Source organism: Ambystoma mexicanum, chromosome 13 (genome assembly GCF_040938575.1).
Source record: "Ambystoma mexicanum isolate Mex_15411 chromosome 13, UKY_AmexF1_1, whole genome shotgun sequence".
NCBI classification, from domain to species: domain Eukaryota; kingdom Metazoa; phylum Chordata; class Amphibia; order Caudata; family Ambystomatidae; genus Ambystoma; species Ambystoma mexicanum.
This window is the reverse complement of record NC_090938.1, coordinates 161,005,462-161,077,550: the sequence shown is the minus strand read 5'-3', so window position 1 is coordinate 161,077,550 and position 72,089 is coordinate 161,005,462. Positions and strand designations below refer to the sequence as shown.

Sequence of the window (72,089 nt, the reverse complement as noted above, 5' to 3'; positions counted from 1 at the left end):
TTCTTGCTCAGTAGGTTTTAATGTTTGAATCACCATCGAAGATATAATAATAATTTGGCATTTATATAGCACCACGAACCCTCAGGTATCTGAGCGCTGCTTATTATTACCCATGGTGTGTGGTGCTCATTTATCGACCTCGGAAGGATGAAAGGCTGAGTTTGGCCCCGCCAAGATTCGAACCTGCTCTGCAGGATGTCAAAGCTACTCACTGTGCCACTTGACTGACACGTATATTTCAAATATACAATTCTGTGGTCATTCTTATGTTCCCAAAATGCTCTTTCCTTTTATGCAAATCGCCAATACACAGACCCGCCTGCACGTGCCTGCCCAGTTTACTTGATTCTGTTCCTTGAAGAGATCAGCGATCCTCAACCTGGGATGGGGCTCCACCCCTCAGGCCCACCCACATCACTCTGAAAATCCTGCACCTAGGCAAGAAGGCTGAGTTCCCAGGGTGCATTTTGTCAATTTCCACTAATGTCGGCTGGCGCTTTCCGCAAGTTGGGAGCAAGAACATAGGCTGCAGTGCTCCCCAAATAAGTCTTTGGGCCTGCTTCTATGTCTGCATCATTGATATGGAAAAGATCTGGCAGGCGCTTGCTGAATTGGCAACTGGCTGTGTATGTGACGTTTTATAGCCTTTCGCAAGTAGGTCTACCGAGGAAGGGGGGGGGGGTAAGGGAGCGACTGGGTTGAGCTGACGTGGGTGCGATTCAGGTTAGTTTTATGTATTGTAATACGGAAAGACCTCAGAAGCCCGAAAAACAAAACAAATGGGAGAGTTGACTGAATTTTGGCCGTATGAAAATTCTGTACGGCCGAACATTTCGAACAAGTTTTCTATTTGTTTGCATCACCGTGAAAAACAGCAGCTGGGTACGCAGGGCTGTCCCTTGCACCCTTGTTCACTTTAATGTGAGCAGGGGTTGCGGGTCCCCGCTCCCGTCTCAATAAAGTTTTTAAAAAAAATCTATTTAAAAAGGAACAGAAAAGCAGACCCAGCCGCGCTGGTTCCCATACACGCAAGTGAAGGGAACCGGCCTCACAGAGGGATGCTGGAGACGGAAGCACACAAGGAGATGTGCTGCCCACAGGTAAGTAAGGGGTGGGGCAATGGGATAGTCTGAAATGTTCAGGGGAGAGAAAACCGAAAGTTATTTTCGGTAAAATAACATTTAGTCTTTTCTTCTTCGAACATTTCAGCTTCGGTTTAATCACAGTAAGTCTTGTAGTACAGTGACCAACCTACTATGTGATATAATGTGACAGCAGAACTCTAAGGTGCAGATACAATTCCTTTGCAACTGTGGTAAACTAAATCTCAGTGATAAAATGCGGCAAACAAAAATACCACAGCTGCCCCGTCCCCCTCTTGGCCGTTGTGCAAGAAGCAAGCGCAGATTGCTCATATTAATGCTCTGGCCTAGTTTTGATGATCTGAGTTGTTACATCGAATCCACGCTGCTACTTATGTTTATTTTTCATTTTAACTTGCATTTATAGGGGAGGAGACCCTGCACACCCCGTTGACCCCCCCCAACTGTGGTTTTTCCATTTCCTTATAGAAGCACAATATGGTAAAAAAAAGTTTCACAATCTCTTGGACTTGGATGTTAGCCCAGACACCCTACTAACTATGCTACACTACAAACTATCCTTTAGTTTGAAAAGAAAAAGGCCAGGTGCTGATGAAGTTGAGCCTGATGATGATATGGGGATGAAATAAATGAAACGTTCTTGCAGATTCGACACTTTTTTTTATCATGATCCATAATGAGAGGATGGTTTGTAGTTTGTGATGTTAAGCGCAATGCTGCATGCAATGTGAATCATTTTGGCATGCACAATGCAGCGATAAACGGTTTAGCGCTGTGTTCATCCAGTTTTAAAATCAAACAAAATCCATGGTTTCATACCTTTTACTGCGCTAACTAAAACACCTTGAACATAGAAGGAAAGAAAACATGTTTGTTTGATTAAATTCCAACTATTTGGCAAATCTCGTGACCCTACTTGTAAGGTAGTTTGTCTTCCGTGGAGATGAGAAGAGCTTTACAACTCTTATATGTTGCTCTGTATTTGCAACTACATGGCCCTGTAGATTGAGAGGCCAACTGGATTACTTCCATACTTCCTCCATCGGCCAATCAAGTGAAAGAAGCTCGTGGTTCTGTTCTTTTGTGCAAAAGGTGCGTCCAGCTCTGTGTGTGATTTTCTTTGTTGCTCATTTATCCTGTGAACACCATCTGATAACGAGGTCTCTGGGAATTTGTCTTTATAACGACAAGAAAAATAGTGACAAACGTTTTCAGTGACTTTTCAGTCAAATGTTTTCTCTTTTTTTATTTTGGGGGATCCCCCCACCAAACCCCTGTTTTGTCTGCTTTCCTAAACCCCCACAAAACCCTCCCACCCTTTTTAATCCCTTACCCCATCCCTACATATACTTTTATTTACCCCATCCCCACATATACTTTTATTAAAAATTCAACTATTTTGTCGTTATTTATGTTTCACTGAAAAAGTTTGTCAGTATTTTAATTTCATTATAAACACTGTATACTGCACCTACCATCTCAGCGAACAATTAAAGGTTTCAAACCCTGGATTTTGTTTGATTGTCAAGCACAATGAATGAAAGCCAGTGCCACTGAGTTCCCTTCGTACGCATAGCGCCCAGAAAGAAAGAAAGCACTTCTATTCGGCAGGGGTCGCTGGGCTGGCTCGGATTCAGTGTAATAGCATTGCTGGAGGCTGCTCTTTCAAACTCTCTTCAACTTGCCCAACACATCTTTAATGACCACGGCGGGAACTGTGTTCCCTGTTGTCCAGCTACACAAGATAAACAATAGCTGTGCACTGTGTCTTTGTGTGATCCCGCTGGGGCCTCATTAGCCGGCCCAGCATTGGGAGGAGGGGGGGTTCAACCTGTCCAAACGGATTCCATCTAGTGACTGGCTGAGTTGGCTCATTAAGACAACCTTCAAGGCTAATTGGGTGGCTCGGTTATTCCTCAAGGGCACCAGCCTGACCGATTTACTGCACAAAACGATACCCTTGGGAGCCATTTTGTTCATCTTCAGAGGATGCCAGAAAACCTCAAGAAGTAACAATACATATATGTGTGAATGTAGATTATGTCAGGGGCCCAGGGGCAAACATGGGCAAGACTGATCTGCCCGTTGCTAATGAGGGGAGGGCTAACGGAGTAGTGGGGGGTGGCAGCGTGGCTGCGTCATTTCAGCGAAGTCGAACCTTTTCTTTTGAAGAGGAATGACTGGTTTGATCAGGCATAAGAAAGGATGTTTAGGAAGTGTGATGAAAAAAGAGAAAAAAATTCTTTTATTAACAAGGTACTTAGCAATTCTGTGTGTTTTTTTTCTTTTTTGGAACGAATTCCCATTTTTAGCTCGCGGAGCGATTCAAATTGCTCATCGCCTTGGCCAAAAGCATCCTTATTTTATTTTGGATTTATAATGCGCTGAGTGGTTTCTAGGCGCGGCATCGAGATTCGGACCTGTGTTTTATCGCGCTGTCTTGTTCAAAAGACAAACGTGTGGCCCCTGAGCTATCCTTCCTCCCCAAATAGCTCAGTAGCTCTTCGTTTCCGCTTAATAGGCACTGCGCTATGACAACGCGTGTTTCAGCACGCACTCTGTCCCGCCCCCACGCAGCGGCCGTCTTTCATCTCTCTTTCATACAAACCACTTTCGAAATGGGACTTTTAACTAAAATGTTTTGATGCTGCAGACACTTATTGAGAGAATTTTCCAGGCGTCTCAATTTGTCTCATGCCAGGTGTGAGTAGCTCCTGCAGTGCAGGTTTTTCATTGGTGCTTTTGGTTTAGTCTGCTACCTCTGTAGAAGTAGAAATGCCAGATCTGCGATGTGAACACAGCTGGGAAGCGTGCGCCTGTTCCTATCACTGGACGAGTCAACATTTCTCAATTCTAGGTGAACAGTAAAAATAGCTCTGCAAGAATAAAGAATACTGAAAATGAGAAGTTAAAAATAACTTACACTGCAAATGCAACAGCTTTTGAAGAAAGCTGAAATAACTTATCTCGGAATTGAATACAAAATCATAAACTATATAAATATATCAAAACAAAATAAAAACAGCTAGGACCAGGCGCAATATGATTTAGAGGAGTGAGGTGGACGGGCGATGTTTAAAAAGATTCCTGGTGTACCGGGGAAGCCCCCTATTTGCAATGCATACTTTCTGGGATGTAAACAAATACATTCAAAAATAAATGCTGAATTGGAGTGAGAGGGCTGCATTGGGGGCCCCGTGCCTCTGAAACAACAAAAAAAAACATGGTTAAAATAAATGTATATAGAACTTTCTTTTTTTGTAAAACAAAAAAACAACTTTATTTAGTAAGTCTGTATGCTACAGTTAAGTTTACTTTTAATGTTAAAGTAGTATTTTTGACTATTTGGTTCCCTTTCTTTATAATCAGTCTGATTAGTTATTCTCTGGATATTAGAGCATACAACTGAACTCTATTAAAAATCAGCCAAGGATCATGGCATTTGTTAAATTTTAAAGGTATTTGTACCGCGCACCTTCACCAACGGAATTAGTCCCCAGGCGCTCTGGCGGATCTGTAAACGATAAGGTGGGATGGGTTAGTAAGGTGAAGAGGGAGTAGGATAGTGAGAGGAGTGGTGTTCTGCTGGCAGCTTCAACTCGGTATACACCGGGTGCTGAGCTTTGGTGTGGGTATTTTACCGGTGTCAGTCCGCGTGTGCTGTTGCTCCGGCATATGTGTTGTTGCAGTGCGGGGAAAACGCTTCGGTCTACAGCTGTTATTGATCTCTTTCATCTGAGCAGTTTGCAGTTAGCCATAAACTTGGAGCAGAATACCTGCGTCTGTTTTCATCTGCCTTGGCGAAATAATTTCAGCAGCCAGAAGTGTACAGGTGTGCACGTCTATCAAGATTTTGGAATGGCGGGAAGTGGAAACAGCAAGCAGCGCATGATGAGGCAACAAGGGACCAAGGTTTTCGGTCTGGAGAGCCCTGCGGGGAAGCAAAGATCATAAGCCTAGAAGTGTTTTTTGTGCGGGGGGGTGCATGCAGGTGACAGGTGTCATGAGTGGCAAGTATGACATGACAGAATGACAGTAATGACAGTGTCAGGAATGAGGAGGAAAAGCAGGACGTGAGGTGGAAAAACTTTGCCCACAAGCTTTATTTTAGTACAAGCCATGGTGCGAAAGAAAACCAACCATAACAACATCATATACAGAATAAAAAAAATATTTTTTGGGGACATAGGGATCAGGTGAGCGGGGGGCCCTACTCCCATGTAGGGCCCGCTCGAGGCTGATCCCCGCCGTCCTTCATACTTATGCTTGTGACATTTGGTGGACCCAGCGTGTGAGCTGTGTCGATGTATTCGGTGGACCCAGCTTGTGAGCTGTGTCTTGTTTCTTACATACTTGGCTTCGCAGTAGGTCTTCCCTGTTTTCGCTTGCCTTTTCCGGGTGAGGTGGAGAGGAATGTGCTTGTTGCGGTGTTATTATTTGCCATCCTCAGAGGTGGTTTATAGACCTTTCACCTGCATTCCACCTGATCCGGGTTTGAGACTTGTGCCCTTCCATGCTCACAGGGTGATTACTTTTTGTTCTCTCGGCTCATGATCCACTTATGTTTGAAAAACCCCTTCTGCGATATTCTTGCATTCAATACTCTTTGTAGTGGGTTCACTGAGCCATTGCGTTTGTATGATCCTGTGTTTTGCAGTTTTCTTGGAGGTGTTTTAGCCTTTGTGTGTAACAGTTTGGTATTAAAATTGGCTTTTTCTTCTCTCATGATCTGCTTGTGTTTTTGAACATAAAAGCTCTTTTGTTGGATTGGTATTTTTTGGGGTGTGGGTTCTTGGAGCCTTACTAGGATTTTTCCCCCGCTCCTGATCCACTTGTTTTATGAGACCCCCTATGCGCTTTTGCTTGCTTATTTTCCAGCAGGGGTGGGTTCTTCGAGCCTTACTAGGATTTTACCCTTTCACAATCCACCTGTGTTATGTGACCCCCTAAGCGCTTTTATTGTACTATTTCTCAACTGGGGGTGGGTTCTTGGAGCCTTACTAGGATTTAACCCCGCTCCTGATAAACTTGTGTTTTATGGAACCCCTTAGAGTTTTTATTGGATTATTCTCAAGGGGGGTGGGTTCTTAGAGCCTTACTAGGAACTTACCCTGCTCATGATCCACTTCCGTTTAGACCCTCCTGTGCGCTTTTATTGGATTGTTTATAAACGGAGGTGGGTTCTAGAACCTAACTAGGAATTTTCTCTGCTCATGATCCACTTGTGTTTTGTAAACCCCCTAGGTAATTTTATTGGATTATTTTCCCACTGGGGTGGGTTCTTAGAGCCTTACTAGGACTATAACCTGCACATGATACACTTGTGTTTTGAAAAAAACCCTAAGTGCTTATTTTGCATTGATTTTTAACTGAGGTGGGTTCCCTGGGCCTTACTAGAAATGTTCCCTGCTCGTGATCCACTTGTGTTTTGAAACCCCCTATGCGCTTTAGTTGGATTATTTTTCAATGGTGGTGGGTTCTTAGAGACTTACTAGGACTATACCCTGCTCATGATCCACTTGTGTTTTGAAAACCGCCTAAGCGCTTATCTTGGATTGTTTTTCAATGGGGCTGGGTTCTTGGAGCCTACCAGGATTCTTCCCTGCTCATGGTCCACTTGGGTTGTGCAAACCCCCCTAAGCGCTTTTATTGGATTGCTTTTTAACGGGGGTGGGTTCTTAGAGCCGTACTAGGAATATACCCTGCTTGAGATCCACTTGTGTCTTGACGACCCGCCAAGCACTTTTACTGTATTGATTTTTGCCGGAGGTGGGTTCTAGAGCCTTACTAGGCTTTTTCCCTGCTCGTGATCATACTGAGTATTTTTCCCCTTGACGGGTTTAATGTCCTTCCTGGCATCTGTGTTTGTTTTTAAGCAGGCATTTTAGACTTTCTTTATACTTATTTGGGCTTAAAATTATTTAAAAATTGTTTAACTATTTGCTATTATTGATGAACTACCTGGCCCCAGTTAATGGGGTTCCTAGAGGCTGTTTGACGGGTGGGAGGGAGGTCTGCGAGCCTGCTGGAGCCTGGCAGGGGGAGAGGCAAAGAGTGAGAGGGGCTACTTTGCACTCCCTGGTTATAGGCTTATTTTTGCCTGGGTGCAAGGTAGGCCCTCTTGGATCATCAAAGCCCCCCCCCCCCCCCCCCGCTCCACATCCGTCCAGATGGGAGGGGGGACCTTTGATGTGTGGTGACAGGGGCAGGGACTACCTGTTGTCACCTGCCCCTGCCACCTCACTTTCCTGGAGGGCACCCGGCAGTCTGAGTCCCTATTGTTCTGGGGACTCAGCTGCCTGCCCTAACACCCGCACGCAATGCAGAGGCAGCACTGAGAAGGTGCTGCCCTACCTGACCCATAACAAACCCCCCACGCCCCAGATTACGCCCTTGGGCCTCCCATCCAGGAGGCCAATGCTTATGAGAAGCGAGGCGGCAATGCAGAGTGGCTCACAAGCCTTGAAGATAGCAGACGCATTCTGCAAGGCAAAGGCAGAACCCGCCCGCCCTACTGGCTGCAGCTAAACTCAGGTGCCTCTGGGCGTTGCATTGTTACGGCTGACAATGCTTTAAATTATTGTCAGGGGGCAGCAGTACAGAGCGCCACATAAGCGCTGAATGCTGCGGCTGCATATGGCAGGGGGAAAGAAGGCGAACACTCTGCAAACAACTTTAAAGGAGGAAAAGATCTTTAATAATCAGTTGTCCAGCCCAGCTGCTAAAACAGCGGCTATATTTCTAGTGTGCAGTCGGAGCTCAAGCGGCACTGTTTTTCACAACAGGAAGTGAGCTCAGTTCACCCAGGGCCATTTCCCCAGAGCAGGAGAAAAGTCAGTGTTGCGCGGCTCGCATACACCCGGCCCCAGGCAGACTAGGAGATACGTTTCTGCTGCCTCGGTTCTAAGCACACTACAAAAGACATTTTGATTATCCCCCGAAGAGGAGCTATTACAAATCCAGTAGGCTGGGTAGTTGAAACAAGTTATAAAGGAACAATTATAATAATTATAATAATTATTTTCATGGTGCTGAGAGAAATTACTAGAACCGATCAGCGCCTACATAAGCACGGCACGGGCAATGCAGCAAGCAAGTGGAGACGGCTAACACGCCTCAAGATGGAAAATGCCCTCAGTCTAAAGGAGAGACTACTCCTGGAGTGGGCTAAGGAGGCAGAATTGCTGCATAGCTTGGATGACAAGAGGAAGAAACTTGCAGAGGTCACCCTGGGCGAGGAATGGGGGAAACAGCCATCAGGTCAGAGGAAGTTAGAGAGGAAGAAGAGGGCCAAGGCGAGGCACGAGGCTCAGACTAGGAAAGGAAGCGCCAGGACTTGTTAAGCATGCCAGTAACAACGAAAGGTGATGCAAGAAGAAAAAGGAAGGAGAAAGCAGGTACTGTGCAGAAGGATTTGGGGGTGATAGTAGAACCGTTTTTACAATGCAATGAAGAAGGAGGTGTGGGGGCTGGAAAAATAAGAGAAATAGAAGGGACATCTTCACTAATGAAGAAGAAAGTTCCCAATCTGAGTCTGACACCAGTAGCGAGGATGACCAAGACCATTTAACAGCATGGTCAAGGCCAGGTGGGGGTAAAGAGGGCCTAGAGCCCACTACCACCAAATGTGGAAGGGGGGCAGCAGGCACAAATATTCACAAGAAGATAAAAAAGACAATTGCCTGGCATATAGAATCAAAAATTAAAAGAAAGATTTGGAGAAAGCAATTCATTGAGATATTTCCGTTACTAAAGTTGAAAGAAATGGGTTATGACATGGTGAAGAAAGACAGAAAAGATGATGAGAAGGAGAGAGCTAAGAGACGTAAGATGGAGAAAACCTTACAAAACCGGGAGGTAGCTTTTCACACCCTAGCCACATTCATTTTAGAATAAATTCCCCACAGAGGGCACAGCTTTAATAGCACACCACCACAGGGTCCTCCAGATACACAATACATTTGGGGGCGAAGTCTGGTTAAATTATGACAGGGAATTTAGGAAAGATATGCAAATTCCCAGTTTTAGGTTGGGAAGAGGAAGATTCTAAGTTATATATGTTTCATGCATTGAAATAAATACCCCACGTAACTTGCATAGTAACAAGCACGGGAATGATTTCCAGAGCCAGAAGGTTTTTTTTAATGAAATGCCGCAATACGCAAAAAACCCAATGAGGTACATCAGCCCAGAACAGGTCCAAGCAGCCCTTTTGGAATTCTGCCACAGGGGTCGGGGGGGGGTCAGAGAAATAGTAAAAAGTCACACATATGCAGCTTCACAAAACCAAGGGGCTTCAAGGGATAACAACACAGCATACTGTTGGAACTATGAGAAAGGTTTCTGCAGTTGGGGTAAGGAGTGTAAATTTAAACACAAATGCAGCACATGTGGGGTAGACCATGGCAGTGGAAGACACACTAAAATCCTGTCCCTCCGTCCAGGCCCCAAGAACCCAGGGGGGAAAACACGCACTAAATTCGCAGTAGGGGCATCCCTGGTTAAGTTGGATAAATTAACTCCATGGCTTCAACATTTCCCGGATGTCACAGCCAGAAATGTCATTGAAAAAGGTTTTAGAGAAGGTTTCATGATACAATGTAAAGAGCAATGCTCACAGAACATCTCCAATAACCTGAAATCCACTATGGCTCACCCAGAAATAGTTAGGACAAAAAAAAAGACAGAGGTGTGCTAGGCTAGGCATTTCTGTGCTAATTTACTTCAACCTTAGAGACCCCCTGCTCTTTTGCTGAACTTAGGACTTTTTAATTTTAACCCTGGAGTGAGTGAGACCTTTTTCTTACTCTCTCATGTGTTTTGACCTGATTTGGATTATGTGTTTTCACTGTTTTTGGTGTCTGACAAACTCCATAGGTATCTGCTTTTTGTATGGTGACACACAGCAGAAAGGATACTTCCTCTACTTAACCCTATTATTAGCCCACACAACATCGACAACTTAAACCCTGCAGAGATGGTAGATTTGTATAACCATACTCTCTCTTGGGCTATAGACAAAGTAGCCCCACTAAAAATGTGCAAAGCTAAACGATTTGCTCATCTAAATACTTGGTATACCACAAGTCTAAATATTCTACGTAACACTAAGAGAGCAGCTGAAGGGATTTGGAAAAAAAAACTTTCTTCTATCAAGAAAGAGAAATTTATCACAGTGTCAAATAACTACAAAAACTCTATCCACCAAATGAAAATTGATACCTATAACAAGAGAATTAGCAATGCTAAATCAGGTACCAAAGAATAATTTACTATCCATAGAGAATTAGAAACCCCAGTGAGCCCGCAGGAACAGTGCATTAAAGACGCCACTTGGTGTTTGAATATCCAAGAAGCACGGCTGGACAAAATCTCGCTCCTTCAAACCAAAATTGATACCAAAACACATAGCCTGCCATCCAACGCTCAACATTTTGAGCATACTTACGTCACTGTTAATCAGCCTACCCCATTTCAGTGTGCCCTAGTCTCAGTACCTGAAGTGATAAAAAATAATTGAAAGCCTCAAACCTTCAAGATGTCAGGGGGACATATGCCCAGCCACTCCTATCAAAGATGTTGTAGTGGAGATCGCATCTTTCATCACGACCCTAATAAATGCATCTTTTGAAACTTGCACAGTACCCACCAATCTCAAGGAAGCGTGGGTCCTCCCACTACTAAAGAAACCATCCCTAGACCCAAATACACCTACAAATTATTGTCCCATAACTACAGTACCCTTCCTTCTTAAAATTTTGGACAGGGCTGCCTACCTCCAAATTCAAAATGATCTCGAATTAAGAAAACTCCTTGACCTTCGCCAGTCAGGTTTTAGACCAGGTCACGGCCCAGTATCAGCTCTCATTGACCTTAAAATACAAATGGATTAGTTTATGGACAAAGGTAACATAGCTCTATTTCTCTTGCAGCCTTTGCCCTGGTCAACCGTAATGTCCTATGCAAACACTTGACTTCAGCTGCAGACTTCTCCGCCAAAGCCACATCTTAGATGAAATCTTTCCTCTCTAACAGGGCAATGAGAGTATTCACACCAACAGCAACGACCGACCCGGCTCTAGTTCTATGCGGAGTTCCCCAAAGTTTGTGCGTTTCCCCCACTTTGTACAACATCTTTACAAAGCCACTATTTGACCACCTTGACAGTTTGGGTGTCACCTACACTAACTATGTAGATGACACCCAAATACTAATCCCCTCTCAGATTCCTTTGATACCGACTCCAAATCTTTGAACGAAATCTACCAAGTCATTCAGGCATGGATGGCCATTCATGGCCTCTGTCTGAATGACGACAAAATTGAGTTGCTACTGATTGGATCACAAAACTGCTTAAACAAACTACCTAAACAATTCAAATCTTTTATCATTGATAATAATACCATTAAAGTACCAAAAGAAGTCAAAACACTAGGGATCTACCTTGACTCGACACTCTCCCTAACCAAACAACCAAACAAATCAATGCTACAGCCTCGTCGGTGGCATATAGAGCGAAACTCATTACCGCTTGCAGGCCATTCCTGTCCCACGATAGCAGTATCATCCTGGCTAGAGCACTTATATTATCGAAACTGGACTATTGCAATGCCTTATATATTGCACCAGTCTCCGCAAACAAACTACAATTATTACAGAATAATGCATTAAGAGCGACACTGAACATTCCAAAAGCCAACCACATTACTTCCACCATACAAAAGGTCCATTGGCTTCCAGTGAAGAACAGAATCGCCTACAAAACATTATCACTTACCCACAAGTGCCTAGCGAACAAAGCCCCTAAATACCTAAACTGTAAATTCACCAAAATCCAATCTGTCAGACCTACCAGCACCTCGTCAACCAACCTATGATACCTAGAAACAAACTTGAAAAAACTGGGGGTAATGGTTTTCCAGGCCTAGCCTCTAAACTTTTGAATTCCCAGATTTCAGACCTCAGAATTGAGCCAGCGTACTGGGCTTTCCCAAACAAATACAAAATATGGCTAGTTTCACAAGAATAATAACTTAAATTTGAGGAAATCATGGTAGGTCTTGGGATCCTACTAGCTAGCGACAAAACACTGAGGGCAACGCAAGTGCTGTCTTTTCTAGGAATAGAAATCTATTCGGGCAAGTTGGAATGTCACATGCCACGGGAGAAGGTAGTGAATTTACTAGACACAATCAGGAAACTAATTAACATAAACAAGGCCGCATTGAAGGAAATCCAGTCCCTAGCAGGCAAGCTACATTTTGCAGCAAAGGTTATGCTGCAAGAAAGGGCATTTCATAGAAGCCTGGAGGTTAAAATGAGAGAGTCAACAAAAAAGCACCACCACATGAGGCACAATCCGGAAGGATCTAGAAGTTTGGGAGGATGTTCTGGAAAATGTTAATGGTAAAGTCATTTGGCATGTGCCTGTTAATGACAGCAATAAATGAGTCCTCTTCACGGATGCTTCAAGTGACAATGGTTTTGGAGTTTTGTTCTGCAAGACCAGTGCCCTCCTGAGGGTCTTTACATCTCTCTGGATCTGGGAAGGCCTTCTGAGGACCAAGTATTGAAGCAGGCAAAAGATCTCATGCTGAATTTTCAAACACATGGCAGTCATCATACATCGGGGCTGCAGCAGATCTCCAAAAAGCTATACATTTGCTGCTTATATATGCTATTCGCTTGGCTCAGCTCCCTATTAATGATGCAGTTTACTTTCATAGGTTTAGGCACTCCAAGACAAGCACCTTCCCCTTCTAGGGTTGATTGACTGAAATGTCATTCATCAAGGACCTATGTCATACCTATGTATGCAACTAATTAAAATTGTGTGTGATACACTCAACCTTTACAGTGAATCCTTTCAAGTATCAGGAGAGAACATTTCTCACGTCAATCCTGAGATATTTTTAGCAGAAGTCCAAGTATGGGTGTCAGTTATGTGCCACTTCTGTGAACTCAGCAATTGTTGCTAGTTTGAAACAGCTGCATGAAATAATTATTATCTTCCTTTGAATGCTACATGGCTCCCCCGGCCCGTCACTGTCAAGATTACAGACAAGAAGACATTATGTCCTTGGCTACTGAAGTCTCACTGAACTGCCATGAGGTAATTATATAATTATTTCTGACATGACCTGCAAAAGTCCACATTTTGTATCTAGCATCCATCTTAGAGTTTGCCTGACCTCGTCCCACTCAAAATGGCTCATCAAATTACAAAGCGCCTGACCAACCTATTTTGACTCATAGCTTAGTCCCTGCTCAATTTGGAATCTAGATTGTTTGATAATGTATCATAAACATGTACTACTTGACATATTCTCTACTGTGCACGACATTCAGACCCCACAAAATCGATCACCTTTAAAGCGCTTTTCTGGAAGGCACTACATTTCTGATTTTCACAATATTAGAGTCATTGATCAACTCGACAAGTTATCTACATTCTGTTTGAGGGGTAGGGGTCTACCTCCTATACAGATAGTTTGACATGGAGGGGGGATACCCCCTGTACAGTTTGCTTTCATAACCAATGGTGTTCAGGTCATTGGCTGACTGCCTGGCAAACAGAGGTTGGACCAAAAACATCACTTTGTTGGACATTTTTCCCATATGGATGGCTACCTACATATGAGGCGCTATCCTGATTAACACGGAGCTGATCTCCTGGTCTGACAACATGGCAGTGGTACACATCATAAACAAGGGGGTCCACCTCATGCCAGCTGATACTAACAGTACTAATAGAAATAACTAAACATGCCTTGAAATACAACTTTGTGATAAGAGCCCGACATACTGCGGGCAAGGATAATGATGCTGCTGACCATTATGTTATTTTCAGCTAAAAATCTTCAGAGCTTTAAATCCGCAAGCAGATTTGCTGATTACATCAGTACCAGAAGAAGTATGGAAGATATTAGGAAAAAGCCAACTGATTTCACATCCATACAAAAGAAAGAGTGGAGTAAGGCAGAAAACTGTACATGACCGCACCCAAGGCAAAGGTGCTGCAGGCCTCAAAGGAACCCATCCAGCAGCAACAAGTGATCACACAGGCATTTTGGGGGAGATGGCCCAAAAAACTGCCAAACTTTACAGCAATTGCCTAAAAGAATTTGGGGAAATAACTAAGGTTGGTAGCATCAGCGATATCCAGGAAAGACGCGTGAATGATTTTCTTGAATGGTCATTCAAACGAAATAAGAAAAAAGCTTGGGCATCGTCATATCTGGCATCAGTCTCCTATTATAGTACATTAGCAGGGGGGGGCGGACCCTACACACAGCTCGCTGACACGGTAGGCCTTAAAAGGCTGGGGCAAATTAGAAGGGGTTAAGAAAGACACAAGGCGCCAATCTACTCGACCTATTGCACAAAGTATGCAATGACACATATGGGACAGCAATATTCAGGGCGGCGTTCACATTGAATTACTTTGGGGCATTTAGGATCAGCAAAATAGTGGTGAAAAATACTCTCTCTGATGAAGATTTACTCTCTGATGAAGGTTTAGCACTATGTGACATTAATTTGGGCAAAGAATGCATGGCCATTAGGCTATGTAGATCATAAACAGATCAGCTAGGGAAAGGGAGAATATTGAATATTTACTGCATAGATGACAAGAGAAACTGCCCTATATGCACCACCAGAGCATTCCTCTGCATACGCCCACAACCAGGCAGGCAACTGTTTGGGCTCAAAAATGACTCTCAGCAGTTTCCGATTACAAACTGTCCTTTAAAAAGCAATCAGGGCGGTAGGATGGGATCCCGCTGAGTTTGGCTCTCATCCTTTTGAATTGGGGCTGCAACCTGAGCTTGGAAGGGGGAACGGAAGAGAAAGTAATCAAAGGAATTGGGGGCTTGAAATCTGTGGTTGATAAGATATACACCAGGAAATAATTGATTTAACACGGGCTTTTCTCCCCACCAACCACCCCCCCTTCAAATCAGCTTGAATTGTGGGCATCTCTTTTGTGGCAAGAGCAAGCAGATGGTTGGAGGACACCCAAGAGGGTCTACATTTTCAGAGAACAATTACATCCTGGTGGGGCACGCTGGCATGAAGCAGGGGGACCCACACGAAACTTTAACAAATCTACTGGTGGTCAGGGACCCCCCCCTGAATTTCTGAGTATACATTTAGGGGTAATTCAATAGTTTCAACATTTACCAATTGCAAAATAGAAGATTAGTACATCTGATATTACTATTATATCAAAATAACTCAATTTCAATTGTTCATATACCTGCTTCTGTATAAACACACAAATCTCAGGGGAACTTTTTCCAAGTAAATTCAGTTTTATAAAAATCAACAGAAAGTCAAAAACATTGATAATTCTCAATAAACAAATCAAACAATTAAGTACAAAGCTCTATGTACATTCTCTCTTCTTCAGGGGCAGAATTAATTCAATAGTCTTTATGAAATACATAAGTCTTTCTTGGTAAAACAATTTCCCATAGCTGTTCAACCACTTGCTGATTAAATTTGTTGTGAAATCATGAACACGTCATCTTTCATCATCAATGTTCGTTATTGTGGTAGAGGTCGCCTGTAAATTACATGATGTGTATATATTAGTAATGAATGCTCTGATGTATAGTGATCACTAGAGAGTAGATCAATATGGTCAGTACCTGTATATGGGTTAGTCCGTAGTGGATAGTATAGCTGGAAGTAGCTTTCCTTCTTGCAAACACTAACAATATGGCCGTAGTGCTAATAATGCCTTCTTATTAGTTTCAATCTTGCACCTGTGTGTGCACAAAAATGAATGAATGTATCATCAGTATACATGTTAATGGTTGTATACACAGCAAATTTATACTATGGAAATGGCGGGAGTACTCACCATAAAATGCTCCCAAAGCTGGAATGGCAGTGCTCAGAGACACTGTCTCGCGCTCGGCATTCAGTCTATGAAAAAGAGTCCGACATTAGAGTCTTGGACTTTTGTGTATTTTCAAAAGTATACGGTTATCCTCGCTGCACTTACCTGATTGTAGAAATCTCGTTCTTTCAACCGCGCGGTAACAGGAATTGTTTGCCATGTCCCTCATCCAATTACGGAATCAGTCTGTTGCTTAGTGACGATTGTAAAATGTAGTCACGTGATTAGTCCATGCTGGTCATGTGACAGTAGGGATTCTGTCTAATTTAAAGTGGATTGCAGGGTTAACTCCTCTTGTTTTAATTGAAGCTAGACACAATCTACAATTCCCAGTATGCATTTCTTCCTTGCATAAAAACCTAGGACTGAATGTACGGTGTTGTGTTGGAATGGAGTCCTCAGGCTCCCTTAATCCTGCCCCTTTCCTTGTGAGAATGGCCAGGTTTTGAGTCCAGCCGGTCTGCATCATTGCCGGTGTATGGAAAGTGAGCAGACTCGATGCCCTTCTAGTCCTTATGAATACAGGAGCGTGCCTGCATTCCTTCATATCCTTCTGGGAGGGTCCGCTAAAGGTGTGATTGTTCTACTATCATGACCTGTTTTGCTGAGTACAGCTACATTGGAAACAAGGGCTTTAAGGACCGGTGCAATAAATGTGCAGTTTAACAGCACTGCTGCTTTAAAGATTATGCCCCATGTTTCCAAGCCAACCAATGGTGACATTATTCAGGGTGAAAAATATGCATCATACCAACCTTCATATTGACATCAAACTTATTTAATCATCACATCTAATTGTTTTATATACTTTTATTTCGGATATAAAAGATGCAGACAACTTTAACATAATATACAATTAAACGAAATTCATAAAATCCAAATTCATACCCCCGAAAGACATACAATTAAAAACAAATGTGCCCTCTACATAAAATACATCACCATTACAAATGTCCATTTCATCTCATTTTTAAATTGTTTCCTAATGGATTTTTTATAATCCACAAAAGCATTAAACATCATTTGCATATGCACTTATATTCATAATAGTGATTTCACTTTGACAGGTCGTTCATAGAAAGTGTATAATGATGTATTTAAACTATATTTACCATCCATAAAAGTGTATATAACGATACATATCCATAAAAAAGGTGTTGCACAAACTATACCTGAGAGCGACATTTATTACATATCCCAATTTTGTATCGGCCCATTCAGTCATCTCATCGATACATTTTGTATCTATTTTGGCCCAAGCGTATCACCAAAACACCTCAGACACAGCCTCCTCAGAAGCTTTTCATCATTTTGGGCCTGATTCATGGAAATACTTGCACGCCAAACTGCGTGCGTAATCCTGCTCGTCGATTCATGGAATCGAATGCGTGCGATATTCCTTGGACCTGCGTGGATTTTGCATATGCTTGGCACGGCTCTGCGAACGGCCTTTACGGGAGACTCCACGCAGAGTGTGGGCAAGGCCTGCGCAGAGCGTGGAATAGGGGGCGGAATGCAAAAAATGAATAAGAGCAAGGAAAATGGTGGGAGTTACAAGGGACAGCCCGCAGGCAGTCCATAGCACATCCACAAATGCGCACAGCAAAGCATATTCATGGATGTGACCATGCAACCTCTCACTTGCGGAATGCCCACGCAAATCCCTCGATCTCTCTGCATCCCGAAGGCAGGCGTAAGGACACTTGCACATAGGATTCGCAGCACAGTGGTGAGCTTGCATGTCGGATTTAGGGGACGGGGTTCTGATCGGACTTACAGGTGTGTGTATGCTGTGTAATGGGGTGCTGAGCCGGTTTATGGGGCTTTGCATGCAGAATTTCAGAGTTTTACCCGATTTGCAAGTGTCACACGCATGTTGTTGGGGTGCCAGCAACAGTTACGGGGGACCCTGCGCAGGGTCCACAAGATGCAGTCCTGCTTCCGGGGGACCCCACGCACTGTTTGAAGGATGCATGTATTTGCACCAAGTGATCACGCAAATGCAGCTGTTCTGGCTGTTTATGCTTTGCGTGAAGGCGTGTCAGGCACGTTCCGGGCGCGACTTGCGAATACGGTTGCTTTGCGCTGTAGATTCCATGAATACGTGGGGTGCTCATTTTTTATTCTACGTGAGGGCTCGCGCAGTGTTGTTCTCGGCATGCGGCAAATGCGTGACAAATGCGCACTTTTCCATGAATCAGGCCCTTCCTCACTAGATGGCTCCTTGCAATTTAACAGTGGTCAAAGCACTCCGCTTCTGCATGTACTAGCACCGGAGAGAGCGTGACATTGGCGTCCTTCAAGCTCGTGGTTCACTCTAACATTAGTAGATGCACAGTTGAGCACCTGACCATAATTGACTGGACACCTGGTCTTTGGGCACTTTGATCCCATCACTAAATTGGTGAACCCCTCCATCAACGAATGTGTGAAATGAGCGCAGGACACCTGTGAATGTGTTTAGTACTTATTGGTGACTTACATTTCTTTCTTTCTTTCTTTCATAGAGCGCATAAAACCCAGAGGCATCAAGGCACTGTTATTTATTATTTTTTAATATCAATGGGACAAGTAAAAGACCACAGTAAATGTACCAGACTTTGCTCACCGAGACCACAGGTATAATTATAATTGTGTATTTATAATGGGTTTCTAAGCGCGCCCGAGGATCGAACCTGTGTTGCTCTGTCTCGTCGTGCATCCAAGAGGAGCTGTTTCCCCTGAGCTATCCTCTTGAGACTATAGTGGAGTTGCAAAGTGTGCAACATGTGTCAGCTGAAATTACAAATGTCGACTACAACTACCCCACGGTGAGGTAAACTGAAAAACAGCACAGAGGGAGACATGCGAGCCTACAGGAGGGTTACAGTCTATGTGTGTTCTAAAGTCACACTGCGAATGAGAGGCGCGGGCAATCATGTGGTCAGGAGGACCTCATCTTGTGTCTTGGGGCACTGCTGCAGCAGAGACTCTCACAACTGCATGTCCTTCTTCCCATTAGAGGTCAAGGACTGCGTGTCCCAGAATGCATGGGCCACATTGCATGTAAAACACACAACACATTCATTTTGCAGTTACCAAGGAGTCTCCGACTAATAATTTTGATTTGTGTTTTATAGTACAGCTTGAAAACGCAGACCAAAATGCATCCGATGCTGTGGACAGAATCAAGTGCCATTTGACTATAAACCTCCCAATTCACCACAGGACCAGTGGCTTCAAAATAGCCTTTGAGCTGAAGCTTCCCTCCTCCACAATTCACACTTGAGTAGTGAGTGCCAAGGCCCAGTGGCGTCGCTAGGGGGTGGACGGGACTCTGACTGGGGGAGCCTGCCCTCCCTCTGAGCCCCTCCTCGTGCCCCTCCACCTAAGGCGAGCAGTGACCGTGTCCTCTGTTCGTGGTATTATTTGTGACACTCACTAAGGCAAATGTCTGCATATCACACAGCAAATACTCTCCTTTTGTCTGAAAGCTAGCATTGATCTTGTTATGCACTCTGGCATCGGAATGAACATGAGCACGAGCCACTTTTCAGGTGTTCCTACCCGCACGAGCCACTTTTCAGGTGTTCCTACTCGGCTTCTGCCCAGCGACCTCCATAGTGTGCAGAACAGCTTTCAGCCCCTCCCATCAGGATGTAGTGCACGAGACTCCTAATGATGGGACATTAGTCACTGAATGGTTTCATGCCTGCATTCTGATGGGAGGGGAGGTGCAGTGGGGTGTGGGTAGTTGGTGTGCACAAAAGCCTCTCTGCAGGAGTGCTTGTGACGTCACACATTACCTTCCATAGACGCCCCCCTGCCCCACTTTTGTCTTTGGCCCCCCCTGTGCCCCTCTTAAATGTGATTCCTGGCGGCACCACTACCAAGGCCTACAGTTTGTGGCCCATTGGGGCAACAAGGCCACAAGACAACGCTGCACTGCAATGATGTGTCTGTAGATTGCGATGTACGCCCTCTAAGTGACCCGTCCCACAGCAGTAACAAACACTGTAACATTACGGCTGGGAATCGTCTTATTTTATTTATTTATTTATTTATCTTTTTCAGTTTTTATAGGGCACTACAGACCTCAGAGCGCTTCATGGAAGAAAGAAGAGAGAAGCCATAAGCCACAGTAGGTCTGCTCCTTGCATAATGAGTAGACAGAAAAAAACCCAGTGAAAAAGCAAGAACCCAGACCTCAGCAAGAAACACATGCCCAGAAGTCGGTAAAGTGCCTTGCCGCGCGGCCCCATACTGGGTCACTTGGCACCCTAAATCTGTGCACTGACCCATCACACACATCATGTTGCCAGAAAAAGAGGAGGGTGAGGATCAGATCAGGTGTTTACTAGCAGCTGACATAAATGACCACACTTTCTTTGGGTCCCCGGAATGGGCCAGACTAGGTTTTGATTCCGCCAATGATTGTCATTTTGTTTGTAGAAACAACAATGGCGTCAGTTGTCAAGGGGCTAAGAACTGGGCATTCTGATGCACACATCGTCTTTCTCCAGCTGCCAACTGAGTGCACACAGCCCCCAGGCTACACAACTGCAAGACTTGTTGCTGTCCCAGGCACACACAATCTTCCACCCTGTAGTGTACAAGTGTTTGTACTCGTCAAAGGACAAACAAGAGCAATGAAATAAAATAAAAACAAAGTCCATTTCATAGAGGAATTAATTGAGGGTGGTGTGATTCAAACCCAGGTCTCATTGCTGCTCCCTGTTGCACAACCAACACCATAAACATCTACATTCATCAACATTTATCAACATTAATTAAGCAATAGAACCCGAGGAGGGGAGGCATTACCGGTCGGGTAATGCCCTGTGCGATAGTTAGAAGCCAGAGTGAAGCAAAGGCTTAAACGTAGCCCCCGGGGGCATTACCCGACCTGTAATGCCTCCCTCCAAGGGTTCTATAGCTATTAGTACCCCGGCACGTCGTACCAGGGTACTAATGTCATTTTTTCTGGAGTTGAGAAACAGCGTTGAAACCATTTCTTAACTCGAGAAAAAAGAAGAAGAAAAGAAAAAATGTCCTCCAGGCATTGTAGAAAAAAACACTACATGCTGTCCCTTCTCTCTTTCCATGGAGCCCATTGAAAAAAGTAAACCGAAAAGATGGCTGCCATGGAAGGGGAAGAAGGGACTACACATAGTCCCTTTTACCTTTCCATGGCGGCCAGGACTCAACTGGCTGAGAAAGGCTTTGTTGGGCTGGTAATGACACAGCGAGGGCCAATGAGCTTGTTTGTTACACGCTCATTTACTCTCGCCTGGTACTAATCAACATTCAGCAACCTTTCACACAATTTCAGACAATGTGTCTCATATAAGGGCAACTTGTGCATTTTGTGCAGGATGTTACATCAAATGATGACGACAAGCACTGTGGGTACTGTGGTTCAACAACAATCTTCCTTATTATTTGTATTTGGCCGTAGCTATTTCACATGCAGTGAGAGAAAGAAACTTCACTGAAATGAAGTGGGGGTGCACATGCAAACAGATGACGACTCCCTAAACTTGCTGAGTCTCCAGGAATGAGAAAGGTATGTGTGTGTGTCTGTGTGTGTCTGCCTATGTGTGCGTGCGCATATCAGTGGTAGAAGTGTACCGAAAAAAGTAGTGGGACTCTGGTCTCGGCAGGAGAGGTTATTCGGAAGCATAGAGCAGCACGTGACAAGGTGTTGCAGCCGGGGCATTGCAATAGTCTAAGTGGCTAGTAACTAAGGCTCCTATTACAACTATACACTTGCATGGGGTCGTGAACGCACACATCCTCTATATAGAATGGTGAATATGGTCGTAAAGAGTAGAGGAATGGGAAACAGAACAAAATAAAAGTAGTGGAACACGGCTCCCGACCGTTCGCGCTCAATTCGATCACTGGCGCATATGCATGCGTTTGTGTTTGTGTCCCTCTAAAAAACCCGATGCACTGTCTCAACAACTCCCTCTTGATAGAATTGCTTACACTCTGAAAAGGAACATTGTCTCAATGTGTTGCCAAGGGGAATTTCTTGCCAGCTACTGAGTACAACACGTGCTGTCTTTTCACTTTCTCTCTAAGGGGATCTTGTAAAGCAAGGGCACCCAGAGTTGGGATCCGCATCACACCTGCCTTCGCTTGCACATACATGCAATGCACGGCAGTAGAAGGTAACACTCAGGAACTCCTTCCAGATTTTGTTTTGTTTTGGAAAACTTGGGTTTTGTTTCTCAATTTGGGATCAGTTGCACTCAAAGGACTTGGGAAAGGAGTTATGTGGTCTTGAAAGCTAGCAACGAGAAACAGCAGGCGGCCTGATCAATGTATCATCCTTGCAAGATTGAATATATGGCACGCGGTAGGTTTCCTCGGGGTTAACACGACATGCAGCTACTTTCCAAAACCTACAGCAATGGAAGGCAGCGGAGATGGGTTCCATGTGTTAATATCCCCGCAAAAATATTGCGATACAAAAATATTGCCATATTTTTGCGGCGAGATTGAGCCATGGACCCTGCGGGGGACACCCCCGCAACCCCTGCATTATTTTTAAATGTGCAAGGGACTCCCCCGCAGCCTCTGCTCCCAAAAATTATCCCCCCAAAATATATTGCCTACGGCGAGACAAACGACCATATGTACGGTGATATTTTTGGTGGGGATAATATGTAGGGGTACCCGGAGATGTGCCTTCATGTGTTCCTGCAGAGTGGCTAGCCAAGCGTAAAAGCTGTTACTCCCTATTTCCTGCATAATATGTCTATTTGTAAAGCACACGTTCACCAAGAGAGGGGCATCTTGGCACTATTGACAAATAAGAGATGTTAATGTTCCCCAACTTAATAGTACTTGTTCTATGACCTCAGAAGGATTAAAGGCTGAATCCCTACCAGGATTTGAACCGGTGACCATAAGGTTAAACACAGACATTAGTAAAGGATGCATCAGTCCACTGAGCCACAGACCCGGCCTAGCCCCAGACCTGGCCGATCCATTAGCAACTCTACCTGGTGAGAGCTATTTCCTGCTACTCTCCCCAAGCCTGCTTTGTGACAGGCCGTGCTAAGCATGAGAGCCTGCATCATCACACCCATCCCTACTCGTTTAGTGGAAGGGAAGAGCATACATACATCCTCCGCAAACCACCATGTCCCCCTGTGCTTTGCTTTATTAGAAGTAAGTCTGGACACTGCAGACACAGAACATTTGCAATCCCTTTAGTGTGTGGGGACATTCAAATGAAAATTCAAAATAAATAACTGGACCGTGTAGAACAAGAAACACGTAATCTATGGTGCAGTATGCAGAAAGCGGCATTAGTTATTCATTATGTGCCCTTCTAGATGTTTTGAACTTCAAATCCCATCAGCTCTAGCCAGCATTGTCAGAAGTGAAGCATCAAGGGAGTTGTAGTCCAAAACATCACACGGACCACATACGAGTACCCATAGTTCATTAACCAGTAGTACCTCATTCAGACTAGGATGTATTTTCAGTCTCTAAAGAGCTTGTCACTGTCTCAAATCCCTCTCCCTTATCGGGTCCCCGGCTTTTCTTCATGTCATTGTTGCAGACGCATCCGAAGAGCTTCTTCAGTTTAGCCTGAAAGTGGTCAGACAAGGCAAAGTAAATGATGGGGTTGGCGCAGCAGTTGGTGTAAGCCAAGAAGTATGTCATGTTTGTGGCGAGGAACACTCCAGGGCTTGGCTTGAAGGTCATGGTCTCCGAGAGGAAAAGTAAGACCCAACAGGGAATCCACATGATGATGAAGGCCACGATGGTGGCCAGAATCATAATGGTGGCCCTTCTGTTTGCCCGGAGGCTTGATGCCGAATGCACAATAAGAGTCTTCCGACACCAGAGGGCATAAATGATGCTTGAATAACACATGACTATTAGGAGAGTAGCAGGAAAAAAAGCCACGCCTCCAAGGAGTCGGCTGTACAGGGCGGTCTGTTCTTTCGTCATGATGACCTGGCAGGAAGCAAAACCTTTCAGGTTAAATGCGGTGGCGTAAATCCAGTACGGAATCGAGACAATGAGACTCATGGACCAAATGAGGAAGCAGATCCCAACCATAAGCTGCTGAGATAAGGACCGAGAGCATGTCGGGTGAATGACCGCCGCATAACGCAGCACGGAGACCGCCAACATGCTGTAGAACCGCACAAAGACACACCAGAGAAAAAGACCCTTATGGGAAATGCACATAGCCTTGCCCATCTGCCAATCCTCCCAGACGGTATTGACGAACATGACCGGCACGCAGTAGAGGAGGAAGGCAAGGTCTGATAGCACCACGTTCATGATTACAGGGGCCGTAGTCCGCGAGAGAACCCCAGACCCGGATTTCCGTTGACCTTGGAGCAAGATCTGGAACATCAGAATGTTTCCAGGCAGTCCTATGACAAAGATGAGGGCGTAGAAGGACGCGAAGGCATAGTTAGAGCGCACCACAAACTGTTCACTGAGGCCTTGGCCAGGGTAGGTCCCCACACTGGAGTCAGGACTTCCTTCACCTCCAGGGCTTGTATTGTTTCTTCCAGATGACAGGTTCATGTGCAACTCGTCCATTTTCTGCAGAGGAGAGAAATATACAACTATGAGTTTATAGCAGGAGGACTGTGCCACAGTGTGAACACTGACATTGCTGATGACTCTGTGCCACAGAGGACATGATATGATATGACATTGATACCGTGCCTATACACATGTGTTTCAACATCATGTTCAGTGCTGTGATGTCAGTCATTATCCTAAGGCATTCAGTTTGTTGTAGTTTTGTCATGTCAATTCATCCAGTTAAGCAAAAGTGCCAGATTGCAGTGGTATGTACTTTAAAAGTGAAGCCCAGAATGGGAACCCATGTAATCCCTGCAACCAGTGACAATGTTATGAACTAAAATACAGTCAGTCACAATGTTGTGGTGTAAATACCTTTGCAGTGAAAAGGTCGCCAAACAAAATGTAGTAAAATAATGTAGATGAAAAGTAGCCAAAACCTATAACGATAAGCTTCAGGCTTAAAGAGGGTGTTGGGGGCCAGCGTTGGTTGGTTGCCCGCTTTAAGGTGAGATTGGGGTTATGGTAAGGATAGTGGTTAGGATTATAGTAGACTTTGGTTAGAATTAGTGTAACTTTTAGGGTAGGATGGTTGCAGAGGGCTGGTGATGTTGGGTTTTGCTTAGGAGTTAGGACAGAGTAAGGGTCAGGGTGAGTGTTAGGGTAGGGGCTATGGTAAGGCTTGGGTTAACAGAGTAAGGTTTTGGGTTAGAGTTAAAGAAAGGGATTGGGGGTTGGGGAGGGCTGGTGATGTGTTAGGATAGTGACTAGGATAAACCTAGGGGTAAGGGAAGAGTACGGCTTAGGGTCATTGTTGATGTTGGGGCTATGGTTAGCATTAGTGCAAGGGTTTGAGATGTACCAGAATTGTACTAAAATGTCACCCTGATTTGTGCGCCCCTACAGTCACTGCGACTTTGGAGGCGCACAAAATGAGGGCGGCATTTACTGTGCCCAAGCAGAGCGGGGAGTGCGGGGGTGTCCCCCGCTCTACCTGGGCACAGTAACGGGGGTCAGGGGTTGCAGAGGTGTCCACCGCCTACCATTTCGGAAAGCGGGGGACACGTAAGAAAAAGAGAAAAAAAGAAAAGCACCCTGCAGCGTCAGCTCCAACCCACATTAGTGGGAGGAGCTGACACTGCAGGGATCGCAGAGTGCGGGCGGCACACTTCTGCGGGTGCCACCCTAACGGTAAGTAGATTGAGGGCGGGTCAGGAGGTGTATTGCAGACTGGGGGAAGCGGGCACAGCAATCGATATGATGACTGCGTTGCGCCGTAACTGGCATAGGCATTTCTGGCTATCGCAGTTGTGGGCGGCGCAGTGATCACATAGATCCAGGTAAGGGCTATGCAAGTTGTGCTGGGTTGGCTTTGGGGTTGGTGTTAGGGTCACTATGGCCCTCATTACAACCCAGGCGTTAAGGGGTTAACGGCGCCGTAAAAGGTGGCGGCGCCATTAAACCCTTAACGCCTGATTACGAGGTCCCTTTGCGGGTGGCACTTTAACACCTGCTTTTAGCATGCGTTAAAAAACCATCCCGCAAAGGGACCTTGGTGCTAAGTGCGGTGCCGCAATTTGCGGCACCGTACTTAGCGCCTTCCCCATTCCCATTGAGCCCTATGGGGCAAAAATGGGAATGGGGAAGGGCCATGGCGGCATGGGGAATTACCGTCCCGCCAACCTCAGAATGGGGCGGTAATTCCCCATTCCGCCATGGCGGAGTCGGTAAGTTACCGTCATGGACCATGGTGCTATTAGCACTATGGTCCAACGCCTGGGTCGTAATGAGGGCCTATGTCTGTTCTACACGTTTCCTGTGTGTTTGGATTCCAGCACATATAAAAAATATGTTTTAGAACCCTGAAGGGTCTTACCAATGATGACATTTACACACTTTACATTGCTTATATTGAATGTCAACATTTTGAAAACTACTTTTTGCTGAATACTTTTTCTGGCAGCCAACCCTTATTCCGGGTGACGCAGTGTCATCTGGTGACCCGAACGTCAATTATTCAACTGTGCGGCTCTTGTCTCATGCCCAACACCCGGATCTATGTGGTTTTCACCACTGAAAACAAACATAGTTGGGTAAACAATATTTGTTTTCACGCAATAAACACCCTTCCCAACATATTTAAAGACCAGTGCAATTATTTAAACATATTCCAGTGGTAGAATACGTGGTGAAAGTATCAAATAGTGACTGAAAATAAATATTGTTTCCAAACAATGTTTGTTTTCAGCACTCAAAATACTGCATACTCCCACACCCATCCTCATATACAATCATTCCCAAGAGATGTGGTGAAGGCTTTTAGTTGTATCTAAAGCCTGCAAAATGCATTTATGATAATAAAAAGATTGTCCTGTCCACATACCACACCACTCCTGCCCCAAGGTTGTTTGAAAGAGCTCTGTCACACCGCCTGCACCAGCATTATGTTCAAGCGTGACTTTTTTAATGAGGACCTGATTGCTCCATGTCCTCAGCGTACAATGTTTCCACGTTTTGACGTTTATTTAACTAAATGTAGCATTCTGGGAAATGTATTAATTGTATGTGGTGACCCGCACAATCGCGCTACCCCAGGGTTGGACTGGGAGCCAAAAGAGGCCCGGGAAATAATGTTCAGAGTGGCCCCATATTACACATTTTCAGCAAGCCCAACCCTTTTCTTATGAGAACATGTGGAAATACCACAAAAAATAGGCCCAGGGTGCAGAGGCCTACCGGGTAATCTCCAGAGTTCACCATAGGCCAATCCAACCCTGCGCTACCCCTAGAAATGTTAATCTAATTTCTAGGGGTAGCGCGATTGTGCAGGTCACCACATACAATTAATTTACTTCTTACTGGGCACTGATAGGCAGGCCCAGCGGTTTAACCACAGCACCGCTGCAGGACTCCTACTGTTATTTTTCGAGACGTGCAAAGCGCACACTATTGGACTGTATGCCTATTCTTGTTTGTGATTTCATATTCTGGGAAATGTAGTATTTAATCATCTCACTTGGAAAAGGGACATAACTGGCTCTGTTAACATGCATGGTGGGACCCATCGATATTGATGGCTGTGTCCACAATAAGCCTGGACGAATCTCCTCAAATCCCCGCCCTGGCAAATCCCAGAAGGCAAAATTGGGTGAATCGGAGGGAGGCACGGGGAGAATTTCTGGAACGAGAAAGGGAATCCTGTGTACGGAATGATGTATACAAAAGGCGTTCCTGTCGGTAACTACCTGCAGTCTAATGTTTGTAATTTAATGCTCCAACAAATTGGCACTGCAGATCCTAATATACAACTTATGGCATAGTCACAAAATTATTAATCAATAAAGTGCAATTGTTATCGTTTTTTTATTAATCAAAGTGGTCACAGCTCCAATCGATAAATGACAGAAAAATTATAAACATGATATCACAACCAACATACATGGACACATATTTTAAAAACACATCTAGAACCACTAAATCAGTGTATAAAGAAGAAATATCTAAACAGAACATTTCATGTTGGAAGGACTGCCATCATGTTTCAATTCATCAATAAATGTTTCCTTAAAAATCAACCAAACCCTTCAAGTCATAAACTCAACAATTGCGTATCAAACACAGAAACAAATAGACAAGTTCATATCACAAAGACAAATACATTCCCATTATATGGTATTAAATACAATCATTTCAGTCAGAAGGTTGACAAATGTATATCTGTCATGCACCAGCCCTGGAGAATAGCTAGTCGTTGGAAATACTACTAAGATGGCGGCCTGTTCCATTCTATCGATGGCGGCCTGTTCCATTCTATCGGTCTAGTAATTTCCAACATGGCCGACATAGTCTATAACCAGCGGCCCATAGCAACGCTCTGCGCGTTGTATCGTTTCCGTTACGTGCCTAGCAAGTCGTTCTCGGCGCCTTGCTTGTCAGTATTGCCTTTGCGTTTAAATCCTTTACTTACCCACCTATTCTTTCCCTACACGGGAGGTGATTTCAGGTTTTCAGGTAAAGTGATTAGGGTCTTATCTTCTGTCCTTTCTTGCACAACGCACTCTACCCAGCGTTTTCCATGTAAGTATTTTTTCTGTCTTTTTCACTAAGCCGGCGCGTCAGCGTTAGTATTTTCGCTGTGGGCATTTTCGACTGATCTTACTATCCTGTCCTTTTCTTACCTCTTTATTTCCTCCCTCCTTTCTTCTGTGGTTCCGTTCATAACGCATTCTTAGTGTTCCGGCGAACCGAAACTTCCTTCCAATCACAACTCAGCCGATATAATCGTTGAGCAAGGAGTGGACATTCATACTACATGTCCGGAGCTCTGCGGCTACAAGAATCAAGATCTCCATGTAATTGCCGGACATCAGTATTCCACGGACACCTGAATACTGATCGGGGTTTTTTGCCAGGAGGCTTTTTCCCCATTCTTAAGGGCGTGCTCCTCAGGTATCCCCTTGGTCTGTTATCAGCCAGATCACGGAGGCTACCGATGGAGCGCGTCCATACCTTCGACAAAAGAAAAAGGAGAAGAACCCCGCCGAAGGAGAAAAGGTTAAGAAGAAGAAGGCTGTAATAAAGACGGAAGAGGTCCAAGAGAAGACAGGTGAGGAGGAGTTGGGGAAGGCAGAGTCGAATCGTGACAGTATACAACGCCTAGAAGACATAATGGTGTCACCAGAACAGATTCAAGATATGTGTAACGCCATACAGAGCCTCCGAGTCGATATGCAATCACTGCACGCTGAGAACCTTCTTCTACGACAACAAGCAGACTCTAGGGAAGTCAGTAGAGATGATTTACCGCCAATGCCATTCACATTTGGAAAATACGATGGAAACCCTAGGTATATCAAAGAATTCCTCGATGCTTGTACAGTCTATTTTTCCTTCCGACTTCGAGCTTTCGAGTCTGGAAGGGCCAGAGTTGGGTTCCTCATAGCCAACTTGACAGGAAGCGCCCTAGCATGGGCTACCCCTTTGGTAACCAACCAAGACCCTTTGGTTAACGATTATGCCCAGTTTATACAAGGTTTCAAGAACCGGTTTGAGCGTTCCGAAGTGCAGTATTCCAAATATGATGCCTATCTTGATGTCAGACAAGGAAATCAAGATTTACAGGGTTACGTTGCACAATTCCAAACACTGGCGGTATCAGCGGGATGGCCGGATACAGCACAACAAACAATATTCCGGAGAGGGTTAAATGAGGAACTGAAGGACGAACTGGCTAGAGCAGTACGTCCCAACACCTTTCAAGAGCTGGTTACGCTAGTCCTACAGATTGACTATCGTCTGCAAGAAAGACGAGCAGAGAAGAGAAGAGGAAGAGGAGCAGCGCCACGCTACAGCCCGCCTTCAGGAAAGAGGGAAAGACCTATGTCGGAAGAACCTATGCAAATAGGGGCAACCAGGGGACCGCTAACCAAGGCTGAAAGGAGAAGAAGACAGGAGCTCAATCTTTGTATGTACTGTGGTTCATCTAATCACATGCTTAAGGATTGTCCAGATATCCCCTCTAAGAGACAGGGAAACGCCAGACCCCAGGGTTTTGCAAGGGAAGCCACCGTACAAACCCTTGCAACCTCACAAGACCCATTAAAGAAGGAATAGAGGACAATCATCTGATGGTATTCCAGCTGTCCGTTTCCTACAGTCTGAGACAGAACCTATCGGTTTTGACAATGCTTGACTGCGGAGCAGCAGGAAACTTTATAGACGCAACATGGGCTCAGGAAAATCAAATTCCACTAAGGAAGAAGGACAGACCGATACCGGTCGAGGGAGTAGATGGTCGTCCACTCTCATCTGGACTCATTACCATGGAAACAGAACCTATAACAGTAAGAATGGATCATCATGTCGAAACCCTCACATTCGATGCGATCAGAGCAGCTCATTTTCTGTTGATATTAGGTATTTCATGGTTAAGAAGACACAACCCCAAGATTGACTGGACTAACAACAAGTTAAGCTTCGACTCAGAATACTGCCGGGAACACTGCATGAATACTATGGAATTCCAGAAGGAGATACATTCCGGTCTCCCTACGACTCAATGCAATCTCTCGATATCCTCTATACCTAGGCAGTATATGACTTTCGCTAGAGTGTTTGAAGATATCAATCCCAGACTCCTCCCACCTCACCGCCACGAGGACTGTAATATAGATCTAAAGGAAGAGACCTCCTTACCCTTCGGCCGAATGTATCCACTATCCTTATCTGAAAAGGAAGCATTGAAGGAGTACCTCAACTCCAACTTAATGAATGGGCTTATTCGATCATCAAGGTCCTCAGGAGGTGCATCTTTATTCTTCATATCAAAGAAGGACTCCAAAGAATTACACCCCTGTATTGATTACCGGGGCTTGAACAGCATTACCATCCGAGACAGGTACCCAATGCCGCTTATCAGAGACATACTGGAAGCCGTCAGAGATTCAAAGATATTCACCAAGCTCGATCTCCGTGGTGCATATCATCTGTTAAGAATAAAGAAAGGAGACGAGTGGAAAACCGCTTTCAGGACACCGCTGGGGTTGTTTGAGTACTGTGTTATGCCATTCGGACTGGTAAACGCCCCAGCGGAATTTCATAGATTCGTAGACAAGATCTTTGCCGACATGTTATACATATCGGTAGTCATATACCTTGATGACATTCTGATTTTCTCTCCATCCTTGGAGGATCATCGGCTACATGTGTGCGAAGTACTTCGTAGGTTAATGGAAAATCAACTTTTCGCTAAGCCCGAGAAGTGTCTCTTTGAGACCACAGAAGTACCCTACCTGGGATTTATTTTATCAGAGAAAGGTATCCGCATGGACCCCAAGAAGGTGTTGGCCATAGACAGATGGCCAGAGCCCTCGTCAGTCAAGGAGATTCAACGTTTCCTAGGTCTGGCGAACTTTTACCGCCGGTTTGTACCCAACTTCTCTGATCTGGTATTACCCATCACAGCACTCCTCAAAAAGGGTATAGTATTCCATTGGGGTTCGGCGGCTCAAGCAGTATTCGAAACACTAAAAGGACTATTCGTCACTGCCCCGGTTTTGGTTCAGCCCGAGCAGGATAAACCATTTATCTTGGAGACCGATGCCTCGGGGGGTGTGTTAGGGGCAGTCTTGTTACAGGAAAGAAGCAAGGGAGAAGAACACCCTATCGCCTATTACTCTCGCACCCTAACTGGAAGCGAAAGAAACTACTCAGTTCTGGAAAGAGAATTATTAGCAATGCGGGCAGCCTGTCAGGAATGGAGACATCTGTTACAGGGAGCCTCTCACCAATTTGTGATTCGTACTGATCATAGGAATCTCAAGGTTCTCCAACAGATGGAATGCCGGAATTCCAGACATGCCCGTTGGGCCTATTATTTTTCAAGCTTTGATTTCCTGATCACCTACATACCAGGATCCCAGAATAGTGTGGCAGACGCGTTATCACGAAGCTGGTTGGAGGAAGATCTATCGGAGGTTAAGAAGGATAAGATTCTGCGTGAGAACCACTTTCGTACAATTGCTAACCTATTCCTTGAGAAGGTTCAAGGTGAACTCAAGGATTATGCTCAGGAAGAGAAACAGTCATACAAATTGCAGGAACGCGAAGGGTTGTGGTTTCATCATTCTGCCTTGTTCTTACCCACCTCCGATCTTCGCAGACAGGCCATCAGCTTTTGTCACGATCTGCCTTTGGCTGGACATAAGGGGGAGAAGGCAACGTTCGAGTTGGTGTCCAGGAGTTTCTGGTGGCCGTCGATGCGAAGAGACATCACCTCTTATGTGTCGACGTGTCCCATCTGTGCCATCAATAAGACCCCTCGCCACAGACCACTCGGACTCCTACATCAAGCCAAGACTCCCACACGCCCCTGGGAGGACCACTCATTGGACTTCATAGTAGAACTCCCGGTTTCCCAGAAGAAGAGGGTGATCCTAGTGACGATTGATTCTTTCACCAAGTTAGCTCATTTCGTAGCTCTCGTAGGAGTTCCTTCAGCCTCAGAGACCGCTACAGTCTTCCTTCGCGAGATAGTAAGGTTACACGGTCTACCACGGTCCATCATTTCAGACAGAGGAACGCAATTTACATCTAAATTTTGGAACTCGCTATGTAACCAGTTGGCTATACAGAAGGCGTTATCCTCGGGATATCATCCCCAGTCCAATGGACAGACCGAAAGACTGAACGCTAGTTTAGAACAATACCTTCACTGTTTCTGTAACAGGGAACAGGACAACTGGGCTGCTCTGTTACCAATGGCAGAGTTCGCTTACAACAACACTTTGCATACGGTGATTAAGATGAGTCCTTTCAGGTGCACCTATGGTTATGACCCACATCATCTAGGAACCTTATCTTTCAGCAGCCAGACCACAACTCCCGCCTTGGAGAGGATGCTGATGGATCTCAAGCGTACTCACAAGGAAGCCCTACAAACCTTGTAGGAAAGCCGCAAGAGGTATAAGACCTATGCGGACACCAAACGTAATCCGGTTCCTCTTTGGAAGACAGGAGATTTGGTTTGGTTATCTACGCGATATCTACCTCGCTGGGCTCATAAGGGGAAATTCACAGCACGATACATAGGTCCCTACCCAATCCTGGCCCAGATCAATCCGGTAGCCTTCAAACTAAAATTACCTCACTCTCTGCAGAGAGTACATCCGGTCTTTCTCTCCTCTCTACTCAAGACTCATCAAAGAGATCTGTACAAGAGACCTCTGAGAAGGACGGTGTTCACTCCGCCCGAAGAACCTGAGGAATATGAGGTGGCCAGAATTGTAGATTCCCGCTACAGGAGAGGAACCCTTCAATATTTGGTCCATTGGAAGGGATTTCCCGTGGCCGAAAGATCTTGGGAACCAAGATCCCATATGCACGCTCCCAAACTTGTACAGCGATTCCATAGGTTGTACCCAGGAAAACCTGGAGGAGGCGGGTATCGAAGGGGGCATACTGTCATGCACCAGCCCTGGAGAATAGCTAGTCGTTGGAAATACTACTAAGATGGCGGCCTGTTCCATTCTATCGATGGCGGCCTGTTCCATTCTATCGGTCTAGTCGTTTCCAACATGGCCGACATAGTCTATAACCAGCGGCCCATAGCAACGCTCTGCGCGTTGTATCGTTTCCGTTACGTGCCTAGCAAGTCGTTCTCGGCGCCTTGCTTGTCAGTATTACCTTTGCGTTTAAATCCTTTAACTTACCCACCTATTCTTTCCCTACACGGGAGGTGATTTCAGGTTTTCAGGTAAGGTGATTAGGGTCTTATCTTCTGTCCTTTCTTGCACAACGCACTCTACCCAGCGTTTTCCATGTAAGTATTTTTTCTGTCTTTTTCACTCAGCCGGCGCTTCAGCGTTAGTATTTTCGCTGTGGGCATTTTCGACTGATCTTACTATCCTGTCCTTTTCTTACCTCTTTATTTCCTCCCTCCTTTCTTCTGTGGTTCCGTTCGTAACGCATTCTTAGTGTTCCGGCGAACCGAGACCTCCTTCCAATCACAACTCAGCCGATATAATCGTTGAGCAAGGAGTGGACATTCATCCTACGTGTCCGGAGCTCTGCGGCTACAAGAATCAAGATCTCCATGTAATTGCCGGACATCAGTATTCCACGGACACCTGAATACTGATCGGGGTTTTTTGCCAGGAGGCTTTTTCCCCATTCTTAAGGGCGTGCTCCTCAGGTATCCCCTTGGTCTGTTATCAGCCAGATCACGGAGGCTACCGAGGGAGCGCGTCCATACCTTCGACAAAAGAAAAAGGAGAAGAACCCCGCCGAAGGAGAAAAGGTTAAGAAGAAGAAGGCTGTAATAAAGACAGAAGAGGTCCAAGAGAAGACAGGTGAGGAGGAGTTGGGGAAGGCAGAGTTGAATCGTGACAATATCACAAGAACGAATACATTCCAATTGTTGAGTTGATAACGTAATTTCAGTCACAGGGTCGACTTATAGAATACGTTTCGGCGTATAATTGATAGATCGCCTTCATCAGGACCACCAACACTGTATCAACAAAACAGAAGGGGACTATCATGTATACGCTGAAATGTATTCTATACGTCAACCCAGTGACTGAAATTACGTTATCACACAAGTGCATAAAATTCCAAAGACTAGAGTGCAGTATAAATAGGTTCCGACAGGAACACTTTTTGTATGCAGGATTACTTTCCACAGGTCCTGTTCGAGTAGGGGACCCCTTCCCTTTCATGTTACCTGTGCACGCCCAGGATTTGTGTAAGAGCATCAAGGTGAAGTCCAATTCGTCTGTTCTCATGTGGATTCGGGTGAGTTCTTCGTCAGAAAGTGATTTACGAAGCCTGTAGAGAACCAGCAACTTCCAGTTTTCTTTGTGGGTTGAGTTTGGTTGCAGGTAGTCAAGGCACAGTTGATCTACACCAGGTGTTGGAGAAAGGGAGACACCTTTGAAGGTGTAGGTAGAATGTATTTCCCTTGAGGGACTGTGGGCCTCATTACACGGTAGGCGGTGAGCCATGGCGCTATTAGCGCCATGGCTCATGCCGGTAAAATACCGGCACCGCCTTGGCGGAAAGGGGATTTACCGCCCCATTCCAAGGTTGGAGGGGCGGTAAATCCCCTTTCCGCCATTGCCCTTCCCCATTCCCATTTCTGCCCCATAGGGCTCTATGGGACTGGGGAAGGCGCTAATTACGCCACCGCAATTTTGCGGTGCCGTAATTAGCTCCGAGGTCCCTTAGCGGGTTGGATTTTAACGCCTGCAAGAAGCAGGCGTTAAATCCTCCAACCCGCAAAGGGACCTCGTAGTACGGCGGTAAGGGTTAACGGTCACCGTTGCCATTAACGGTGACCGTTAACCCTTACCGCCGTCCGTGTAATCAGGCCCTATGTGTTATTTGCGATTTGAAAAAAAAAATGTTTTCATCCAGAAATCTTTTATTTGTTTCATACTTTTGGGAACCAAGCAGTTTCTATGTCATGAGCGCCGCACGGCGCGATTTCGCCATACAGAGTGGTCCCACGACGGCAACTTTGGGAAGCACATGTAACGTAGTCGTTATGCGCTCTCACTCCGCGGTACGCTGCAGAGTGATATTCGGGTATGGTTTCTCCCCTGTTGCTGGCAGCAGATCGCTGAGTCGGAACCGTCCTGTAAGTTACGTCTTCTGAATCCTCTGTTTTGCCTGTGTACTCTTTTTCTTTTCCTGTTATCCTGCCTCTTGGACTTCTTGAATTATACTCGTTCTTGCTTCATGCTGTGGAATACCTGCAACCTTTTTGGACACCTGAAATATATCTGTGAGCTGCTTCTTTGCACTATAGAGGGGTTATATTAACGTGAGGGGTTCCCCTCTGTTCTTTTGGGTCTGCGCTCTGGGGTAGCCCTGCGGAACACCCTGATAAAGCAAATGGGGTGCCAGTCTGGCTTCTTCTAGAGACAGACCCTTTCTCTTCGATACACACAGTCGGCGGAAGACAAAGGTAAGGCTGGAGCATCCTTGCAATACTGACAATATACGGCAAGCCAGTTAGGGTATCAAATTCTTTAGTGTTGTGGTTTGAATTTTGTTGCTAGTGTACCCTTTGATATTTTAGTTGAGATAACTTCATTTTTTCCTTTTTTTGATAAAAAAAATCTTGTATTATTATTATTTTAAGAAAGCCCCTTTTTTTGCTTGGAAAACTGATAGGGATGCAGGGGGGAGGAATCTGATGTGATGCTGTCCAGGCACAGAGATGTGCAGTGATCTGGATCCACAATCAGACTTTGATCTCTTATCCTATTGGGAATCTGGAGATGGGTAGAGAGAGTTCCAGAACATTCTGCATCCCGCGGCATATGATGCTGCTGTAGAAGTCATTGTTGGGATTGGTCGGTGCTGGGAGTGAAGGTGGGAATGCTGGTGACACGGAGTAGATGGAGGAGCTTTAGCCGGCGTCGCAGCTAGTGCCGCAGGAGTCAAGAGACACGCCAGTACCGTAGGTGTCATGAGGATGGGGGCCAGTATAAGAGGGATCAGGAGTAGGGAAAAAAGCACAGCAAGGGTCCCTCCAAAAATAGCCAGGAAGACAGATCGCACTTTGCCATTATCCTCCTAGGCCTGGTATTACCTTAAGGTGACCTTAAGATCTCAATAGCAGAAGCTGGACCTGTGAAGTGCAACTTGTGACCGATGTTAATGACCAATAGGAGGGGGAAGATCTTATCTACCCATCACTGGGTGGCAGTTCAGGATGTCAATGTCTACATGGACTGTGCTGCCTGCCACACAGACTACTCGGAGAACCAATACTGCAGTGGACCATCATTCTTGCCAAGCTACGATATGTCACTCAAATATGCGTCCCCCATTTGTGAAGCTGGAGGCCCAATACTACTGCCTGTTGTTTGGCTAGGCCCAGACACATTGAAGAATGCAGAATCTGGAAGCGAGTCCCACCGGGGAGTATGCGTGCGAGTTTCACACCCTACAGGTGGTGCTACTGCTGCTCACAAGACAGGCTTCTATTTGGCTGTTGGGGATGCTCAGTTGTTGCCTGTCCTTCAAACCTCTGCTCTGCAAGCAGGTGTTCGTGCAAATGCCTCTCGAGTGTAGTGTAAGGTGAGGATGCCCTTTGCTGGTGTTATTTGAGGTGAGAGAGCGGGCAAGTTAAATGAATGAAGGAAAGCTAGCAGCAACATGTATGTGTCAATTGAGGGGTACCCACCTTGCAGTGCACATGCGCATGTATTGGAGAATTTGGGTATGAAGAAGTGAAAAACACCAACCAAAAATAGGACAAATACAATTTAAGTGCCTTCACTGGGGAGAATACCAGGGCTAGCACGAGAGCCCCCTTTTTCAGTGAAAAAAACAAAGCAATAACCCTTTTGCACATGACATACATATAGTTATTGACCAAACCAGTTTGCTAAATAAAAGCTGAACAAATGACCAGCACTCAAACAAATGCAGGCACCACCCTAGAGACCGAGGTGGCATTTTATAGGATAAATATTAAATACATAAATATGGTAGACATCCACAATCAATTTATCGTCGAAATCTCAGGCTAAAAACACCTGACCCAATAAAACCTTATCTGGCAATAAATATTAAATATTAAAATAAACAGCACCTACAATAGTGCAGCGGAGTAGGAGAGGTCTGTATTGAATACTTTTTTAAGGGGGTGGTTAATATATAACTAGGCATAACTCATGGGCGAGGGACCACTTCTACACATTTCCTCCAATAATTTCACAGTGGCCAAACAGAAACATACATCTACATGCTGGTTTATAAAACAACACTCTAATAATATTTACTGGCCTATTCTTGCATCATAAGGAAAAGTATACTGTCCAAAACCTCAAACATTAAAACCTCTATCATATCCTTGTACTTGCTCAAGTCCTATGTGGGTAACGCAGCTCCCCAGTACATGTCCGGTGGGGATAGAATGGAATGGAGGACAACTAGCGTTTTTTTCACTTTTTGACAGGCACCAACAGAAAGAGAAAGCGGAACACCGTGTTCTGACAGCACCACAGACCACCTCTGACAGAGTGGCATAGCGGACTTCTCGGTGGAAACCCAGGCTAAGGGGCTGGCCAGCCCCCAGAGGGGGCACTAGAGGGATAGCCTTCATAGTGTGCCACCCTCTGGATACCCTCCTCCCCCGGGGGTGTCTAGCACCTCTCCTTCTCCCTTGGAGGCAGAATGGGTGCCCTCACACATTGGGCTCTGGCTCCGGGAGTAGTTATAAGACAGGGGGCTGCTGGGCTCTTTCACTTCAGACCGACCTGGCACTGTATGTGGATGACGAGGCACTCATCTCCCAGTCATTCAGCGAAAAGGAAGTGGTGAAGATCCTTCAAGCATCATTGGACACCATCTCGATGTGGTACAGTGACTGGCGGATAGAACTCAACACCAGCAAGAAAACTGCAACACTGTTCAGCAGAAAAAAAGATCAAGGAGCACCTGCACATCAGCCTCAAAGGGAGGCCATCAAGTGGGAGAGCAGCAGCCACTACCTCGGTGAGACCCTGGACAGCAAACTTAACTGGGGAAGCCATATCGAGAATACTCAGCAGAAGCCAACAGGAAAGATGACAGAGCTGTACCCAGTCTTGAAGACCAAGTCTATGACCCTCTGGAAAAAGATCAACATCTACAAGGCGACCATCAGACCTACCGTGACGTATGCCTCCCCAGCATGGATGACCTGCCATGAGCAACACCGGTAGAGTCTTCAGATAGTCCAGAACAAGGCCCTGCGGATATATTCTGGAGCTCCAATCTTCACAAAGATAGCTGATCTCCACAGAGAACTGGTCTTCGAGAAGTTGGACGAACATCAAGCAATGATGAGTAAGAACTTCTGCCAAGGACTGGATCGAAACCCGAACCCTCTGATCTGAAGACTCACTGCCACCAGTGCCCATCCTTTCGACCGCTACCCGCGTCCCATCAAGGCGAAGACCCTGTGAAACCAACCCTACTGTGACAAGTCCACACAGACCAAGAAGAATCCTAAGCCATGACTACATCCTCAACCCGAGAAGATGGAGTAATGAGGCTCAAGCCTCGGTATCCAAAAATCACAGCTGATGGATAAAATCTATCAGCAGGAAGAAGACAGACAGATAGACAGACAGACAGACAGACAGACTTTCACTTTTTTGCAGTCCCTCGCCCAAAGTCGTTTGCAGGATGTTGTAGTTGTCGGAGAAGTTTCTTCTCGGGTTGCAAGAGGTCGTCGTTGTTGTCGGATAGGTATTGTCTTGGTTAAATATTAAGGCTTTCACAGCCTGCAACAGGGTGCTGAATGCCCGCCAGAGGAAAGGGCTTTAATTTTAGTTGGCCAGGGATTTTTTGTTGATTTTGTCCCCGTTCGGTAGCCCGGTTTTAATTTCAATATATACAAGAATTCGTGGCCCAGTCTGATCGCCCCACCGTCGGTTCTTTTTTCAATGTATGCACGAATTCCCCTAGTCCGGTTTGCACCAGCGCCTTTTATTTCACCGGCAGGTTTAATTTCCAATGTTTGGGTTTTGTGGCGCAATCCGGTCGCCGCACCAACGGGTTTATTTTCAATATATATGAATTTGTGGCCCAGCCGGTCGGCGGCGAGTTTTGATGTTAATATGCGCAGGATTTTCAAGGCTCAGTCCGGGCGCCACACCGGTGGGGCTTTATTTCATTATGTGTATAGGCCTGGAAGTGTTTTAGTGCGGGAAGGGTGCAAAGGTGTAACAGCTGACATTAATGACACTCCCATAATGATGAGTCCTGACAAGAAGATAAGGTGGAAAAAACTTTGGCCACAGGCTTTATTGTAGCATGAGCTAAAAGCCTGTGACATTCTGTGGACTCAGCATGTGAGCTGTGTCCGGTTTATCTTTATTGCACTCCAGTGATATTTATGTAACTTTATATATAAATTCAATCTTTATTTACAAGATTACTCCATTGCTTTGCCAACGGCATTTACTTTCCTTCAAAGTTTCTTTCAATTTATAATCCTGGTGAGGCGTTTGCCTTTTTAATTTCTTTTATGTGGTTTACACCATTTTTGTGACAGCATTATTAGCCTTTCTTTTGATATTTCACCCCTTTTTGGGACTTCCCCCCCTGATGGGCGTTATTATTTTTCCCTGCACCCTGGAGAAGCATTTTGCCTTTTCCCCGATCTTATGCATCTTTCCTCATTTTGAGGCATATATCATCTTTGCTTCTGATATATAATCCCTTTTTGGGATTGGCCCCTTGAGAGGCGTTGATAATATTTCATGCTCCATGATCTGTTGCTTCCAATTTTCCCGATGATTTATTTTTTATTTGCCTCTTGCGAGGCGTTTTTCGAGGTTATTTGATACTTACCAACCGGCTTCCCCGTTCTCGCCAGTTCCCCTTGTCTTAATATTTTTCCGCTTTTTGAGGCATTTGCTTTTTTGGTTATTAAGGCTTTTTCCTCCTTAGTGGTGTAATACTGGGCTTCAGCTTTCATCAAACTTAACTCAAGTTCGGCAGCCTGCCTATGTGGTTTGGGTATTTAATTAATTCCACTGAGGCATATGATAACTTCTTTCTTTGAGCATTCCTGTGAACAATTGCCTTTTTAATTTTTGCTTGATCTATTCTGTGAATTTTATATTTCACAATTGTTACCTGTACTGTTTTTCCATTTTCTCATTTCGGTATTATGTCTACTTAGAGTGGGGGGAGGGAGGTTTTGAATATATTGCGCCTCTCTTTCGCTGTGGAGACAGCAGTGAGCACTGCCACTGCAAGTGCTGGAGAGAGGGGATAGGTGACTGGGGATGACCTTACCCTCCTCAGATAAAGGCCTTTGATGTGAGTTTCAGGGGCAGGAACTGCTGTACTGTCACCTGCCCCTGTCACCTTCTTGCTAGCTGGGGTGCCTAGGAGTCTGGGAGTCCTTTGTCCTATGAGAGTTATGGCCCACCCTCCTCACCTGGATGCAAATGGGAAGGCACCTGGTAGGTGCTGCCCATGTCCACTTCCCCTTCAATTCCCACCTCCCATCTTATGCCCCTGGGCCTTCCACCTGGGGGGGGGGGCATGTAAATACTCTGAGGACCGAGCCCTGGTATAACGTTGTTTATATTGATTTCTTGTGTCCTTCGAGCTGTCGGCGTACAGCAGGGGGGTGTTATTTCGATGTTGTGCCTGCGACGACTTATAATATGATATGATATGGCGTTTATAACGCGCCTATACACAAGTGTTTCAAGGCGCGACGTGGCAAGGGGGGGAACAGAGGGAGGACAGACAACGATCCTACTAGGCCAGGTGTCACTCAGATCGCGCAAGTGCATGGGAAGGCAGGGAAAGGAGAAGTGCCTGGGGGAAGGGAGAGGGGAAAGTGCAATACATGGGAAAGCGGAATAAATAAGATAAGACAAATAAGACAAATAAAACAGCCAGCTAGTGGCAAGTGCAAGGAAGTGCAGACATAAGTGCTGGTAGGGGGACTGACTTGGCCTAAGAAGCCGCATGGCAGCTGTGCAGTGCGTGTTTTGGAAAGTCACATTTTTCTCGCCAAATATGTTGGACGGTTGCGCAACATGGGGTTTCCCTGCTGCCCGCACTATTTAATTCGAGATTGTATGAGGAGTGGCATATCATGTCGGGGGGGGGGGGGGTTGTTTGAATTGTTTAGGATGTTTTGTAAGGCGCAGGAGGCGTTAACCTTACGGGCAGCCTTTGCGCACCAGCACTCAGTAAAGGATGATGCAGGCATGGGTGTCCGGGATTAGGTAGGCTCTGTTTTCCTGCCATTCAATAAATAACCTCAGACATGGTCACACTTTATAAATCAGGCTCGGTCGGAACTCGGAACACAGGCATTTGGGGAGCCATATAAGCAGTTCTTTAAGTGGGGCAAGAAATTGAGGGGGGGGCTCATTTGGGGGCATGGCTTTCATGATGGGCGTGGCCTGAACATTACCATAGTAAGATACACAAACAAATATATATAAATGCATGTAAGCATTTATCAATTTGTATGCATTCCTTACTATGGTTTGTGTACTTTTCAAGCCATCTTTTATAAACACAGAAATATATAACATATTTCTATGTTTATAAAAGATGAAAAGTACACAAATCAAGCCATCTTTTATAAAGCTTTGCCGACGGACAAAGCCTGAGGCGTCTTTTCTGACAAAACTTTATAAAAGATGGCTTGGATTGTGTACTTTCCAAGCCACCCCTATAAACATAGAAATATGTAACGATGGCTTGTGAAGTACACAATTGACCCTCGGCAAACCTAGGTGCTCCGTAAGCCCCCAGGTTCGTCAAGGGTCAAAGACACCTCTTTCACCTGGGGAAGGGGTGGGGAAACGAAATGACCGTAACTTCATCTTGTTACCCCGAGGGGTAATGAGAGGAAGTTGCAGTGACTGAGAAGTGCCAGCCAGCCACAGCCCTGCTGGATTTCAGAGATTCTGCGGCTGGCTGCCACTGCTATCAGTATGCCTGACTTGAAAAGGGCGGGCGTATCTCCCGTCGCACCTGCGGCCGTGGCGGCATAATGTGTCATGGTAGGACCGGGGCCCCAGCGAGGCCCCAGCTCAGCCCCACTTTTATGAGACTGCCAGGGCCTAGCCCCGGCCCTCTTGTATCGCTGCGACCGTATAAGCGCAGGGAATGGTAGCACAAGTTGTTTGTGTTAGGAGCATGGCAGTTTCGCACTGCATGTATTTTGAAAGGCTTATAATGCGATTATTATCATACAGGCCAACCCTCCCGATTTAGGCGGGAGTCTCCCGATTTTTTCATTAAAAACAGTGCTATTTTTTACTGTCTCCCACCTAAAATAACAATATCCCCAATGCATTCCTATGGAGAAAATGCATTCTCCCGATTTCGGTGCTGAAATCTCCCTCTTTGGAGCTTCGGAATGCTTATCGCCAGTGCGGCTGTGGTTACCGGCAGGTACCATGCGTTTGGTGCAAGCGGCCTAAGATGAATACCAGCAAAAGCCAGATTATTCGTTCACACTTCCGCCCCCGGCTTTCGTGCTTGTTTTTCGCTGCACCGCTGAGAGACAGCTATGGGATGGGAATCTGTTGTCCCCAATGATTTGAAAATTAATATCGGTTTTGGGAGGAACAAAACGGAATCACCTGAAGTGCATCAGAAACAGTGAGCAGGTCGCTGGGCATTCTCAGGGCGGCTGTTGACACGCACCACAGCGTGCATCGGGGGAACTTTAGGAGGAACTATCATGGCTAGGGTGACCAGATTTAGAAAATAAAAAACCAGGACAGCCACTGACATAGAAGTAGGACTACAGCTCCAGAGGCGAAACTGAAGTCCTACTTCTATGTGGGTGGCCTGTCCTGTGTCATGTTCCAGCCCCCAGGGACCCGAGCTATTTTAAGTTTAAAAAACCCGTCTGGGATTTGGGGATCAGGTGTATACCCTCCTGGTTTTTGGGCAGAATCATGAAATCCGGCCAAAAACCGGGATGGTATCCACTCGATCCCCAAATCCCGGCACAGGGTTTTAAACTTAAAAAAGTCTCCGGACACTAGGACGGAGGTGCAAATACCCAGACAGTCCCGGCAAAACCAGGACGTCTGGTCACTGTAGTCATGGCACGCTTTCTGCGCCGGCGATAATTTTAAAATGGCATTTTGGCCCAGCGTCTGACTGCATGCATGAAAGGAGTGATGTAATGTAAGGTTGGGGTTTGCCACGCAGCTTAGTGAGGGCTGCAGGCACGATGGGCTGCATTTGGATGGGTTAGTACACGTTTTTTGTTTTATCAAACAGTGTCATAAAAGGAACACATAGCCATTTGCAACTGTGGGCCACTTTTTCATTGTTGCTCAAGACACTTTTTATGTCCCAGTCAGACTCCGTTGGCCAGTATCACGCTGAACTGGCTGCACCAGCCCCAAACCTTGTTGTTTCAAGGTAGAGGTTCCGGGAAACAATGCGCAGGGTGCAAATGGTTGGTTAATTATTAGAGGCGGTAAGATGGGTCAGCAGGCTAAAACAGAGGTGACGACAGAATGATTTACAATCTGCTTTATTCTTTATGGTAATAACGAATTGTTTTATGTGCAAAAAACAGGTTCGAGGATACCCGAAGAGGAGAAAGAAAGGATCTTTCGGCATATCGGTCAAGGTACAAGTGAAGAGCTGGAAATTAGTCAGAAGGTTGGCCGTGTGGAAAGAAGGATAAGAGCGGCTTTGCAGGAAACTCAAGTTGTAGGATGTGTCGGCTGATTAAGTAGGATATACTATTTCCTTAAAAGCTGTTGTAATTGCACAAGCTTAATAACGCAGTGCCTACTGAGATCACTTTTTCTTGTCCTCTCTCTCTCGCCCACCCACGCCTTTGTATTTTCGCACCTAGAATTACATGGGTACGGCAGTTTATAAACAACGTATCATAGCTTTGTGGAGGGATACTGAGGAACTGCAGTTAAATACAGGCGATCCACATGTTAACAAGTACATTTTGTTCCCATAACCTTAGGTCGCTTGGCAATGACGAATAAGGGTCAACAGACATGTTTGCCAGCATCTACGTTAGCTTAACCAGTCCCAGTGGTAACGAGTTTGAGGAGGAGGCTGAAATGTTTGCACTTTTCCAAGAGGTGCTCACACACCAGAAGGTTGTTCAGGCCCAGGTTTGCCTGCCTGCAGCAGTGGACACACCCTGGCAAGCGTAATGCCTACCAAAACACCACCAAATGGGAAACGGGCAGTGCATGACCAGAGGGGTAAGGTTGCAACTGCCATGTCACAAGAATCTTTGTTGTTACGGGGGGCGGTTAAGCCCAAAGCACCGCCAAAAAAAGAAAAGGGGTGTGCGTAAACCAAGGGGTAAGGTTGCAACTGTCATGTCACAAGAACCTTTGTTTTTGCAGGTGGCAGTTAATCCCACCATGCTCTCTGTAGAAGTGCAGCAGGCGATTCTGCCAGCAGGTGTCTACTTAGAAGAGATAGATTGTGCAGAGACCCACCAACATGGGATTACTTGGGCAGTGGTGCAGTGAGTAAGCTGCTACAGGTAATGATTGTGAAAATGGGAACATTAGTAAAGCTTTAGTGGAAATGCTGAGATTATTACAGGGAGTGGTATAGGTGCCTAGGGAAGGGGCCAGAAGTGAGACCGCAAGAAAAGTTTGGGAGGGCCCCTCAAAATCTGCTGTGATTGTGGTGGTTATGGAGGCACAGCCCTCTTTTGTTTCAGAAGGGGTGGTTTTCACACCAGCAGGGGCATACAGGTCTGGGGGACTTGATTGCGCAGGGGCAAGGTGAAAAAGGGTGCAGCAGCCCCAACATTGTCTTTAGCGGTACCCACACCCCAGCAACCAGAGGCATTATCAGGGAAAGCAGGTCCTACTGGGACTAAGGGAAGTGGGCCTGACGTGGTTGGTACCCCCTTATTAACACTCGCACCTTTATTGTCTGGCAGGCCCACCTTAGCATGGCATATTCCTAGGCATGTAAAAGAACAGATTTGGGAAATTGAATATTTCGATAAATTCTCATTATTATCGGTAGAGAGGGCAGGTCAGGATATTACGGTTGGCAAAGAGGAGGACAAGAAGAGGCAGCAAATAAATAGATCTGAGGAGAACATAATAAACTGGAACAAGGCATTCTCTTTGTTAGCAGCAGTAATGATGGAGAAATATCCAGAGCAGGGGCCAGCTTTATGGAAGTACATGGATACTATTGTGAATACCCAAAGGAAGCATGGCTCCATGGTGTGGATAGATTACGACAGGGATTGTAGATCCCAGATGTCAATGGTTCCGGATATGACATGGGACCAGAAGGACATGGAGGGCTGGGTTTCATTCATGGGTTTTAAGGATAGGGCCAGTAAGGCACCTGTTTGGGTGCCAAAGGGTAGGTACACAGAAGCCATGCTACAGTAAGGATGAGCTCAACCATAAAACTGACTGGTGCCCCTTTCATCAAGGCCCCTCAGTATTGAGGTGAAATGATCAAGCACACAGGGTTGTACTGCTGGACAGGCCTGCAGATCATTTAACAAAGGGTCGTGCAGTTGGGGGCGCAAGGTGTCGATTTCCACACCATTGCTCAAAATGTGGAAGTAGTCTCCCAGTTGCAAAATGCTTCAAACCGAGGGGGAGGGCAGAGGCAGAGGACAACACAAAGGTGCTCAATAGATCAGTGTGGGAAAGACCCTCCCCAGTAGACAAAACGGTGCTGCAAGAATATTTTAAATTATTATCCAAAGGACAAGGAGTGAGTTACTATTTAAGGGCTTTATGGCTCAGCATACTTGCAGTGTTAATACTAACGAAATTATGTTTATGTGCTGTCATAGGAAATGGAGATAACTGAGGACGACGAGGACTGCCTCAGGTCTGTCTCAAGATTATGGCCATGAGTACTGCAGAAGTGCCCAGAATTTTGTTACGGTGTGGGATACTCCCAGGGCATAAGACTCAGGATCTCAGTGGTAAGACTGGATACTGATCCAAATATTCAAGAGAAAGGCTTACAACTAGAATTATGAAATACAGTTAGGCCGAGTTAAGCCTTGGGGAAGTACTCTGTCATACAGTCATAAGCACATTATAAAAACACAACTCAAGCCTGGAAGGTACACAGACCAAAAGCGTAAACCTTCGGCATAACAACTGTAATTGCAGGGGAATCTGACCTGATCAAACGCATTCAGTACAGGACACGCCTATTCATGGGGCATAAACCACTTGTTACTCTCAAAATACCACATAGTACAGACCACGTCCCACAGGGAGACCAGTCTAACCAGTTTCATATACACGGTAAGATTGGACAGATGTTTTAAGCGCAATGCAAACGTTTTAAAATATGAAACAGACCAGTTATCGATTACAAAATCACTGCAAGTCTGGGAGACTGCACACTGGGGGCGTAGCTCAGCGACTAAGCTTCAAGGAGCAACAAGCCTGCATAATTTGGTCTGAACTAACATCCAGACTGAAGTGGCGTGGAGCGGCATCCCCCGCAGGGTTGGAAACATCTAGAAGGAGATTGAACGGATGCATTGAAACATTTGCGAAAGCTCAGGGCTTGCAATTTATTAGACACTGTTGCTTGAATTTGCTCCTGTCCCATCATGATGTAGATGGGGTGCATTTAACCAACAGGGCAATACAGGTGCCGTTGAGGAAGGCTGGTTGGTTGCAATTAGGATCCTTGATGAGTATGACTTGCTGTTTTGGGGCATTGGGGGCAGCGGGGAGCCACTACCAAAGCATGGCAGAGTTACAGGGTGGTTCTACCCGGGGAGGAGTTTGACGCTGCGGTTCTGGCCGTGGGCAGTTCCCGATGGCCACACTCGAGCCAGTTTCGGATGACGGGCACTGAGTTCCTTATGGACAGTTGAGACTCCTCATCAATGAGATTCCGTGGTCCCGGGAAATTACTGCTTGGCAATTTATGACCAGAGGTGGATGTCCACTACTCGGCAAAACCAGAAGTGACAAGTGTCACCCGGGAACAATAAACTTATTAGGAGCCCGACAAACCAAAAGGGCTACGGAAGGAGTCTAAGGAGATTGCTTTACTTAGGGCTGTTGTGTATGACTCTAATACATGTGATCTTGTATTTCCAAAATATATACCAATTGTCCTTGTGATTATTATGAAGCATGTAACCATTGCATCTATGTCTTAGACTCTGGGGAAGGGGGGCATAGTGGGGATGGGCCCACTAATGGGCAGGAGGGGGCCCTAGAGGGACAGCCTGCATAGCGGGCCGGCCCACTGCCCACCCCCCCCGGGGGGTGTCTAGCACCTCTCCTCCTCTCTTGGAGGCAGAAGACAGAAGGGGCGGCCCCGGGCCCAGCCACATCCTGCTTGGGCTCCGGGGAGCAGTTATACGGCAGGGGGCTGCTGGGCTCTTTCACTTTGTTGCAGCCCCCACCGGAAGTCCACCCTCCCTTTCCCTTCTTTTGGCAGCCTACAGCTGCCTCCAACTAGGTAGGATTGGATGAGCAAAGTGATGGAGTTCATTGAGTAGGTTGAAGGGATTGCGTTATTAGTATGAAATGTAAGAATTTGAGGATCACATTTTACTTTTCAGCGACTTGCGGAAGTATCTTAGATAACAAGCATGTTTGTGTAATGTTGTTGCTAACCTTTCTATTTCTGTCACTGGGGGGATTATCGGCGGTCCTAGCCGGGGAGGAGTTTGACGCTACGGTTTCAGCCGTGGCGGGTCCCGATGGCCACACTCGAGCCAGTTCGGGTGACGGGCACTGAGTCCCTTATGGACAGTTGAGACTCCTTGTCAGCGAGATTCCGTGGTCCCAGGAAATTACTGCTTGGCAGTTTATAACCAGAGGTGAATGTCCGCTACTCTGCAAAACCAGAAGTGACAATACTACGAGCCCGACAAACCAAAAAGGCTACCTTAGAAGTCTAAGGAGATTGCTTTAGATAGGGCTGGGACCGGCCGGAATTGTGCATGACTCTAATAAATGTGATCTTGTGTTTACAAAATATTTACCAATTGTCCTTGTGATTATTATGAAGAATGTAACCACTGCATCTATGTCTTAGACCCCACGGGATGGAGGGATAGTGGGGGATGGCCCCACTAAGACTTTAAACTGTGTGGATCTCAACTTCAGCTTCTCCTTTACGTCTCCTCTTACTGCCTCATTATCGCCTACTGTGTTCCTTATTCCATCCGCGGCGAGGAAACCTTGGTTCCGCGATCGGCCAAGAATGAGGGCCGAGGAAAAAAATACAAACCTCCCCGGGCAGAGTAAGTACAGGGGAGATAGCCCTGTCGTAACCCAATCACTGCTTTCACTTGAACATTGAAGTTAGTAAGTACTCAATAAGTGAACTATCACATGCTGAACCCAACACAAGCTATGAACTAGTCCCCTAAACCCCTGCCATGCCCCACTTAGCTTGTCAGTGATTAATAGGCCAAGCACGCACTAGAACCCCACAGCAGGAAACTTAAATCACAGGGTGTGGATTGTTAAACCCCACGTGGTACGCCTATTACACACAGGCCGTACCTGTGAACTCACAAGTGACCCTGGTGCCACCTTGTGAGGAGAAACTCTTGTTTTATGTTTTTTTTTTATTAATGGAATCATTTAGGAGTAAAGCACAACACGGGAGCCAAAACCGGTGCCTTACCTTACCTGAGGTAACTAGCCACCCCCCAGGACTTATCACAAGTGATGTAGCACAGCTCCCTGGGAGACTGTCAGGATATGAACAGAAAGGCCTGACGTGTGTACAAAAATGTAAACTGGCACAGAGTGCGCCCTACCACACCACAACACTTCTCCAACTTCCCCAGATGAGAGAGAAAGCCTTTTCCCCACTGGGAGAGGGTGAGTGTGGTGTACCCTGCCAGATGGGAAAGTGAAGCTGCGGACCCTCCCAGGTTTAACAGCACCGGTCCAAGAGACCGCAAGAGGGTGTATGCCTTTATTACACGGTACCTTTACGCTCTCTACACAGCACTTACGTGCTACCGTCCCTTAAGACAGGGCAGGAGTGCAGTGCACACAGGAAGAAAAAAAGTGTGCAACCCCGGTCATGAGGTAGGCCTAGGCCCCATATCAGGTGCTGAACGCCTGCTCCCCTCCCCCTCAGCGCAGGCTTTCCTGCTACTGGACCAGACCATGGATGGGGTTCCAACAGGGGGATCTGCTGTCCAGTGACCGAGAATCTCCACAGAGATTACCTCACGCCCCTGCAACAAGGAGATACCAATACCCTCCATTTCGACCCGTAAGAAATTGTAAACCCTGAATAGTGCCACAAAATGGACGAACACGGTACATTTTTATTCATATTTCCCCGGTGAAGGAAATCCACATAGAAACAAAAAATACACATACTTAAACTAAAACAACCTTGCCTAGCAGCAGTGAATAAACAAATACACCTCTATAGCACTACTCAATATTTTTCTTTAGCATGGCCACATTAATGTCAGTAACTTTCACCTTCCTTGCATTTTTTCCTCTTTTTTTATATGACTGGTACTCTTTCCCCAATCTTTTCCCAACCCTGGCTCGTATGCAGGGTTACCGTAGTCTTGCACATCATTTCTTCTTCTTCTATATGTATTGTTTCCCTGCTGCCAACAGTATATAATGCAGCAACTTTAACCTTAAAAGGGAGTTCAACGAATGACACCAAAAGATACTCACAGGTTTTATCATGTGTTTTATATGTGGATCATTCAGAACGATTACCAGCAGCACAGCGACTGACTTACCCGTGTTAGAATGTCCCATTGCTGTTATCAACAGTTAAATTTCCGCTGAGTAGATCACTGCGCATATATAGACTGATGTACTGCGCATATATAGACTTCAGCGCAACATTTGACTCCTCGGTGAACAGAAATAAACTCTGGAAAAAACTTAATAACTTGAACATTCCACCTGGGTTGTTAAAAATGTTGATGCTATTATATTCAGAAATCAATGTGCAAATCCACTTAGATGCTCAAGGAAAACTCTCTAAATGATTTCCTACTTCTTTCGGCGTAAAACAAGGCTGTATAGTAGCCGCTACAATATTTAATTTGTATCTGGCGGATCTTCCTAACTATATGTCTAACACCACATGTTGTCCAGCAAAGGTAGGAGCATTCAGCTTTAATTGGCTGACTTACGCCGGTGATATGCTTTTGCTGGACCACACTCCATATGGTCTGCAAATATTATTGAATGCGCTAGGGGAATTTGCCAAAGTAAATAACCTGAAGATAAATAAAGACAAAGTAAAATCATGATATTTGCAAAAAAGCAATCCTGCCAGAAAAAAAACATGTCTGGCCCTTGCATGGTAAGATCCTTGAACAAGTACAAGAACAGTATCGACATGTAAATATTAGGGGCGGCTTGTGGATGATAGATTGAAATGGAAATCACAATGGAGTGATCTTAAATGTAAATGTTTGAAGGTAACTCGAGCGATTAGTAGTTTTATTGGAAAAAGTACGGGGTATTCTATTGAGATAATATTACTCTTATATAATGCAAGAGTTAAATGCATAATACTATATGGGATTGAAATTTGGGGATATAACTATCTTCCCCAAATACAAAGGTTAGTAGGATTAACCTTGCGAAAATTGTTGCGTCTTCTGCAAAGTGTTTCAATAGAATATATCCTGCTTGAATTTGATATTTAGAGTATTACTGCAGATGTTACTAATAGAATGACAATGACTTATGAAAAATCTTCAATAGTAATAATAACACAATTGATGTGCCATTTCTGGCAGCGTTTAAGGATGTTGATAGTTGTATGAAGCTGGGATGTCTTGGTAAAATGATGGGCGTTCGCAAAATGTGGAGAGACAAATATGCTAATACCTTGCCCAGGTGTACGTCAGGCACCTTTAAGGTGGGTAAAAAAAGGAGACTAAGGAAGTCAACATAGAAGCCAACATTCTAAATTTGGCAAATCTAAAAACTAGTGGAGTCTATTTCGAGTATTGCCTCCATCGAAAATCTCCACCGGCATATATTGAAGCCATCCCAGCTCCTAGAGTTATTCGCCAGTATCTGCTAATGAAATTTAATTCTACCACTACCTGGAAGCAGAGGGGTACCTTTGATGGTGGTCTACGACCTAATAGGTGGTGTAGACTGTGTGGAAATATGGAATTGGAAACATTGAAGCACATATTAATTGAATGTGAAAGCTTGCTTGGTCTTAGAATGTTGTTCTTAAAATGTTATGACAATCAGTTTAATTACATCAATATTTCGCAATGTTGGGATTTACTTATGCAAGGACAGGATATGAATGTAATATATGTTTGTGTTTGTTTTATTGGAAATATATAAATATTTTAAACCACCTGTCTGAAGGAGTGTTGTAAATAGTAATGGAATTCTAGTCATTGCTGCTTAATGGTATAGCGACTTGTGGGGGGCTAGCACTGTTACTTAAAGGCCTATATGTTTTATGTTGTAAAGATTGTATTGCTGTTTATTTTAATCGTTTTATCTATTTTAAACTTGCGTAGGTTATGAAAACAATTTTATAATATGTGTAACGTTGCATACTTTTTATTGGGAAATGTCTGAAATGTTTAATATTGTATATACAAAACCTTTTGGTTATAAGTATATGAAATAAATACATAAAATAAAATAAAATTTCAGGTGAGTAGATCACTGGAAGTCCCCCAGGCAGACACATAGCTTCGGCTCACATGTTGTGTAACTAACTCCCTCAAGTAGCCGCAGAGCTCATCAAACATTGCGCGTGAGCTGCACTGAGTCGGTGGAAAGAAGGCTCTATCCAAACTGTGACTCGAGCTGTAGTCCCTTCCAACATGGCCAAGGTAGCATAGCGTGTGAAGTGCATTTAATGACGAATTGCAGGACGTTGGCACAGACATTTTTGCTGCTGGTGAGGGAGTTTGTGCTGCACTTGATTTGCACTTAAAGCATTTCGAGCGCTGTGTGGCCGATTGAAATGAGAGCAGATCTTTTCTGCCACCCCAAGCATATCAGGGACAGGGGAGCAACTGTTGACAAAACATGTGATCACATGGTGTAGAACATATGCAAAGCTTGCTTCATGCATTGTGCCATAGTGCAGAAAGGACTTTGGAGCCAGTGTCTGCTGCCTACGAAGCTCAACGCTCGTTGCTAGGGAGTAAGACACCCTGCCGCCACATCCTGCTACATATCATCCCAGATGCCTGCTCCTGTGTGGCTCCTACCATTTAAAGCTTTGCATAGACCAAGTGGCTTGTTGGTGGGCAGCATGCACGCGCTCGTATGCCTTTCTTTGCTCGGGGAAGGGGACTCAATGTGCTAATACTGCCATGTAATCAGTGCTTTATCTAATTTTCCACATATGCACAGCAAAGCGGATATTCCCACCCTGTGACCTGTCTAAGGCCTTTCTCAGCGCAGGGACCACTGCATCAAACAACACCTTCTGTGAAAAGTAAGTATGGATGGGAATTTGCCAGCGGGTATCGGCACTTGGCATCAGTTCTCGAAAACTTCTGTTTTCAACTAAGGCACACGGCTGAAAGTCATACTCTACTGCCTCGTTAACACCAATTTGGAACTGAGCAGCTGGTCTTCTGGATAGTTATGATCACATTTCTAACTGCGCTCAAATGACTCGCTGCGCCTGGGCTGGCTCATAGATGCCGATCCCTCACAGCTACTTTGCACTAAAATGAAACTCCACCGAGCAATATGCCCCGAGGTGGGGGCCTAACCCTGTAGGTAATGGCCCGCTGCCCACGTTAAGGGCCCGAGCGGAGCCAGGGTCCCTTAACGAGAGTGGCGGGCCGTTATCTATACGGTGGGCCCGCCACCGAGGTGCATGTCGCCATTAGCACCCATGTCGTTGTCTACACGGCTGCTAATGGGGTATATGTAAAATTTAAAAAACGTACCTTTGATGCGTGACCGACGCTGTACAGTCCTGACTGACTGGAAGTTTGCTCTGTATGTTGATGACGATCCCATCAACGACGTCATCCGCATAGAAAACGGCTTCCTGTCAAACAGGACTGCACAGCGTCGGGCTGCATTCTAAGGTAAGTTTTCTTTTTCTCCAGGAAACTACGCGGTGCTAAGCAGTGGTCGAAAAGTAGAAAAAAAAGTAGTGGCACTATGTTCCCTACTGGCCTTCCCCTACTCCCCACAAACCCCATCACCACGCCCACTCCCATGCACAATACAAGCCCCCAAACACAAGCACGTGCTGTTTAAGGAAATGTGCAAGTTTAAACTTCTTCCTACACTTTTATTTTAAAAGGAAACCATACCGGAACGGATTCTTTTTAAAATGAAAGTATAGGGACGGTAAAACTTGATTAAAAAATAAAGTAGAGGAGCACCGCTCCCACTCACTTCGACCACTGAGACATGAAGTGGGAGGGGAAGCGGTGAAGAGTAGGGCGCGCCGGCTGCACGTCCTTGTACCACACAGTACAGCCCGCGTTCTGCCGCCACCCTGCAGGGTGCTAATGTTTGAAACATGATGCTTTAATTGAGCAAGCATTTTTGCAGATTTACACCACCATAGGATTGCTCACTAGGTTTATTCCCTATATCTATTCACTATGTGTAACATGTAACACACACACACGTATCAGTACTGCTTAATATGTATGTTTGATATGCACAAGATATTTCCCTCAATAAACAATGCATGCTATACATGTAATACAATGACATGTTTATGGTAAGCTAAGGCACTATAAGGCTCCAAAGCACCCAATAGTTTCAGAGTGCTCAGCGCAGGCATATTCTTCAATGACAGGGAGGATGTTTTGGACAGCTCAGGGGCAACGCGCTTGTCTTGGTAGCAAGACAACAGCGAGCACTATGGGGTTGACTCCCAGTCCGTGCTAAGGGGCTGGACTCCGGCATAGATGTAATATTTAAAAGTCCAAATAATCATGGACCTGATTGCATAACAATGATGGGTTGGTGCAAAATATTTGGACGGTTCCTACATTGTGAAGGATTTTTTTGCGCTTTGTGGCCATACCAATCGGAGAAAGGCGCTATACAAATGACAAATGGCATCACATTACAGCCACCATTGTCTTTTGTGGTTGTGGACCCCAGATGGAGATGACTTGGGGGCGGTGGCTGTGTTCAGTATTTTGCTTTCCAGTTTTTGCCTGCTGCCAATTGCTGTTATGGTTTTAGATTGTGACTGAAGCAGACTGTATATTGAGGGTGCAGTTGCAGCTGTTAGTGTGCAGATTTATTTATTAAATGGATGATGTATAAGACTCCGACTGCAACAGTAACGCTCCGCAGCACCCCAAAAGCTAAATGGGAAGGGGGGAAGGACATCTGATCCTTCGGCGCTCATGGGAGATTCAGATCAGGTAAGGGCCAGGCAACAACGCGTACTGAGCGAAGAAGAACAGGAAGTGCAGGGAGGGAGATTCGTCAGAGGAAGAACACGAGAGGAAGTGCAGGGAGGAGATTCGTCAGAGGAAGAACACGAGAGGAAGAACACGAGAGGAAGTGCAGGGAGGGAGATTCGTCAGAGGAAGAACACGAGAGGAAGTGCAGGGAGGAGATTCGTCAGAGGAAGAACACGAGAGGAAGAACACGAGAGGAAGTGCAGGGAGGGAGATTCGTCAGAGGAAGAACACGAGAGGAAGTGCAGGGAGGGAGATTCGTCAGAGGAAAAACGCGAGAGGAAGAAGACGAAAGGAAGTGCAGGGAGGGAGATTCGCCAGAGGAAGTACACGAGAGGAAGAACACGAGAGGAAATGCAGGGAGGGAGATTCGTCAGAGGAAGAACACGAGAGGAAGTGCACGGAGGGAGATTCGTCAGAGGAAGAACACGAGAGGAAGTGCAGGGAGGAGATTCGTCAGAGGAAGAACACGAGAGGAAGAACACGAGAGGAAGTGCAGGGAGGGAGATTCGTCAGAGGAAGAACACGAGAGGAAGAACACGAGTGGAAGTGCAGGGAGGGAGATTTGTCAGAGGAAGAACACGAGAGGAAGTGCAGGGAGGAGATTCGTCAGAGGAAGAACACGAGAGGAAGAACACGAGAGGAAGTGCAGGGAGGGAGATTCGTCAGAGGAAGAACACGAGAGGAAGTGCAGGGAGGAGATTCGTCAGAGGAAGAACACGAGAGGAAGTGCAGGGAGGGAGATTCGCCAGAGGAAGTACACGAGAGGAAGAACACGAGAGGAAGAACACGAGAGGAAGTGTAGGGAGGGAAATTCGTCAAAGTAAGAACACGAGAGGAAGTGCAGGGAGGGAGATTCATCAGAGGAAGAACACGAGAGGAAGTGCAGGGAGGAAGATCCATCAGAGGTAGAACACAAGAGGAAGAACACAAGAGGAAGTGCAGGGAGGGAGATTCATCAGAGGAAGAACACGAGAGGAAGAACAGGAGAGGAAGTGCAGGGAGGGAGATTTGTCAGAGGTAGAACAGGAGAGGAAGTGCAGGGAGGGAGATTCGTCAGACGAAAAACACGAGAGAAAGAACATGAGAGGAAGTGCAGGGAGGGAGATTCATCAGAGAAAGAACACGAAAGTAAGTGCAGGGAGGGAGATTCGTCAGAGTAAGAACACGAGAGGAAGAACACGAGAGTAAGTGCAGAGAGGGAGATTCATCAGAGAAAGAACACGAGAGGAAGAACACGAAAGTAAGTGCACGGAGGGAAATTCGTCAAAGTAAGAACACGAGAGGAAGTGCAGGGAGGGAGATTCATCAGAGGAAGAACACGAGAGGAAGTGCAGGGAGGGAGATCCATCAGAGGTAGAACACAAGAGAAAGATCATGAGAGGAAGTGCAGGGAGGGAGATTTGTCAAAGGAAGAACACGAGAGGAAGAACACGAGAGGAAGTGCAGGGAGGGAGATTCGTCAGAGGAAGAACACGAGAAGAAGTGCAAGGAGGGAGATTTATCAGAGGAAGAACACGAGAGGAAGTGCAGGGAGGGAAATTCATCAGAGGAAGAACACAAGAGGAAGTGCAGGGAGGGAGATTCGTCCGAGGAAGAACACGAGAGGAAGTGCAGGGAGGGAGATTTGTCAGAGGAAGAACACAAGAGGAAGTGCAAGGAGGAAGATTCATCAGAGGAAGAACACGAGAGGAAGATCACGAGAGGAAGTGCAGGGAGGGAGTTTCGTCAAAGGAAGAACACGAGAGGAAGAAGACGAGAGAAAGTGCAGGGAGGGAGATTCGTCAGAGGAAGAACACGAGAAGAAGTGCAGGGAGGGACATTTATCAGAGGAAGAACACGAGAGGAAGTGCAGGGAGGGAGATTCATCAGATGAAGGACACAAGAGCAAGTGCGGAGAGGGAGATTCGTCATAGGAAGAACACGAGAGGAAGTGCTGGGAGGGAGATTCGTCAGAGGAAGAACACGAGAGGAAGTGCAGGGAGGGAGATTCATCAGAGGAAGAACACAAGAGGAAGTGCAGGGAGGGAGATTCGTCAGAGGAAGAACATGAGAGGAAGTGCAGGGAGGGAGATTTGTCAGAGGAAGAACACAAGAGGAAGTGCAGGGAGGGAGATTCATCAGAGGAAGAACACGAGAGGAAGAACACGAGAGGAAGTGCAGGGAGGGAGATTCATCAGAGGAAGAACACGAGAGGAAGTGCAGGGAGGGAGATTCATCAGAGGAATGACACAAGAGGAAGAACACGAGAGGAAGAACACGAAAGGAAGTGCAGGGAGGGAGATTCGCCAGAGGAAGTACACGAGAGGAAGAACACGAGAGGAAATGCAGGGAGGGAGATTCGCCAGAGGAAGTACACGAGAGGAAGAACACGAGTGGAAGTGCAGGGAGGGAGATTCGTCAGAGGAAGAACACGAGAGGAAGTGCACGGAGGGAGATTCGTCAGAGGAAGAACACGAGAGGAAGTGCAGGGTAGAGATTCGTCAGAGGAAGAACACGAGAGGAAGAACACGAGAGGAAGTGCAGGGAGGGAGATTCGTCAGAGGAAGAACACGAGAGGAAGAACACGAGTGGAAGTGCAGGGAGGGAGATTCGTCAGAGGAAGAACACGAGAGGAAGTGCACGGAGGGAGATTCGTCAGAGGAAGAACACGAGAGGAAGTGCACGGAGGGAGATTCGTCAGAGGAAGAACACGAGAGGAAGTGCAGGGAGGAGATTCGTCAGAGGAAGAACACGAGAGGAAGAACACGAGAGGAAGTGCAGGGAGGGAGATTCGCCAGAGGAAGTACACGAGAGGAAGAACACGAGTGGAAGTGCAGGGAGGGAGATTCGTCAGAGGAAGAACACGAGAGGAAGTGCACGGAGGGAGATTCGTCAGAGGAAGAACACGAGAGGAAGTGCAGGGAGGAGATTCGTCAGAGGAAGAACACGAGAGGAAGAACACGAGAGGAAGTGCAGGGAGGGAGATTCGTCAGAGGAAAAACACGAGAGGAAGTGCAGGGAGGGAAATTCACCAGAGGAAGAACACGAGAGGAAGTGCAGGGAGGGAAATTCACCAGAGGAAGAACACGAGAGGAAATGCAGGGAGGGAGATTCGCCAGAGGAAGTACACGAGAGGAAGAACACGAGTGGAAGTGCAGGGAGGGAGATTCGTCAGAGGAAGAACACGAGAGGAAGAACACGAAAGGAAGTGCACGGAGGGAGATTCGTCAGAGGAAGAACACGAGAGGAAGTGCAGGGAGGGGATTCGTCAGAGGAGGAACACGAGAGGAAGAACACGAGAGGAAGTGCAGGGAGGGAGATTCGTCAGAGGAAAAACACGAGAGGAAGTGCAGGGAGGGAAATTCACCAGAGGAAGAACACGAGAGGAAGTGCAGGGAGGGAGATTCGTCAGAGGAAGAACACGAGAGGAAGTGCAGGGAGGGAGATTCATCAGACGAAGAACACGAGAGGAAGTGCAGGGAGGGAGATTCGTCAGAGGAAAAACACAAGAGGAAGTGCAGGGAGGGATATTCGTCAGAGGAAGAACACGAGAGGAAGTGCAGGGAGGGAGATTTGTCAGAGGAAGAACACCAGAGGAAGAACACAAGAGGAAGTGCAGGGAGGGAGATTCATCAGAGGAAGAACACGAGAGGAAGTGCAGGGAGGGAGATTCATCAGAGGAAGAACACGAGAGGAAATGCAGGGAGGTAGATTCGTCAGAGGAAGAACACGAGAGGAAGAACACGAGTGGAAGTGCAGAGAGCGAGATTCATCAAAGGAAGAACACGAGAGGAAGAACACGAGAGGAAGTGCAGGGAGGGAGATTCATCAGAGGAAGAACACGAGAGGACGTGCAGGGAGGGAGATTTATCAGAGGAAGAACACGAGAGGAAGTGCAGGGAGGGAGATTTGTCAAAGGAAGAACACGAGAGGAAGTGCAGGGAGGGAGATTAATCAGAGGAAGAACACGAGAGGAAGTGCAGGGAGGGAGATTCATCAGAGGAAGAACACAAGAGGAAGAACTCGAGAGGAAGTGCAGGGAGGGAGATTCGTCAGAGGAAGAACACGAGAGGAAGTGCAGGGAGGGAGATCCATCAGAGGTAGAACACAAGAGGAAGTGGAGGGAGGAAGATTAATCAGAGGAACACGAGAGGAAGTGTAGGGAGGGAGATTCGTCAGAGGAAGAACACAAGAGGAAGTGCAGGGAGGGAGATTCATCAGAGGAAGAACACGAGAGGAAGTGCAGGGAGGGAGATTCATCAGAGGAAGAACACGAGAGGAAGTGCAGGGAGGGAGATTCATCAGAGGAAGAACACGAGAGGAAGTGCAGGGAGGGAGATTCGTCAGGGGAAGGACACGAGAGGAAGAACACGAGAGGAAGTGCAGGTAGGGGGATTCATCAGAGGAAGAACACGAGAGGAAGTGCAGAGAGGGAGATTCTTCAGAGGAAGAACACAAGAGGAAGTGCAGGGAGGGAGATTCATCAGAGGAAGAACACGAGAGGAAGTGCAGGGAGGAAGATTCATCAGAGGAAGAACACAAGAGGAAGGGCAGGGAGGGAGATTCGTCAGAGGAAGAACACGAGAGGAAGAACACGAGAGGAAGTGCAGGGAGGGAGATTCTTCAGAGGAAGAACACAAGAGGAAGTGCAGGGAGGGAGATTCATCAGAGGAAGAACACGAGAGGAAGTGCAGGGAGGAAGATTCATCAGAGGAAGAACACAAGAGGAAGGGCAGGGAGGGAGATTCGTCAGAGGAAGAACACGAGAGGAAGAACACGAGAGGAAGTGCAGGGAGGGAGATTCACCAGAGGAAGAACACGAGAGGAAGTGCAGGGAGGGAGATTCATCAGAGGAAGAACACAAGAGGAAAACACAAGAGGAAGTTCAGGGAGGGAGATTCGTCAGATGAAGAACACGAGAGGAAGTACAGGGAGGAAGATTCATCAGAAGAAGAACAGGAGAGGAAGAACACGAGAGGAAGTGCATGGAGGGAGATTCGTCAGCGGAAGAACACGTGAGGAAGTGCAGGGAGGGAGATTTATCAGAGGTAGAACAGGAGAGGAAGTGCAGGGAGGGAGATTCGTCAGAGGAAAAACATGAGAGGAAGAACATGAGAGGAAGTGCAGGGAGGGAGATTCATCAGAGAAAGAACACGAGAGCAAGTGCAGGGAGGGAGATTTGTCAGAGGAATAACACGAGAGGAAGTGCAGGGAGGGGGATTCGTCAGAGGAAGAACACGAGAGGAAGTGCAGGGACGGAGATTCATCAGAGGAAGAACACAAGAGGAAGTGCAGGGAGGGAGATTCGTCAGAGGAAGAACATGAGAGGAAGAACACGAGAGGAAGTGCAGGGAGGGAGATTCATCAGAGGAAGAACACAAGAGGAAGTGCAGGGAGGGAGATTCATCAGAGGAAGAACACGAGAGGAAGTGCAGGGAGGGAGATTCGTCAGAGGAAGAACACGAGAGGAAGTGCAGGGAGGGAGATTCATCAGATGAAGAACACAAGAGGAAGTGCAGGGAGGGAGATTCATCAGAGGAAGAACACGAGAGGAAGAACACAAGAGGAAGTGCAGGGAGGGAGATTCATCAGAGGAAGAACACGAGAAGAAGTGCAGGGAGGGAGATTCATCAGAGGGATAACACAAGAGGAAATGCAGGGAGGAAGATTCATCAGAGGAAGAACACGAGAGAAAGTGCAGGGAGGGAGATTCATCAGAGGAAGAACATGAGAGGAAGAACAAGAGAGGAAGTGCATCGAGGGAGATTTGTCAGAGGAAGAACAGGAGAGGAAGTGCAGGGAGGGAGATTCGTCAGAGGAAGAACTCGAGAAGAAGTGCAGGGAGGGAGATTCATCAGAGGAAGAACACAAGAGGAAGTGCAGGGAGGGAGATTTATCAGAGGAAGAACACGAGAGGAAGAACATAAGAGGAAGTGCAGGGAGGGAGATTCATCAGAGGAAGAACACGAGAGGAAGTGCAGGGAGGGAGATTCGTCAGATGAAGAACACGAGAGGAAATGCAGGGAGGAAGATTCATCAGAGGAAGTACACGAGAGGAAGAACACGAGAGAAAGTGCAGGGAGGGAGATTCATCAGAGGAAGAACATGAGAGGAAGAACAAGAGAGGAAGTGCAGGGAGGGAGATTTGTCAGAGGAAGAACAGGAGAGGAAGTGCAGGGAGGGAGATTTGTCAGAGGTAGAACAGGAGAGGAAGTGCAGGGAGGGAGATTCGTCAGACGAAAAACACGAGAGAAAGAACATGAGAGGAAGTGCAGGGAGGGAGATTCATCAGAGGAAGAACACGAGAGGAAGAACACGAAAGTAAGTGCAGGGAGGGAGATTCGTCAGAGGAAGAACACGAGAGGAAGAACACGAGAGTAAGTGCAGAGAGGGAGATTCATCAGAGAAAGAACACGAGAGGAAGAACACGAAAGTAAGTGCAGGGAGGGAAATTCGTCAAAGTAAGAACACGAGAGGAAGTGCAGGGAGGGAGATTCATCAGAGGAAGAACACGAGAGGAAGTGCAGGGAGATAGATCCATCAGAGGTAGAACACAAGAGGTAGATCATGAGAGGAAGTGCAGGGAGGGAGATTTGTCTAAGGAAGAACACGAGAGGAAGAACACGAGAGGAAGTGCAGGGAGGGAGATTCGTCAGAGGAAGAACACGAGAGGAAGTGCAGGGAGGGAAATTCATCAGAGGAAGAACACAAGAGGAAGTGCAGGGAGGGAGATTCGTCCGAGGAAGAACACGAGAGGAAGTGCAGGGAGGGAGATTTGTCAGAGGAAGAACACAAGAGGAAGTGCAAAGAGGAAGATTCATCAGAGGAAGAACACGAGAGGAAGATCACGAGATGAAGTGCAGGGAGGGAGTTTCGTCAAAGGAAGAACACGAGAGGAAGAAGACGAGAGAAAGTGCAGGGAGGAAGATTCGTCAGAGGAAGAACACGAGAAGAAGTGCAGGGAGGGACATTTATCAGAGGAAGAACACGAGAGGAAGTGCAGGGAGGGAGATTCATCAGATGAAGGACACAAGAGCAAGTGCGGAGAGGGAGATTCGTCAGAGGAAGAACACGAGAGGAAGTGCTGGGAGGGAGATTCGTCAGAGGAAGAACACGAGAGGAAGTGCAGGGAGGGAGATTCATCAGAGGAAGAACACAAGAGGAAGTGCAGGGAGGGAGATTCGTCAGAGGAAGAACATGAGAGGAAGTGCAGGGAGGGAGATTTGTCAGAGGAAGAACACAAGAGGAAGTGCAGGGAGGGAGATTCATCAGAGGATGAACACGAGAGGAAGAACACGAGAGGAAGTGCAGGGAGGGAGATTCATCAGAGGAAGAACACGAGAGGAAGTGCAGGGAGGGAGATTCATCAGAGGAATAACACAAGAGGAAGAACAAGAGAGGAAGTGCAGGGAGGGAGATTCGTCAGATGAAGAACACGAGAGGAAATGCAGGGAGGAAGATTCATCAGAGGAAGAACACGAGAGGAAGAACACGAGAGTAAGTGCAGGGAGGCAGATTCATCAGAGGAAGAACATGAGAGGAAGAACAAGAGAGGAAGTGCAGGGAGGGAGATTTGTCAGAGGAAGAACAGGAGAGGAAGTGCAGGGAGGGAGATTTGTCAGAGGTAGAACACGAGAGGAAGTGCAGGGAGGGGGATTCGTCAGAGGAAGAACACGAGAGGAAGTGCAGGGAGGGAGATTCATCAGAGGAAGAACACAAGAGGAAGTGCAGGGAGGGAGATTCGTCAGAGGAAGAACATGAGAGGAAGAACACGAGAGGAAGTGCAGGGAGGGAGATTCATCAGAGGAAGAACACAAGAGGAAGTGCAGGGAGGGAGATTCATCAGAGGAAGAACACGAGAGGAAGTGCAGGGAGGGAGATTCGTCAGAGGAAGAACACGAGAGGAAGTGCAGGGAGGGAGATTCATCAGAGGAAGAACATGAGAGGAAGTGCAGGGAGGGAGATTTCGTCAGAGGAAGAACACGAGAGGAAGTGCAGGGAGGGAGATTCATCAGAGGAAGAACACAAGAGGAAGTGCAGGGAGGGAGATTCATCAGAGGAAGAACACGAGAGGAAGAACACGAGAGGAAGTGCAGGGAGGGAGATTCATCAGAGGAAGAACACGAGAGGAAGTGCAGGGAGGGAGATTCATCAGAGGAATAACATAAGAGGAAGAACACGAGAGGAAGTGTAGGGAGGGAGATTCGTCAGATGAAGAACACAAGAGGAAATGCAGGGAGGAAGATTCATCAGAGGAAGAACACGAGAGGAAGAACACTAGAGAAAGTGCAGGGAGGGAGATTCATCAGAGGAAGAACATGAGAGGAAGAACAAGAGAGGAAGTGCAGGGAGGGAGATTTGTCAGAGGAAGAACAGGAGAGGAAGTGCAGGGAGGGAGATTTGTCAGAGGTAGAACAGGAGAGGAAGTGCAGGGAGGGAGATTCGTCAGACGAAAAACACGAGAGAAAGAACATGAGAGGAAGTGCAGGGAGGGAGATTCATCAGAGGAAGAACACGAGAGGAAGAACACGAAAGTAAGTGCAGGGAGGGAGATTCGTCAGAGTAAGAACACGAGAGGAAGAACACGAGAGTAAGTGCAGAGAGGGAGATTCATCAGAGAAAGAACACGAGAGGAAGAACACGAAAGTAAGTGCAGGGAGGGAAATTCGTCAAAGTAAGAACACGAGAGGAAGTGCAGGGAGGGAGATTCATCAGAGGAAGAACACGAGAGGAAGTGCAGGGAGGGAGATCCATCAGAGGAAGAACACGAGAGGAAGTGCAGGGAGGGAGATTCGTCAGAGGAAGAACACGAGAGGAAGTGCAGGGAGGGAGATTCATCAGAGGAAGAACACAAGAGGAAGTGCAGGGAGGGAGATTCATCAGAGGAAGAACACGAGAAGAAGAACACAAGAGGAAGTGCAGGGAGGGAGATTCATCAGAGGAAGAACACGAGAAGAAGTGCAGGGAGGGAGATTCATCAGAGGGATAACACAAGAGGTAATGCAGGGAGGAAGATTCATCAGAGGAAGAACACGAGAGAAAGTGCAGGGAGGGAGATTCATCAGAGGAAGAACATGAGAGGAAGAACAAGAGAGGAAGTGCAGGGAGGGAGATTTGTCAGAGGAAGAACAGGAGAGGAAGTGCAGGGAGGGAGATTCGTCAGAGGAAAAACTCGAGAGGAAGTGCAGGGAGGGAGATTCTTCAGAGGAAGAACACAAGAGGAAGTGCAGGGAGGGAGATTCATCAGAGGAAGAACACGAGAGGAAGAACATAAGAGGAAGTGCAGGGAGGGAGATTCATCAGAGGAAGAACACGAGAGGAAGTGCAGGGAGGGAGATTCGTCAGATGAAGAACACGAGAGGAAATGCAGGGAGGAAGATTCATCAGAGGAAGTACACGAGAGGAAGAACACGAGAGAAAGTGCAGGGAGGGAGATTCATCAGAGGAAGAACATGAGAGGAAGAACAAGAGAGGAAGTGCAGGGAGGGAGATTTGTCAGAGGAAGAACAGGAGAGGAAGTGCAGGGAGGGAGATTTGTCAGAGGTAGAACAGGAGAGGAAGTGCAGGGAGGAAGATTCGTCAGACGAAAAACACGAGAGAAAGAACATGAGAGGAAGTGCAGGGAGGGAGATTCATCAGAGGAAGAACACGAGAGGAAGAACACGAAAGTAAGTGCAGGGAGGGAGATTCGTCAGAGGAAGAACACGAGAGGAAGAACACGAGAGTAAGTGCAGAGAGGGAGATTCATCAGAGAAAAAACACGAGAGGAAGAACACGAAAGTAAGTGCAGGGAGGGAAATTCGTCAAAGTAAGAACACGAGAGGAAGTGCAGGGAGGGAGATTCATCAGAGGAAGAACACGAGAGGAAGTGCAGGGAGGTAGATCCATCAGAGGTAGAACACAAGAGGTAGATCATGAGAGGAAGTGCAGGGAGGGAGATTTGTCAAAGGAAGAACACGAGAGGAAGAACACGAGAGGAAGTGCAGGGAGGGAGATTCGTCAGAGGAAGAACACGAGAGGAAGTGCAGGGAGGGAAATTCATCAGAGGAAGAACACAAGAGGAAGTGCAGGGAGGGAGATTCGTCCGAGGAAGAACACGAGAGGAAGTGCAGGGAGGGAGATTTGTCAGAGGAAGAACACAAGAGGAAGTGCAAAGAGGAAGATTCATCAGAGGAAGAACACGAGAGGAAGATCACGAGATGAAGTGCAGGGAGGGAGTTTCGTCAAAGGAAGAACACGAGAGGAAGAAGACGAGAGAAAGTGCAGGGAGGGAGATTCGTCAGAGGAAGAACACGAGAAGAAGTGCAGGGAGGGACATTTATCAGAGGAAGAACACGAGAGGAAGTGCAGGGAGGGAGATTCATCAGATGAAGGACACAAGAGCAAGTGCGGAGAGGGAGATTCGTCAGAGGAAGAACACGAGAGGAAGTGCTGGGAGGGAGATTCGTCAGAGGAAGAACACGAGAGGAAGTGCAGGGAGGGAGATTCATCAGAGGAAGAACACAAGAGGAAGTGCAGGGAGGGAGATTCGTCAGAGGAAGAACATGAGAGGAAGTGCAGGGAGGGAGATTTGTCAGAGGAAGAACACAAGAGGAAGTGCAGGGAGGGAGATTCATCAGAGGATGAACACGAGAGGAAGAACACGAGAGGAAGTGCAGGGAGGGAGATTCATCAGAGGAGGAACACGAGAGGAAGTGCAGGGAGGGAGATTCATCAGAGGAATAACACGAGAGGAAATGCAGGGAGGAAGATTCATCAGAGGAAGAACACGAGAGGAAGAACACGAGAGTAAGTGCAGGGAGGGAGATTCATCAGAGGAAGAACATGAGAGGAAGAACAAGAGAGGAAGTGCAGGGAGGGAGATTTGTCAGAGGAAGAACAGGAGAGGAAGTGCAGGGAGAGAGATTTGTCAGAGGTAGAACACGAGAGGAAGTGCAGGGAGGGGGATTCGTCAGAGGAAGAACACGAGAGGAAGTGCAGGGAGGGAGATTCATCAGAGGAAGAACACAAGAGGAAGTGCAGGGAGGGAGATTCGTCAGAGGAAGAACATGAGAGGAAGAACACGAGAGGAAGTGCAGGGAGGGAGATTCATCAGAGGAAGAACACAAGAGGAAGTGCAGGGAGGGAGATTCATCAGAGGAAGAACACGAGAGGAAGTGCAGGGAGGGAGATTCGTCAGAGGAAGAACACGAGAGGAAGTGCAGGGAGGGAGATTCATCAGAGGAAGAACATGAGAGGAAGTGCAGGGAGGGAGATTCGTCAGAGGAAGAACACGAGAGGAAGTGCAGGGAGGGAGATTCATCAGAGGAAGAACACAAGAGGAAGTGCAGGGAGGGAGATTCATCAGAGGAAGAACACGAGAGGAAGAACACGAGAGGAAGTGCAGGGAGGGAGATTCATCAGAGGAAGAACACGAGAGGAAGTGCAGGGAGGGAGATTCATCAGAGGAATAACATAAGAGGAAGAACACGAGAGGAAGTGTAGGGAGGGAGATTCGTCAGATGAAGAACACGAGAGGAAATGCAGGGAGGAAGATTCATCAGAGGAAGAACACGAGAGGAAGAACACTAGAGAAAGTGCAGGGAGGGAGATTCATCAGAGGAAGAACATGAGAGGAAGAACAAGAGAGGAAGTGCAGGGAGGGAGATTTGTCAGAGGAAGAACAGGAGAGGAAGTGCAGGGAGGGAGATTTGTCAGAGGTAGAACAGGAGAGGAAGTGCAGGGAGGGAGATTCGTCAGACGAAAAACACGAGAGAAAGAACATGAGAGGAAGTGCAGGGAGGGAGATTCATCAGAGGAAGAACACGAGAGGAAGAACACGAAAGTAAGTGCAGGGAGGGAGATTCGTCAGAGTAAGAACACGAGAGGAAGAACACGAGAGTAAGTGCAGAGAGGGAGATTCATCAGAGAAAGAACACGAGAGGAAGAACACGAAAGTAAGTGCAGGGAGGGAAATTCGTCAAAGTAAGAACACGAGAGGAAGTGCAGGGAGGGAGATTCATCAGAGGAAGAACACGAGAGGAAGTGCAGGGAGGGAGATCCATCAGAGGTAGAACACAAGAGGAAGATCATGAGAGGAAGTGCAGGGAGGGAGATTTGTCAAAGGAAGAACACGAGAGGAAGAACACGAGAGGAAGTGCAGGGAGGGAGATTCGTCAGAGGAAGATCACGAGAAGAAGTGCAAGGAGGGAGATTTATCAGAGGAAGAACACGAGAGGAAGTGCAGGGAGGGAAATTCATCAGAGGAAGAACACAAGAGGAAGTGCAGGGAGGGAGATTCGTCCGAGGAAGAACACGAGAGGAAGTGCAGGGAGGGAGATTTGTCAGAGGAAGAACACAAGAGGAAGTGCAAGGAGGAAGATTCATCAGAGGAAGAACACGAGAGGAAGATCACGAGAGGAAGTGCAGGGAGGGAGTTTCGTCAAAGGAAGAACACGAGAGGAAGAAGACGAGAGAAAGTGCAGGGAGGGAGGTTCGTCAGAGGAAGAACACGAGAAGTAGTGCAGGGAGGGACATTTATCAGAGGAAGAACACGAGAGGAAGTGCAGGGAGGGAGATTCATCAGATGAAGGACACAAGAGCAAGTGCGGAGAGGTAGATTCGTCAGAGGAAGAACACGAGAGGAAGTGCTGGGAGGGAGATTCGTCAGAGGAAGAACACGAGAGGAAGTGCAGGGAGGGAGATTCATCAGAGGAAGAACACAAGAGCAAGTGCAGGGAGGGAGATTCATCAGAGGAAGAACATGAGAGGAAGTGCAGGGAGGGAGATTTGTCAGAGGAAGAACACAAGAGGAAGCGCAAGGAGGAAGATTCATCAGAGGAAGAACACGAGAGGAAGATCACGAGAGGAAGTGCCGGCAGGGAGTTTCGTCAAAGGAAGAACACGAGAGGAAGAAGATGAGAGAAAGTGCAGGGAGCGAGATTCGTCAGAGGAAGAACATGAGAAGAAGTGCAGGGAGGGACATTTATCAGAGGAAGAACACGAGAGGAAGTGCAGGGAGGGAGATTCATCAGATGAAGGACACAAGAGCAAGTGCGGAGAGGGAGATTCGTCAGAGGAAGAACACGAGAGGAAGTGCTGGGAGGGAGATTCGTCAGAGGAAGAACACGAGAGGAAGTGCAGGGAGGGAGATTCATCAGAGGAAGAACACAAGAGGAAGTGCAGGGAGGGAGATTCGTCAGAGGAAGAACATGAGAGGAAGAACACGAGAGGAAGTGCAGGGAGGGAGATTCATCAGAGGAAGAACACAAGAGGAAGTGCAGGGAGGGAGATTCATCAGAGGAAGAACACGAGAGGAAGTGCAGGGAGGGAGATTCGTCAGAGGAAGAACACGAGAGGAAGTGCAGGGAGGGAGATTCATCAGAGGAAGAGCATGAGAGGAAGTGCAGGGAGGGAGATTCGTCAGAGGAAGAACACGAGAGGAAGTGCAGGGAGGGAGATTCATCAGAGGAAGAACACAAGAGGAAGTGCAGGGAGGGAGATTCATCAGAGGAAGAACACGAGAGGAAGAACACGAGAGGAAGTGCAGGGAGGGAGATTCATCAGAGGAAGAACACGAGAGGAAGTGCAGGGAGGGAGATTCATCAGAGGAATAACACAAGAGGAAGAACACGAGAGGAAGTGCAGGGAGGGAGATTCGTCAGATGAAGAACACGAGAGGAAGTGCAGGGAGGGAGATTCATCAGAGGAAGAACACGAGAGGAAGTGCAGGGAGGGAGATTCATCAGAGGAATAACACAAGAGGAAGAACACGAGAGGAAGTGCAGGGAGGGAGATTCGTCAGATGAAGAACACGAGAGGAAGTGCAGGGAGGAAGATTCATCAGAGGAAGAACACGAGAGGAAGAACACGAGAGAAAGTGCAGGGAGGGAGATTTGTCAGAGGAAGAACACAAGAGGAAGCGCAAGGAGGAAGATTCATCAGAGGAAGAACACGAGAGGAAGATCACGAGAGGAAGTGCCGGCAGGGAGTTTCGTCAAAGGAAGAACACGAGAGGAAGAAGATGAGAGAAAGTGCAGGGAGCGAGATTCGTCAGAGGAAGAACATGAGAAGAAGTGCAGGGAGGGACATTTATCAGAGGAAGAACACGAGAGGAAGTGCAGGGAGGGAGATTCATCAGATGAAGGACACAAGAGCAAGTGCGGAGAGGGAGATTCGTCAGAGGAAGAACACGAGAGGAAGTGCTGGGAGGGAGATTCGTCAGAGGAAGAACACGAGAGGAAGTGCAGGGAGGGAGATTCATCAGAGGAAGAACACAAGAGGAAGTGCAGGGAGGGAGATTCGTCAGAGGAAGAACATGAGAGGAAGAACACGAGAGGAAGTGCAGGGAGGGAGATTCATCAGAGGAAGAACACAAGAGGAAGTGCAGGGAGGGAGATTCATCAGAGGAAGAACACGAGAGGAAGTGCAGGGAGGGAGATTCGTCAGAGGAAGAACACGAGAGGAAGTGCAGGGAGGGAGATTCATCAGAGGAAGAGCATGAGAGGAAGTGCAGGGAGGGAGATTCGTCAGAGGAAGAACACGAGAGGAAGTGCAGGGAGGGAGATTCATCAGAGGAAGAACACAAGAGGAAGTGCAGGGAGGGAGATTCATCAGAGGAAGAACACGAGAGGAAGAACACGAGAGGAAGTGCAGGGAGGGAGATTCATCAGAGGAAGAACACGAGAGGAAGTGCAGGGAGGGAGATTCATCAGAGGAATAACACAAGAGGAAGAACACGAGAGGAAGTGCAGGGAGGGAGATTCGTCAGATGAAGAACACGAGAGGAAGTGCAGGGAGGAAGATTCATCAGAGGAAGAACACGAGAGGAAGTGCAGGGAGGGAGATTCATCAGAGGAAGAACACGAGAGGAAGTGCAGGGAGGGAGATTCATCAGAGGAATAACACAAGAGGAAGAACACGAGAGGAAGTGCAGGGAGGGAGATTCGTCAGATGAAGAACACGAGAGGAAGTGCAGGGAGGAAGATTCATCAGAGGAAGAACACGAGAGGAAGAACACGAGAGAAAGTGCAGGGAGGGAGATTTGTCAGAGGAAGAACAGGAGAGGAAGTGCAGGGAGGGAGATTTGTCAGAGGTAGAACAGGAGAGGAAGTGCAGGGAGGGAGATTCGTCAGAGGAAAAACACGAGAGAAAGAACATGAGAGGAAGTGCAGGGAGGGAGATTCATCAGAGGAAGAACACGAGAGGAAGAACACGAAAGTAAGTGCAGGGAGGGAGATTCGTCAGAGAAAGAACACGAGAGGAAGAACACGAGAGTAAGTGCAGAGAGGGAGATTCGTCAGAGAAAGAACACGAGAGGAAGAACACGAAAGTAAGTGCAGGGAGGGAGATTTGTCAAAGTAAGAACATGAGAGGAAGTGCAGGGAGGGAGATTCATCAGAGGAAGAACACGAGAGGAAGTGCAGGGAGGGAGATTTGTCAGAGGAAGCACACAAGAGGAAGTGCAGGGAGGAAGATCATCAGAGGAAGAACACGAGAGGAAGATAATGAGAGGAAGTGCAGGGAGGGAGATTCGTCAAAGGAAGAACACGAGAGGAAGAACACGAGAGGAAGTGTAGGGAGGGAGATTCGTCAGAGGAAGAACACGAGAAGAAGTGCAGGGAGGGAGATTTATCAGAGGAAGAACACGAGAGGAAGTGCAGGGAGAGAAATTCATCAGAGGAAGAATACAAGAGGAAGTGCAGAGAGGGAGATTCGTCCGAGGAAGAACACGAGAGGAAGTGCAGGGAGGGAGATTTGTCAGAGGAAGAACACAAGAGGAAGTGCAAGGAGGAAGATTCATCAGAGGAAGAACACGAGAGGAAGATCACGAGAGGAAGTGCAGGGAGGGAGTTTCGTCAAAGGAAGAACACGAGAGGAAGAAGACGAGAGAAAGTGCAGGGAGGGAGATTCGTCAGAGGAAGAACACGAGAAGAAGTGCAGGGAGGGACATTTATCAGAGGAACACACGAGAGGAAGTGCAGGGAGGGAGATTCATCAGATGAAGGACACAAGAGCAAGTGCGGAGAGGGAGATTCGTCAGAGGAAGAACACGAGAGGAAGTGCTGGGAGGGAGATTCGTCAGAGGAAGAACACGAGAGCAAGTGCAGGGAGGGAGATTTATCGTAGGCAAGACACCAGTCCACTCAGTTATGAGTTAGGAGGTGTTTCTTAAGAGCAAGGGATTTGCTTTTTCTTCGATTGGGGATGATTATCCTCCAATCCTAACTCTTGTTAGAAAGTGTTCCGGGCAAGGCAGCCTGAAGTAGGGACCCCCCACCCCTATATCTTTTTTCTTCAATGATGCAACGGGTAACTGTCTCGAAGAGGAGGATCTCAGGGTTCTTGGTGGTGTATATTTCTTAACCTTGGTAATGAGCTAACGAGGTTTGAATCCCCAGAAGGCTGTGTGCAAGATGCAGAGTGAGATAACCGGGCTTCATTCTTCAGAAGGCTTTGTGCAAGATGCAGAGTGAGCTAACCGGGCTTGAATCCCTAGAAGGCTGTGTGCAAGATGCAGAGTGAGCTAACCGGGCTTCATTCTTCAGAAGGCTATGTGCAAGATGCAGAGTGAGCTAACCGGGCTTGAATCCCTAGAAGGCTGTGTGCAAGATGCAGAGTGAGCTATCCGGGCTTCATTCTTCAGAAGGCTATGTGCAAGATGCAGAGTGAGCTAACCGGGCTTGAATCCCTAGAAGGCTGTGTGCAAGATGCAGAGTGAGCTAACCGGGCTTCATTCTTCAGAAGGCTATGTGCAAGATGCAGAGTGAGCTAACCGGGCTTCATTCTTCAGAAGGCCATGTGCAAGATGCAGGGTGAGCTAACCAGGCTCGAATCCCCAGAAGACTGTTTGTAAAATGCAGAGTGAGCTAACCAGGCTCGAATCCCCAGGAGACTGTGTGCAAGATGCAGAGTGAGCTAACCAGGCTCAAATCCTCAGAAGGCTGTGTGCAAGATGCAGAGTGAGCTAGCCAGGCTCGAATCCCCAGAAGGATGTGTGCAAGATGCAGAGGGTTTTGAATTCAATCTGGGCTGAGATTGATCCAGTGAGATAACACAAGGCAATCAACACGTGTAAAGGGGTTGCATGTTTCAACCCCTGGACCAGCCTGGTGCCCTTAGTCTGAATCAGCTGTAATTGGTGAGCTAGCTGTTTGTTATGTTAGGTTAT

At 46.7% G+C, this 72,089-nt stretch overlaps 1 protein-coding gene and 1 long non-coding RNA gene across 2 annotated transcripts; both read right to left on the bottom strand.

Moving 5' to 3' along the window:
- Nucleotides 1-15,500: 15,500 nt before the first annotated feature.
- Nucleotides 15,501-16,413, bottom strand: LOC138521023 (uncharacterized). Its single transcript, XR_011282915.1, has 3 exons — nt 15,973-16,413; nt 15,758-15,874; nt 15,501-15,672 (listed from the first exon to the last, which is right to left on the bottom strand). It is a non-coding gene; the product is annotated as an uncharacterized lncRNA (long non-coding RNA).
- A 7,062-nt stretch (nt 16,414-23,475) lies between these two features.
- On the bottom strand, nt 23,476-24,570 carry LOC138520274 (galanin receptor type 2-like). The gene has a single exon (XM_069632726.1). It carries the CDS (start codon nt 24,568-24,570, stop codon nt 23,476-23,478), a length of 1,095 nt encoding a protein of 364 aa, XP_069488827.1.
- Nucleotides 24,571-72,089: the final 47,519 nt, after the last annotated feature.

What these genes read in the sequence shown, in the direction of transcription:
- LOC138520274 (XM_069632726.1), bottom strand. Translation starts at nt 24,570, where the DNA reads ATGGACGAGTTGCACATGAACCTGTCATCTGGAAGAAACAATACAAGC.